The sequence below is a fragment of the Phaethon aethereus genome (genome assembly GCF_964289735.1).
Source record: "Phaethon aethereus genome assembly, contig: HAP1_SCAFFOLD_149, whole genome shotgun sequence".
In the NCBI taxonomy this organism is placed as follows: domain Eukaryota; kingdom Metazoa; phylum Chordata; class Aves; order Phaethontiformes; family Phaethontidae; genus Phaethon; species Phaethon aethereus.
This window is the reverse complement of record NW_028114053.1, coordinates 76,560-137,507: the sequence shown is the minus strand read 5'-3', so window position 1 is coordinate 137,507 and position 60,948 is coordinate 76,560. Positions and strand designations below refer to the sequence as shown.

The 60,948-nt window shown below is 47.8% G+C and overlaps 2 protein-coding genes across 2 annotated transcripts; both read left to right on the top strand.

The window, feature by feature from the left end:
* Positions 1-12,154: 12,154 nt before the first annotated feature.
* Positions 12,155-33,712, top strand: LOC309416323 (serine/threonine-protein kinase PAK 3-like; the record flags this gene model as incomplete). Its single annotated transcript, XM_082015887.1, has 12 exons — positions 12,155-12,239; positions 16,952-16,989; positions 19,688-19,819; positions 20,123-20,279; positions 21,928-21,991; positions 24,435-24,483; positions 25,802-25,914; positions 26,670-26,787; positions 27,634-27,733; positions 28,174-28,370; positions 31,496-31,633; positions 32,815-33,712. 12 exons carry the CDS (start codon positions 12,155-12,157, stop codon positions 32,905-32,907), a joined length of 1,284 nt encoding a protein of 427 aa, XP_081872013.1. The 3' UTR covers positions 32,908-33,712.
* A 1,520-nt stretch (positions 33,713-35,232) lies between these two features.
* Positions 35,233-54,698, top strand: LOC309416322 (E3 ubiquitin-protein ligase RBBP6-like; the record flags this gene model as incomplete). The annotated part of the gene is given in 18 exon segments (XM_082015886.1): positions 35,233-35,743; positions 37,717-37,816; positions 38,566-38,604; positions 38,961-38,997; positions 43,394-43,438; positions 44,682-44,770; positions 44,896-44,992; positions 45,827-45,966; positions 46,884-47,056; positions 47,807-47,910; positions 48,358-48,701; positions 49,798-49,894; positions 49,975-50,053; positions 50,147-50,204; positions 51,391-51,672; positions 52,041-52,139; positions 53,363-54,509; positions 54,513-54,698. Coding segments are annotated over 18 exon segments (3,282 nt in total). The 5' UTR covers positions 35,233-35,577.
* Positions 54,699-60,948: the final 6,250 nt, after the last annotated feature.

The window sequence follows — 60,948 nt, the reverse complement described above, 5'->3', positions numbered from 1 at the left end:
CGTGTCAGTAACTGTGGTCGGACTTACCCTTGGCCAATTTGCTCCAATTCAGTATATTTCTTCTTAGGATCTCCCATGCTCACAACGCTCCCTGAAAGAAACAAAATTAAAGATGCTCACTGCAAACTGGAGATACCAACTTCCAGCAGGTCAGAAATGCAGCTCCACTGTCCGGGCTTGTGAGTCGTTTGTAGCCACTTGGGCAACAACAACAACAACATCGTCATACAGGCAGCTCCACAGCACAGACAGCCTCCACAAAGACGGATTTTCTACAGTCCTTTGGAGAGTTACCTTGACAGCAAACTAAGAGCACGGAGAAACATTCACAGCAGACAGGTATCAGAAAAGAACAAGCACCAATGCAAGTGTTTGTTGTCGAGAAACACTAATGAGCGCTGGAACAACAGAGCCTTTATTTCCTTAGGAATAAATACTCTGTGTGATTCAACGGAAGGTTTAATACTACCAAAGATTACATGCACCTTGGGTTCTGGAATCAATTTTGATGACAGGTGCCATTTTCAGAACAGGAAAAATACTGCAGCATGTTTCCAGGAGGGGATCTTCTCAAGCTTTCAGCAGTTTGCCGGAAGAATGTCTTTATGTTTTTAAAGAACAGCTTCTCATGTTCATTCACCAGGAATGATGGGGTTTTAAGAACTATCACCATCATCCACTCATTACCAGGCTAAGTTCTGAAGACCCTGAAGACCTTGCTTATGCCACTCTAAGAACCACACTGCTTGTCTGCAACCTGACTGGGATTGACACGCACTTGTCCTGCACTCTCAACACTGCACGCATGTTGATCTCCACAGAATCACAGAATCACAGAATGGTAGGGGTTGGAAGGGACCTCTGAAGATCATCTGGTCCAACCCCCCTGCCAAGGCAGGATCACCGAGGGCAGCTTGCACAGGAACGCGTCCAGTGGGGTTTGGAAGGTCTCCAGAGAAGGAGCCTCCAACAACCTCTCTGGGCAGCCTGTTCCAGTGCTCCATCACCCTCACAGTAAAGAAGTTTTTCCTCATGCTGAGGTGGGACTCCTGTGCTGCAGTTTATGCCCATTGCCCCTCGTCCTGTCACTGGGCACTACTGAAAAGAGACTGGCTCCATCCTCCTGACAGCCACCCTGCAGATATTGATAGACATTGAAAAGGTCCCCTCTCAGTTTTCTCTTCTCCAGACTAAACGGCCCCAGGTCTCTCAGCCAAGATGTTGTCCTCATACAAGAGATGTTCCAGTCCCTTAATCATCCTCGTAGCCCTCCGTTGGACTCGCTCCAGGAGTTCCCTGTCTCTCTTGAACTGGGGAGCCCACAACTGGACGCAATAGTCCAGATGAGGCCTCACCAGCGCAGAGTAGACGGGGAGGATAACCTCTCTCGACCTGCTGGCCACACTCTTCTTAATGCACCCCAGGATACCATTGGCCCTCTTGGCCACCAGGGCACAGTGCTGTCCCATGGATAACTTACTGTCTACCAATGTTATGCTTATTCACAAATAAGCACAGCCGTGGTGGACAGCACAAACAGCATTATTCCTCAGGCTGCCACGTTACACAGGCAGCTGCACAAACGAGATGCTGATCATTCCAGCAGTAAGGCTCAGAAGCCAGGCCAGATGGGGTGCTGCCGCCTCCCGGCAGCTCTGCGCTGCAGCAGTGGGAAGGCAGGGCCAGCGCATATGGCACAGGGCATGGGACGGAAAGAAATACAGAATACGTACTCAGTTTCTCTTGGATCTCCTCATCTGTCAGCTCAGATTTTGTCTCCTGCCCGTGTGTGTTTCTGGACAAAGTGTTTGATTGTCCACGTTGCAGAGTAGTGGCCACTTTAGCTGGTGCCAGCGCAGCGGCAGGTTCAGTTACAGAGCATGAGTAGATCTGTCACAAGAAAAGGCGTTGTATCAGAAAGCTGGCTTGCAGAGATGCCCCTAAGATCATGTTGCAAATGCAAATGCTTAGGAAGGTGCCTCTTCTCTGCTACTAAGATAAATTCACGGACCCTATCAGAATCACAGGAAACTCATGACTAAATGGGAAAGTTCAAACCCCATTGTCGTGGAGTCAGTGGCCTGGGTGAAGCACTGTCATGGTAGGACTGCGGCCTGCAGAGTCTTCACCCGCAAGTGCTGTCTGACCAGAAACATGCAGCTCTGAATTACCCCAAATACAGCGCTATCCAACACCGGGACTTACTGGTTTTGTATGTTCAGGCCAGGGTGCGGGAACAGGGGGAGGTTCAATGCCTTCTTCCTCCTCCTCATCACCTTCATCCGCTTCTTCAGAAACAGGCAGAGCTGGTGGGGGTTCACATGCTGGTTTTGTGCCCTGTGGACAGACGGGAGCATGAGCGACAGTCACCACTTTGGCACTTGGGAGCTTTGACAAGTACACACCACTTGGGTCTGCTCACACATCTTCAGGAACCAATCTGGACATGCCTGTAGTCCTACAGGCCCCGGTGCTAAGTTACACGTGGCACAGCACAATTTAAAGGTTACAAATGACCCTGCTGTTTTGTTAAGTTGTCTTGGCGTTTTTCATTCTTGCTGAAAACAACTTATCCATGCCCGTGCTTAGTCAAAAAATGTCATGCCTGGATATATCGCTAGAGGTCACATCTAGTTGCTGGTTCATTGCTTTGGCATTGTATCTACAGACATGGTAACAATTAAGCTAACAGGTGCCTACTGGCTACGTTAATTAACGCACATCAAAGGGCAAAGCCCGCTGCGTAGTCTTGTTGGGAATTTGCCTTTGGAGAGATGGCTATTTGTTTCTTTACTGTTTTAGCCATGGGCTAATCATATTGCCTGTTTCCATGGTGCTCAACTTCCCTGTCTAAAAGCTCCTTTTTCAGCACCAACCTCCTCTTCACCTGCTCATAAGTTCACACAGGGATCTTTCTCCTGTTTGCCTGTGTCTCACCGCAGCAGGAGCCCAGAGGGAATGCCGCCCTCTCGGCAGCAAGGCGCGTCCTGCCGACCTGCCCGGGGCTGCCAGGCAGGCATCCCGACTGCTCACCCGGGCTCCCGTTACAGGCAGCGGAGAATAAAAGCCACCGCCAGGGTGTTGGCAACCGTCCGGCAGACTCCAGATGTGGGGCAGGCAAGGGAAGTCTGGCTGATCCGTTGGCGACGTGTAAACTGAAGCCTACAGTGCAGATCCTTGAAGTGCGGTGAGCTGAACCCCCCGCCAGTCCCACCTGCGACGCAGACGCAGGGGGTTCTATCACGTTCTCACAAATTTATGTGCCTTAAGTCACCTGTACTTGGACACACTGTCACAGAGATACACACGCACACAGACAGCGTCCTGTCTTTTCTGAGAGACTCAGCGCCATTGCCCAACGCGTAAAGAGAAACAGTGCAACAGGTACTGAACTGGCCAAAGGAGGGAGCGAGACGTCAGACATCCTGAACGTCAGATTAAGGGCCAAATCTCTCAAGCCAGGGGTGCCCTAATGGGAAGGGGAATGTTCCTTTGCCATGCGTTAGATCAGTGCATGGCTTTCCATGCATCGTTAGCACTTTGCTTACCTGGGGATAGAAGGTGATTAAGGGAAAAATAAAGCAGGGAATAATTGCCCTCCTGTCATGTCAAATGCCTAGAACTATGTTTCCCACTGGGCTCTACGCTTGGTCTGACAGTGCTAAATTGTGCAGCTAAAACATAAGCAATGTCATCTTATTTCAGGCCAGCCTCCCACTTAGGAGTCATCTTAACCCTACAGACAGGCAAGCTTCTCTCTGCAAAAGCAGATTTTCATCTGTTTAAAAGTGCTGAACTAGTAAGGTAGAATACAGCCCGTTGCAAAGACACTACGGCTGATTTTCCTTCAGCCTACAAGGGTGGCACTCTGTCACACTGGCACACTGTGTTCCTCACTGAGTATGGTCTAGAGCTCCTCGCTTTTCTACATGTACAGTTTGTGCAGAGGGACAGGGACCTCCAGGGGACAGTTTCTCCTGCAAGTAACCTGCAAGGGTGTGAACTGCTCCTGACAACCGCTCTCTCCACTGATGACAGAGAGCCTACACACTTTGGGCAAAGCTGCTCACTGTTACAGCAGTAGCGGTAAAAGACACAACGCTATCTCTTCTCTGCTACTAAGATAAATTCACGGACCCTATCAGAATCACAGGAAACTCATGACTAAATGGGAAAGTTCAAACCCCATTGTCAGGGTGTCAGTGGCCTGGGTGAAGCACTGTCATGGTAGGACTGCGGCCCGCAGAGTCTTCACCCGCAAGTGCTGTCTGACCAGAAACATGCAGCTCTGAATTACCCCAAATACAGCGCTATCCAACGCTGGGACTTACTGGTTTTGTATGTTCAGGCCAGGGTGCGGGAACAGGGGGAGGTTCAATGCCTTCTTCCTCCTCCTCATCACCTTCATCCGCTTCTTCAGAAACAGGCAGAGCTGGTGGGGGTTCACATGCTGGTTTTGTGCCCTGTGGACAGACGGGAGCATGAGCGACAGTCACCACTTTGGCACTTGGGAGCTTTGACAAGTACACACCACTTGGGTCTGCTCACACATCTTCAGGAACCAATCTGGACATGCCTGCAGTCCTACAGGCCCCGGTGCTAAGTTACACGTGGCACAGCACAATTTAAAGGTTACAAATGACCCTGCTGTTTTGTTAAGTTGTCTTGGCGTTTTTCATTCTTGCTGAAAACAACTTATCCATGCTCATGCTTAGTCAAAGTCCAATTTCACAAAATGTCATGCTTGGATATATCGCTAGAAGTCACATCTAGTTGCTGGTTCATTGCTTTGGCATTGTATCTACAGCCATGGTAACAGTTAATTAAGCTAACAGGTATCTACTTATTCGAATGTGGTTAAATACAAGGGTTTTAGAACCCTCCTATTTAACCCCAACCTTTGCTGCTGCTGCAAAAACACTACGGTTGACTTTCCTTCAGCCCACAAGGCTGGCACTCTGTCACAAAAGGCAAATCTCACAGCTTGCTCCACCGTTCTTAAATGCTGTGAAAGCTAAAGGTTACTTTCACACTCACCGAAGGATGGGTTTCTCGGTATCCACGGGCGATTTTACCTGCAATGCGCAAAGGAAAATTAACCAGATGCTGTTATAAAAATGCCTTTTGTGGGGAAACCCACAGAACAAGGAAATCCAAAGAGACGACATGTTTCTTTCACAACATCCCTCCAGGAGCAACAGCTATTTTACGTAGAGAAGAGGGTAACAGGACAATAGACAATTCTACACTTTCTTGTGTCTATTTTTTGCCCTGTTTTGCCAGTAACTAAAACAATTGGAAACTTATTCAAGAAAATGCAGATTGGTCTTTAACTGTCAATGCTTCTGTTCCCCCATTAAAGCTTGCCAAAATTCCACCTTAGCTGTGCCACTTCTATTCTGACAAACCACAGTCACAGCTGCTGACTTCAGGAGCGTACACAAAGTGTTTTGAATTTTGCATTTCACCACAAAACTAATTGCTTTTTTAGCAAACATTAAGTGTCAACTTAGACAGTCAAATCTCTTCATTATGCAAGTTAAAAAAAAAAAGATGCTTTCCCTCAAAAGAAGAGAAACGGTAATAAATTCTGGAGATTAACCTCACAGTTTCTAGGACTTCCGAGAAGCTCTCCCAGTCTGCATTTTAGCAGTTGTACTGGTTGAACCAGCAAACTGAGGAAATTGCAGACCCCACTGCCACACACTATCAGGCATGGGGAACTGAACCACTGCAGGTAAATCTGTCCAAATGCTGTCCACACCCGGTGGGATAGAGACACCCCCTTATTAGCTGCAGCTCTTGACAGAAGCTTTACCAAAGTCATGGTATCTTACTGGCATTTTTGTTTAAAAATCAACTCCGTTATTAAGGAACAGCCAAAGAACACATCGATACAGAAGCCAACTAGTAGTAAAAACCTCCACTTACTTGCTACATGTGTGGCCAGCCAGGGTCTGTCTGGCAAATACAATACAGAAAAAGCCAAAGAAAAGAAAACGCGAACTGCAGCACAGACTTGCTCTCTCAAGTGCAAGTGAATCGATTTCAGTCAAAGTTCAGGTCGACATTTAAACAGCAAAACATCTCAATACTTATGCTGACCCTTACACAGTTATTTATTTCATCTTCCTTTGATATGTAACTAAGCACATCCTCTGCTACCCACAGGCTTTCCTCCCAGCCTCCCAGCTCTCCTATGTACGAAACACAAGCTATAAATGCTACAAAACAACAAAAAACCCAAACCCACCTGCTTTGTGGACACCAAAACACCCATGACTTTCTCAAACTCTTCATTGCACCATCTGACGGGCAAGGGACAGGATCTCCTAAAGGCTCTTTTACGGGCGCTGCCCTGAAACCCCTCCACTGCTTCTCTCCTAGAGCACAAAGAGATGAGGAAGAATTTCTTTTTTAAGTCTATGGAGACAGTTTCTGAAAGTAGACCAGTAATTTTAAACGAGGATAAGCCCTTTGCCTTGCATCTGGCAACCAACAGGGATGTGGACCCAGCAGCACAGACCAGTGCCACGCACAAACCACCACCCGACGCACAGGGAAAGCACGACAAGTCAGATGTGGTACCCAGTAATGACAACCAATGGCTCTTCACATTGGTTCTCTGTATGATCAGGTTAGTTCTTAGTCAGACACAGAAACGAGAAGCGATTTCTTCTTCTTTTGCTGAAGTAGACTTTTAAGGAGATATTGACAAAGAGTGCAAAAACAACCCAAAAAAGTCAAAGTAGGTACTTTCATCCTCACTAGATGCATACCTGTCCTGGTTTCAGCCAGGATAGAGCTGGTTTTCTTCACAGATTTTAGCGTGAGGCTATGTTATGGATTTGGGATGAGAAAATGTTGATAACGTGCTGATGTTTTGAGTTGTTGCTAAGTAGTCAAGGACAGTCCAGCTTCTTGTGCTGGCCCCAGCAAGAAGGCTGGGGGTGCACGGGAAGCTGCGAGGGGACACAGTCAGCACAGCTAACCCAGGCTGGCCAAAGAGATATTCCCTACCATACAACATCATGCCCAGTACACAAATTGGAGTTAGCCAGGGGGGCAGAAATCGCTGCTCGGGGATGGGTTATGGATTGCCGGCTGCTGAGTAATTGCTGCATTGGGCATCACTTGTTCTTGTATGTTCCTTTGTCGGTATTATTATGGTTGTTATCATTGTTGTTTCCTTCTCTCTTGCTGTCCTATTAAACTGTTTTTAACTCAACCCACGAGTTTTTTCCCAATTCTCTCCCCCGTCGCACTGGGGGAGAGGGGAGTGAGCAGGCGGCTGCATGGCGCTTAGTTGCCAGCTGGGGCTAAACCACGACACGTTCAAACCGGTGTCTGAAAAGGAGAAGAAAGAGAAGGAGCCAAAATCAAAAACTGGCAAGACAAAGCGGGAAGCAGAAGTGGCTGTTCCTCCTCAGAAGGACCATATAAGAAAACCAGCTAAAGTTTCCCAAGAGAAGGTGGATACTGATCGTGAAAAATCTCCTCGAATGGAACCTCTTGTGAAACAAGTGAAGGAGGACATGCCAAAGACAGACAATGTTTAAACATCTTCCTCTCAAAAGGATGAGAAGACTCTTGGTACCCCACAGAAAATTCATCCAAAAGTGATAGAAGATCACCCAGAAACTAGACCAGCCGTGGAGGAAAAGGCAAAGAAAGACCATCCAAAAGAAATCAAGTCAGAGCAGCCCTCCAACAAAGAGGGACAGCGAAAAAAAACTACTGAAAAAAGCAAAACTTCTGATGCAAAACCTGAAAAAAAAGAAATAAAAGGTGATGAAAAGGTTGACAAAGAACGTGAAGCCACTTCCATGAAGGCCTCTAAAGCAGAAAGTGCTGAATCAAACACATCACGGAAGGGGAAGACCAAGCCTGATGGTGAAAAAGGAGCATGAACTCCAGCAAAGGATAAATCTGCTTTTCTTAAAAACCGGAAGCCTTAACAATCTTCAATAAGATTCAACTTAACTAAGAAACTGGCAAAAAGATGGTGAGTGGAGAAAATGTGCCACCCGCAAAAGAACCTCTTGAGAAACATGAGCCGAGCAGCAGCAACGTGAAACAAGAAAAAGCAAAGGGAAAAGTGAGAAGTAACAGGGGCTGATGGCTCTCATTCAACTCTCGTAGATTACACCTACGTACCTACGTACACATCTCGGGAACGGGACAGAGAGAGACAGGACAAAGAGAGGGGAAAGCAGGACAGCAAGAAGGAAAAAGGGACAGGGATCTGGGAAGAGAGGGAGAAAGCAGCAGCAGGGCAAGAGGAAGAGAGGCAGAAGGAGGGAGAGGGAGCAGGAGAGGGAAAGCAAAATAAGGGCTGGGGCCAGAATAGAGACTGCAAAGCAAGCCTGGGGAGGCAGCAAGATGGAGGGGGGCTGAAAAAGAACAGGGGCGGGGGCAGAGGCAGGACAGAAGGACATAGTGAGAAAAGTTGGGGCAGGGAGGAGGACAGAGCGCCAGACGAGAGAGACAACAGAAAGAAAGAGAAAACCAGGGACAGTGAGCAGCACAGCGGAATGGAGAAAGAGAGAGAGGTATTGGGAACCTTGCCGAGAGATGGAGGAGGGCGGGTGGAAGGCTCAGGAAGCAGCAGAGAGGGACAGAGAGAGAAGAGATGAGCAGGAAGAAGGACAGGGACGGTGGGACAGAGAATGGAAAAACACAGTGACTTTTAACAGGACAGAGCGAGAAAGAGAGAGAACGAAAGAGAAGCAGGAGACCAATGGTATCCTGGGCTGCATCCAAAGCAGCATGGCCAGCAGGTCGAGAGAGGGGATGCTGCCCCTCTACTATGCTCTGGTGAGACTCCACCTGGAGCACTGTGTCCAGCTCTGGAGCCATCCGCACAGGATAAGACATGGACCTGTTGGAATGGTCAGGAGGAGGGCCACCAAAATGATCCGAGGGATGGAACACTTCTCCCATGAGGACAGGCTGAGAGAGTTGGGGTTGTTCAGCCTGGAGAAGAGGAGGCTCCGAGAAGACCTTTTTGCAGCCTTCCAATAATTACAGGGGATCTATAAGAAAGATGGGGACAGACTTTTTAGCTGGCCCTGCTGTGACAGAACAAGGGCTCATGGTTTTAAACTATAAGAGGGTAGGTAAAGGCTAGATCTAAGGAAGAAATTTTTCACAATGAGGGTGGTGAAAGACAGGCACAGGTTGCCCAGAGAGGTGGTAGATGCCCCATCCCTGGGAACATTCCAGGCCAGGATGGACAGGGCTCTGAGCAATCTGCTCTAGTTCAGGATGTCCTTGCTCAGTGCAGGGGGGTTGGACTGGACAACCTTTAAAGATCCCTTCCAACCCAAATTAGTCTATGATTCAAAGAGATGGAGAAAGAAAAACCTATACTGGCCTGCAGACAGAGAGAGACAGAAAAAAAGAGTCACAGAGAACAGGAAAGAAGGGCAAGAGGGAAAGTAAAGGGAGAGGGAGATGAGAGAGAAAGAGAAAGACTTGGAGAAAAGAGAAAGGGGAGGTAGGGAGCAGAGCACAGTAATAGAGGAGGGAAACAGAACCAAAAAAAAAAATTACACAGAGGGAAAGGGGAGCGGGCAGGGAGGGACTGGGACACAGAAGAGGGGTGACATGACCCCATGGACCCAGCACTCACCGGAGTTCCTGCTCTCTGCACTGCCAGGCCAGTTAGAGAGTTCAGGCACTTCTGTCTCTGTCCGCCCTTTCCTCCCTTCCTCTGCTGTAGCTCCACTCACTTGACTGTCCTCCACCTAAGAGAACACATTGGTGCCTTACAGCTCCTTCAACATGAGGCTGCCTAGATGCACAACCACGCACCCACACGCACGCACGCACGCACCCACACCAACCCCCCCACCCCCCCCAACACACACTACGTGGCCGTACTGCATTTTTTCTTACTTATACAGACCCCGTGGTGCACGTTGGAGATCTGGTCTGCTGAGGACTACTGAGAGGGGCCCTTCCTCACCTGGAGAGGCCGGCTGTCTCTTGTCTGCAGCTGGAGGCAGCAGCTGCTGGGATCCCCTTCATTTCATTCTCCAGCTGCTTCACCTTCTGCTGAGCTCTTCAGCTTCAGCTTCAGCTTCAGCCACGGCAGCTCCTCTCCAGAGGCACTAAGTGTCCATCTGCCCCTCTGCGTCCACGTCGCCAGGAGAGCAAGGCCAGAGACAGCCCACGCAAACCCGAGCCAGATGCAGGCTGAGAGGCCCCGGCCCTCAGGGCAGCCTCGCTGCAGCTGGAGCAGAGAGACTGGGCCTCCAAGACAAGATGGCCGCCTGGCAGCCCCATGCCCAGGACTACAGCTCCCGGCATGCCTTGGGGAACGCCCTCCTGCTGCCTGAGCCTGCATCCCGCCCCCCAGCCAGGCCCCGCCCACCCACAGCCTCATGGCTGCCTGCCCGGGGCTGCATAGGCCCAGGCCCAGGCCCAGGCCCAGGCCCAGGCGGAGCAGGGAAGAGGAGGAGAGGGGCACAGAGCGGCAGAGAGGGGAGGGCCAGGGCGGTGGGGTGGCCAGAGAGGGACGGAAGGCAGATCAAGGGACGAGGAGAACAGGGGGAGCTGGGCAGGGAGTGGAGAGAGGAAAAACAGTGGTGAGGAGGAGGCGGCACAGGGATGGAGCTGGAAGGAGCTGGAGGGGAAGGGGACAGGGAGGTGCGGGAAGGAAATAGTGGTAAGCAGCAGGACAGAGGGCCAGCGAGAGAAGAAGAAGGGCAGGAAGGAGGACGGAGGGACGGACTGACACAGGCCGGGCGAGTCAGCGGGACAGGGGACAGAGAGAGAAAAGGCACAGGGAGAGCGGTGTGCGAGAGAAATGGGCCAGGGAGCAGGAGAGAGGGACAGCGGGGGAAGGGTGAGAGGGAAAAGGAAGGGGAGAAAGAAAAGGAGAGGCAGGGACAGAGAGCAGGACACAGAGCGAGGGAAGGAGGGGAAGAACACAGAGAGACTGAGAAACAGAGGGATGTAGATGAGGCCAGGGCGATGGAGAAAGACAGAACAGCGATGGCCTCCAGGCTTTGTCCTCATTTTAGGCCCACTGGTTAAAGACTCATCCATGGAGCGATGTCTCAGGACCACTTCATGGCCAGTGGCGCTGCTTTCTGGATCCCCTGGTGGCGAAGGGCAGAGGGCCAGGTTGTCAAGTCCCAGGGCCAGGTGCATATGTGGGATGTCAGGGTCACCCCTGCCTGGTTTTTCCCAGCGAAGCCCCAGCTGGTGCCGTCCCCATGCTGCAGCCCCGGGGCTAAGGCTCCAGGAGCCGGGCATTTCTGCGGGCACTGCACCGTGCCGGGCCATGCTGCCAGCTGCCCTGGGCTTCGCCCCGTTGCCTCCAGCTCTGCTTTCAGCCAGCACCGAGGGCACCGCAGATTGGCTTGCCCGCTCCCCACAGCCGTCCTGACCCACGTCTGCAGCTCGTATGTGGTGTCCACGTCACACGGCTGATTTGGGGGTGGCAGGTCTCTCTTGTGGCACCCTGGGAATGAGGGCAAAGCAAACCCATCCCTCCCTTTCGATCTTTGCCCACAGACTGAGCAAGTGGAGACATACCCTGTGCTGGAGAGTGCCCTGCAGGGAGGAGACAGCTGCTTGCAGAGCAGTGCTGAGACCCGCCTGACAGCAAAGGTGGGCACAGAGCGGCCCAGGTGAGCTGGTTGCCTTGGAGGCCATGAAAGCAGCCTTCCTCCACCCCTGGTTTTGGTGAGATACGGAGCAGCACAGAGATGTTTCTCTGGGATCCAGGAGGGCTTCCCAGTGCCCCTGTGAGGGATCCTGCTCCCGGAAGGCGACTCCCCATAGAGCAAAGGCCATATCCAGCCACCTGGCACTGGGTACGTCTGCCCTGAGGAGTGTCTCCAGGAGGATGGGGTCATCTGCCTGGTGGCTCTGACACAGCAAAGATGAGCTGAAGCCCCGTGACTGTGGCTGGCTGGTTCAATGTCTCTGAGTGCCTCAGCCTTTCTCCCTGTGAGTGTTTAACCTGGGCCCGTTATCAGGGTGTGACGGATGATGTGAAGATGGATGCTGGTGACATCCCTGTAGCTCTGGTCCTGCTCCCACTTCCAAGTTGTGATGTCTGAAATCCAGGGCCACCTGAAGGTCCTGGCAGAGATTTCCAGAGAGTTTGTGTTCATTTTGTTGACATCCTAGAGCTACAATGGGCGAGGATTATGGGAAGCTAGGGCTACAGTTTGCTAGGTTGATGGGGTGGCAGGGTTATGGCATGCCAGAGTTTCAGCGAGGTAGGATTAAAGCGTGTTCTTGCTATGGACAGAATCTGGGTTTGTTGCCCTGGGTTCCTGGGGTTAGTTTATTTCTACCTTGCGTTGTGTTCCTGTGTAGCCTTTTTTTGTGGAGAGTCCTTTTTCAGCTTGTCTTTTTAGTGGTTAGACAGGCACCTTTGGTTTGTGTACGATTTAAAAAGCTTATTGTAGCTCTTTGGATTTCTGTCATTAAAGGAAGTCTCTGGGCTTTCTGCCCAGGAGTGAGATGTCCAGAAAGGACTGTCCTTGTTCTGGGGAGGCAGGGTAAAAACGGTGTGGCTGTCACAGGCACGGCTGTCCTGGGCTGTGAGCTGTGCAAATGCTTGCAGGAAGCTCTGGGAACGCTTTTTACCTGTGCCAAAGTGTTCCTGCTGCTACCCCAAGAGTGACCCACCAGAACCCTGACATCTGGAGACAGTGGAAGGTAGAGCTGCCTCCAGTGTGACCAGGAGGCTGCCACGCTTTGGAGCAGACATGCTCTGGTGGGCTCAGAGCAGGTGCCTTTGCTGACTTTTAGACTTCATATGGTTCTCATGCTCATGGACAACCCCATCTCTGTTGATAGTCCTTCAAAAATTCAAAGGATGCCGTGAAGTACATGAACTCTGCCCCTCCACTCCGCTGTGGCAAGACCCCAGCTGGAGTACTGTGTCAGGACCCTGCACTTGGCCATGCTGAACCTTAGAGGTTCACACGAGCCCATTCCTCGAGCTTATCCAGGTCCCTCTGGACGGCATCCCATCCCTCAGGTGTGTCAACCGCACCACTCAGCACAGTCCACAGTCCATCAAATCTCTCTCTCTCCAATTTAGAGAGAAGGCTGTTGTGGGGGACTGTCTCAAAGGCCTTACAGAACTCTGGATAGACGACGTCGGTTGCTCTTCCTTTGCCCACTGATACGGTCACTGCATCACAGAAGGCCACTAGGTTGGTCAGGCAGGACTTGTCCTAGGTGAAGCCGTGCTGACTGTGTCGAATCGCCTCCCTGTCGGGAGGTAAGTTGACATCTCACTGCGAAAGAGGCAGTGTCAGGCCCCAAAATGAGTCAGACCCACGTTCAAAAATCAGGTGGTCAAGCAGCAGCCTTAAAAACTTCCACCTTGTGGAATACTCCTGAAATGAATTCTCTTTCTGCTTTTGTCCCCTAAATGGCATTGAAACTGTGACTTTTCTTCTCTTGCTTGTTTTTACAACTAAAGCAGACAGTAGATGGAGCAATCATGACCGTTTTTCCGGAGAAGCATTAGTGGCCAAAGGTCATGTTTACTTTTGTTTCTTTGCGTCCTTGCTCCTTCAGGCTGTTAAGATTGGGTTACAGGGTATACTTGTTTTGTTCGTTTTATGAGTTATTCTTGGATCCTTTGAGCAACAGGTTATGGACCCTGAGGATTTTTTGGTGGTGTTTTGTGATAGAGGGGAATTTTCAAGGATTTCTTGCATTAGCTGTAGAGAAGATGTGGTGGGCTGACCTTGGCTAGACGCCAGGTGCCCACCAAAGCTGCTCTGTCACTCCCCCTCCTCAGCTGGACAGGGGAGAGAAAATATAAGGACAAGCCTGTGGCTGGAGATAAGGACAGGGAGAGATCATTCAGCAATTACCATCACGGGCAAAACAGACTCAACTTGGGGAAATTTGTTTAAGTTCTTGCCAATCAAAATCAGAGTAGGATAATGGGAAATATGATGAAATCTTAAAACACCTTCCTGGCACCCCTCCCTTCGTCCTGGACGGATGGATAATTTAGGCTGCTTAAAGAATCACTGCCGAAGATATCAGAAAGCGAATGATTTTAATCTAGATTTGTAAAAAGCGCGAATTAACAGAAGTTGATGGCAAGGTCCACTCTATTCCATATTCAATGTGGAAAAGCTATGCAGAGAGAAGCCAGATTACAATTAAACTGGAATGATTTACTCGTCTAAAGAATCAAGTTAATGTGTATATTGAGGAGAGAAACTAGGGGAGACCCTCCTCTTGAGACACGAGGCTCAGAGTGGACCGAAATCCACCCCTAGTCCTGGACTTGGTCAACGGTTTATGACTAAGGTTAGGTAAGGAAAGTAAAGGAATGCCCTCCCGTTGAGTCACGAGGTTCAGGGTGGACCCCCATGCTTTCTAAAGTCCTTTTCAGAGGGGAGTCTAGGTGCGACTGAATCCACTCCTAGTCCCAGACTTGGTCAACGGTTTACATGACTAAAGGGATAGAGTATCAGGGATTCTGATGTAGCGATATAGTCCATGATTTTGTGCTTCCTGTAACTTAAAGATGGCAATTTATCCAATACAAAATAGCAGCAACCACATTCACTAACAATGCCGAGATAAGTCACAGTATCAAATCATATAAAACTTAGCAGCATAATCCACTGAAACTTACTACGAGAATTCTTTTTCAAAATATTTGTTCTGCAGTCTTTTTCTTTATTCTTTTCTAACAAGAGCTTCCATGAACTTGTGATACCTGTTTGGATAGGTACACAGTTCCACTAACAAGCTGAAAATAGCACCTACCAGACACCGACAACACGGTGTTTTCCCTGCTGCCCAGCCCAGCCCAGGATTACGGCACTGGTTGGTTTAGTACTGCAGGGTCCCATGGGGATCCCTGTCTGGGGGCTGGTTAAGCTCGGCAGTGTGAGCAGGAGGGTACGCTTTCTCATCTCACGTCCCTTCTTCCAGTCAGTTACGAGGGAGTCCCAGAGTCCTCTGGGCATATTCTTCTGGACTGAAGGGTTCTTTTGTAGTGGAGACCCACCATAGAGAAACAGAAGGAAAGCTTCCTCTTACGCTATAGGTTTGAGTGAGATGAAACTACAAAACGTTAACCAGGTCCTGAAAGCGTACGGCCCTTGGCTTGGAGTCCGGACAATCCAGTTCCTCTAACTCTTGCAGGCTGGCACAGCAGGGCAGGATCACGTCAGGCTACGTGAGACTGTGTCGGCATCCTCAGGCAGGCTCCAGCCTGGGCCCCAGCCACGGGGTGCCATCCTCCAGAAACAGGCTGCTCCAGCACGGGCCTGCCACGGGGTCACGGCCTCCTTCGGGCAGCCCCCTGCCCCGGCGGGGGGTCCTCCCCAGGCTGCAGGTGGAGATCTGCTCCAGCGTGGAGCTGCATGGCTGCAGGGGCACAGCCTGCCTCACCATGGTCTTCACCAGGGGCTGCAGGGGAACCTCTGCTGCAGCGCCTGGAGCACATCCTGCCCCTCCTTCTGCACTGACCTTGGTGTCTGCAGAGCTCTTTTCACATGTTCTCACTCCTCTCTCCGGCTGCAAATGCCACGTGCCGGTTTTGTCCCCGTCTGAAATACGTTATCCCAGAGGTGCTGCCCCCATCGCTGCCTGGCTTGGCCTTGGCCAGCGCCGGGTCCGTCTTGGAGCCGGCGGGCACGGGCTCTATGGGACACAGGGGAAGCTTCTCGCAGCTTCTCACAGAAGCCACCCCTGCAGCCCTGCTGCCACAACCTTGCCACGCAAACCCCATGCAGAGGACGAGGTTGCTGCGCATAAACTCGCAAACCAACCCAGAACGGCTGCCATTGTGATGTAACAGGAACGATGTCACAGAGGGCGAGAAGGCAGGCATAAGTGTCCCGAGCAATCTCCATAGCAGGCTGACTCCAGGAAGACCCTCGTGGTGTGGGCATTCCTGTCCAAGAGCCTGCAGATGTGATGGGGATGTCCTTTATCCTCCTGGATGCCTAGAGTCTGCAAAATTGTGGCGTATCGTTGCAAAAATGAGAGAGCAAGTCTGTGCTGCAGTTCGCGTTTTCTTTTCTTTGGCTTTTTCTGTATTGTATTTGCCAGACAGACCCTGGCTGGCCACACATGTAGCAAGTAAGTGGAGGTTTTTACTACTAGTTGGCTTCTGTATCGATGTGTTCTTTGGCTGTTCCTTAATAACGGAGTTGATTTTTAAACAAAAATGCCAGTAAGATACCATGACTTTGGTAAAGCTTCTGTCAACAGGTTCAGCTAATAAGGGGGTGTCTCTATCCCACCGGGTGTGGACAGCATTTGGACAGATTTACCTGCAGTGGTTCAGTTCCCCATGCCTGGTAGTGTGTGGCAGTAGGGTCTGCAATTTCCTCAGTTTGCTGGTTCAACCAGTACAACTGCTAAAATGCGGACTGGGAGAGCTTCTCGGAAGTCCTAGAAACTGTGAGGTTCATCTCCAGAATTTATTACCGTTTCTCTTCTTTTGAGGGAAAGCATCTTTTTTTTTTTAACTTGCATAATGAAGAGATTTGACTGTCTAAGTTGACACTTAATGTTTGCTAAAAAAGCAATTAGTTTTGTGGTGAAATGCAAAATTCAAAACACTTTGTGTACGCTCCTGAAGTCAGCAGCTGTGACTGTGGTTCGTCAGAATAGAACTGCCACAGCTAAGGTGGAATTTTGGCAAGCTTTAATGGGGGAACAGAAGCATTGACAGTTAAAGACCAATCTGCATTTTCTTGAATAAGTTTCCAATTGTTTTAGTTACTGGCAAAACAGGGCAAAAAATAGACACAAGAAAGTGTAGAATTGTCTATTGTCCTGTTACCCTCTTCTCTACGTAAAATAGCTGTTGCTCCTGGAGGGATGTTGTGAAAGAAACATGTCGTCTCTTTGGATTTCCTTGTTCTGTGGGTTTCCCCACAAAAGGCATTTTTATAACAGCATCTGGTTAATTTTCCTTTGCGCATTGCAGGTAAAATCGCCCGTGGATACAGAGAAACCCATCCTTCGGTGAGTGTGAAAGTAACCTTTAGCTTTCACAGCATTTAAGAACGGTGGAGCAAGCTGTGAGATTTGCCTTTTGTGACAGAGTGCCAGCCTTGTGGGCTGAAGGAAAGTCAACCGTAGTGTTTTTGCAGCAGCAGCAAAGGTTGGGGTTAAATAGGAGGGTTCTAAAACCCTTGTATTTAACCACATTCGAATAAGTAGATACCTGTTAGCTTAATTAACTGTTACCATGGCTGTAGATACAATGCCAAAGCAATGAACCAGCAACTAGATGTGACTTCTAGCGATATATCCAAGCATGACATTTTGTGAAATTGGACTTTGACTAAGCATGAGCATGGATAAGTTGTTTTCAGCAAGAATGAAAAACGCCAAGACAACTTAACAAAACAGCAGGGTCATTTGTAACCTTTAAATTGTGCTGTGCCACGTGTAACTTAGCACCGGGGCCTGTAGGACTGCAGGCATGTCCAGATTGGTTCCTGAAGATGTGTGAGCAGACCCAAGTGGTGTGTAATTGTCAAAGCTCCCAAGTGCCAAAGTGGTGACTGTCGCTCATGCTCCCGTCTGTCCACAGGGCACAAAACCAGCATGTGAACCCCCACCAGCTCTGCCTGTTTCTGAAGAAGCGGATGAAGGTGATGAGGAGGAGGAAGAAGGCATTGAACCTCCCCCTGTTCCCGCACCCTGGCCTGAACATACAAAACCAGTAAGTCCCAGCGTTGGATAGCGCTGTATTTGGGGTAATTCAGAGCTGCATGTTTCTGGTCAGACAGCACTTGCGGGTGAAGACTCTGCGGGCCGCAGTCCTACCATGACAGTGCTTCACCCAGGCCACTGACACCCTGACAATGGGGTTTGAACTTTCCCATTTAGTCATGAGTTTCCTGTGATTCTGATAGGGTCCGTGAATTTATCTTAGTAGCAGAGAAGAGATAGCGTTGTGTCTTTTACCGCTACTGCTGTAACAGTGAGCAGCTTTGCCCAAAGTGTGTAGGCTCTCTGTCATCAGTGGAGAGAGCGGTTGTCAGGAGCAGTTCACACCCTTGCAGGTTACTTGCAGGAGAAACTGTCCCCTGGAGGTCCCTGTCCCTCTGCACAAACTGTACATGTAGAAAAGCGAGGAGCTCTAGACCATACTCAGTGAGGAACACAGTGTGCCAGTGTGACAGAGTGCCACCCTTGTAGGCTGAAGGAAAATCAGCCGTAGTGTCTTTGCAACGGGCTGTATTCTACCTTACTAGTTCAGCACTTTTAAACAGATGAAAATCTGCTTTTGCAGAGAGAAGCTTGCCTGTCTGTAGGGTTAAGATGACTCCTAAGTGGGAGGCTGGCCTGAAATAAGATGACATTGCTTATGTTTTAGCTGCACAATTTAGCACTGTCAGACCAAGCGTAGAGCCCAGTGGGAAACAGTTCTAGGCATTTGACATGACAGGAGGGCAATTATTCCCTGCTTTATTTTTCCCTTAATCACCTTCTATCCCCAGGTAAGCAAAGTGCTAACGATGCATGGAAAGCCATGCACTGATCTAACGCATGGCAAAGGAACATTCCCCTTCCCATTAGGGCACCCCTGGCTTGAGAGATTTGGCCCTTAATCTGACGTTCAGGATGTCTGACGTCTCGCTCCCTCCTTTGGCCAGTTCAGTACCTGTTGCACTGTTTCTCTTTACATGTTGGGCAATGGCGCTGAGACTCTCAGAAAAGACAGGACGCTGTCTGTGTGCGTGTGTATCTCTGTGACAGTGTGTCCAAGTACAGGTGACTTAAGGCACATAAATTTGTGAGAACGTGATAGAACCCCCTGCGTCTGCATCGCAGGTGGGACTGGCGGGGGGTTCAGCTCACCGCACTTCAAGGATCTGCACTGTAGGCTTCAGTTTACACGTCGCCAACGGATCAGCCAGACTTCCCTTGCCTGCCCCACATCTGGAGTCTGCCGGACGGTTGCCAACACCCTGGCGGTGGCTTTTATTCTCCGCTGCCTGTAACGGGAGCCCGGGTGAGCAGTTGGGATGCCTGCCTGGCAGCCCCGGGCAGGTCGGCAGGACGCGCCTTGCTGCCGAGAGGGCGGCATTCCCTCTGGGCTCCTGCTGCGGTGAGACACAGGCAAACAGGAGAAAGATCCCTGTGTGAACTTATGAGCAGGTGAAGAGGAGGTTGGTGCTGAAAAAGGAGCTTTTAGACAGGGAAGTTGAGCACCATGGAAACAGGCAATATGATTAGCCCATGGCTAAAACAGTAAAGAAACAAATAGCCATCTCTCCAAAGGCAAATTCCCAACAAGACTACGCAGCGGGCTTTGCCCTTTGATGTGCGTTAATTAACGTAGCCAGTAGGCACCTGTTAGCTTAATTGTTACCATGTCTGTAGATACAATGCCAAAGCAATGAACCAGCAACTAGATGTGACTTCTAGCGATATATCCAGGCATGACATTTTTTGACTAAGCACGGGCATGGATAAGTTGTTTTCAGCAAGAATGAAAAACGCCAAGACAACTTAACAAAACAGCAGGGTCATTTGTAACCTTTAAATTGTGCTGTGCCACGTGTAACTTAGCACCGGGGCCTGTAGGACTGCAGGCATGTCCAGATTGGTTCCTGAAGATGTGTGAGCAGACCCAAGTGGTGTGTAATTGTCAAAGCTCCCAAGTGCCAAAGTGGTGACTGTCGCTCATGCTCCCGTCTGTCCACAGGGCACAAAACCAGCATGTGAACCCCCACCAGCTCTGCCTGTTTCTGAAGAAGCGGATGAAGGTGATGAGGAGGAGGAAGAAGGCATTGAACCTCCCCCTGTTCCCGCACCCTGGCCTGAACATACAAAACCAGTAAGTCCCAGCGTTGGATAGCGCTGTATTTGGGGTAATTCAGAGCTGCATGTTTCTGGTCAGACAGCACTTGCGGGTGAAGACTCTGCAGGCCGCAGTCCTACCATGACAGTGCTTCACCCAGGCCACTGACACCCTGACAGTGGGGTTTGAACTTTCCCATTTAGTCATGAGTTTCCTGTGATTCTGATAGGGTCCGTGAATTTATCTTAGTAGCAGAGAAGAGGCATCTTCCTAAGCATTTGCATTTGCAACATGATCTTAGGGGCATCTCTGCAAGCCAGCTTTCTTTTCTTGTGACAGATCTACTCATGCTCTGTAACTGAACCTGCCGCTGCGCTGGCACCAGCTAAAGTGGCCACTACTCTGCAACGTGGACAATCAAACACTTTGTCCAGAAACACACACGGGCAGGAGACAAAATCTGAGCTGACAGATGAGGAGATCCAAGAGAAACTGAGTACGTATTCTGTATTTCTTTCCGTCCCATGCCCTGTGCCATATGCGCCGGCCCTGCCTTCCCACTGCTGCAGCGCAGAGCTGCCGGGAGGCGGCAGCACCCCATCTGGCCTGGCTTCTGAGCCTTACTGCTGGAATGATCAGCATCTCGTTTGTGCAGCTGCCTGTGTAACGTGGCAGCCTGAGGAATAATGCTGTTTGTGCTGTCCACCACGGCTGTGCTTATTTGTGAATAAGCATAACATTGGTAGACAGTAAGTTATCCATGGGACAGCACTGTGCCCTGGTGGCCAAGAGGGCCAATGGTATCCTGGGGTGCATTAAGAAGAGTGTGGCCAGCAGGTCGAGAGAGGTTATCCTCCCCGTCTACTCTGCGCTGGTGAGGCCTCATCTGGACTATTGCGTCCAGTTGTGGGCTCCCCAGTTCAAGAGAGACAGGGAACTCCTGGAGCGAGTCCAACGGAGGGCTACGAGGATGATTAAGGGACTGGAACATCTCTTGTATGAGGACAACATCTTGGCTGAGAGACCTGGGGCCGTTTAGTCTGGAGAAGAGAAAACTGAGAGGGGACCTTTTCAATGTCTATCAATATCTGCAGGGTGGCTGTCAGGAGGATGGAGCCAGTCTCTTTTCAGTAGTGCCCAGTGACAGGACGAGGGGCAATGGGCATAAACTGCAGCACAGGAGTCCCACCTCAGCATGAGGAAAAACTTCTTTACTGTGAGGGTGATGGAGCACTGGAACAGGCTGCCCAGAGAGGTTGTTGGAGGCTCCTTCTCTGGAGACCTTCCAAACCCCACTGGACGCGTTCCTGTGCAAGCTGCCCTCGGTGATCCTGCCTTGGCAGGGGGGTTGGACCAGATGATCTTCAGAGGTCCCTTCCAACCCCTACCATTCTGTGATTCTGTGATTCTGTGGAGATCAACATGCGTGCAGTGTTGAGAGTGCAGGACAAGTGCGTGTCAATCCCAGTCAGGTTGCAGACAAGCAGTGTGGTTCTTAGAGTGGCATAAGCAAGGTCTTCAGGGTCTTCAGAACTTAGCCTGGTAATGAGTGGATGATGGTGATAGTTCTTAAAACCCCATCATTCCTGGTGAATGAACATGAGAAGCTGTTCTTTAAAAACATAAAGACATTCTTCCGGCAAACTGCTGAAAGCTTGAGAAGATCCCCTCCTGGAAACATGCTGCAGTATTTTTCCTGTTCTGAAAATGGCACCTGTCATCAAAATTGATTCCAGAACCCAAGGTGCATGTAATCTTTGGTAGTATTAAACCTTCCGTTGAATCACACAGAGTATTTATTCCTAAGGAAATAAAGGCTCTGTTGTTCCAGCGCTCGTTAGTGTTTCTCGACAACAAACACTTGCATTGGTGCTTGTTCTTTTCTGATACCTGTCTGCTGTGAATGTTTCTCCGTGCTCTTAGTTTGCTGTCAAGGTAACTCTCCAAAGGACTGTAGAAAATCCGTCTTTGTGGAGGCTGTCTGTGCTGTGGAGCTGCCTGTATGACGATGTTGTTGTTGTTGTTGTTGTTGCCCAAGTGGCTACAAACGACTCACAAGCCCGGACAGTGGAGCTGCATTTCTGACCTGCTGGAAGTTGGTATCTCCAGTTTGCAGTGAGCATCTTTAATTTTGTTTCTTTCAGGGAGCGTTGTGAGCATGGGAGATCCTAAGAAGAAATATACTGAATTGGAGCAAATTGGCCAAGGGTAAGTCCGACCACAGTTACTGACACGAGAAATGGGCCAGGTATTTTGCTGGTGTAATATCAAGCGTGAAGTCGGGCAAGCTCCAGACATGTTCACACAACCCTGGATTTAGATTCTCCTGTCTCTCAGTAGGGATCAAATTTATAAGTGCGGTCAGAAGGCACGGCCAAAGACAACCTGATGGAGCCAATGTCTTGTCTGCAGCAAGGAGCAGGACCGGGAAGGTCTACTGTCCCTCAAGTGTGTGGCTCCTATTTGCTTATGTTCTTAGGGGGAGAAGGGGGAATAGTTTTTTGTATGTCGCAAAATAATCTGGCCACGCTAAAGAATGGCGAAAAAAGAGCAACTTAGCACCTGCTAGTTGTCAGATAGATAACAGTTCTCAATACCATTTCTTTCGAATATTTTGCTCTAAAAAGATATTCAGTGATCTGGATTATAACCACATAGTTTAGCAACAGAACGCAGAGATTAAATAATAAGCTCTCTTTTCTAGCAGACGCAGAAAAGAACAAAAATTCAGTAATAAACAGAGAGTTGAAGCACAAAGTACTTGAGGAGAACATGCATCATCTGCCTGATGGCAGACCACTTGTGGATCCTGCAGGTTTTAGGAGTTTACAGAAAAAAAACCCATCAGGCTATTTCCCTTTGAAGCCCAACCGTGCTTACTGTAACTAGGATTGATATGAAATGGTTCCGATGTGAGGAGGCAAGAAGAAATGACATCAAAATTAGGTATCTGACTTGCGTTTTAAATACAGACAGACTCCCTGCTCGGTCAAAGTTTCCGTGGCTGTGTCGTAGTTCTGGGAGGGCCAGCGCCATTGTGTAGCACCAGGATCACGCTGCTGTCAGTGTCTGACAGAAGCTGTTCACTGACATCGGGAGATGTTTTCCTGCCTGTTAAGGCAGGTGACCTCAGTGTTTGTAAAGAAACTGTGACTGCTTGTGAGGTTTGAAGTCAGGGTAGCACGTTGCTGACCTAGAAGTGATAGATGCTGCAGAAAGCCAGACGCACTCACGCTCTTTCTCTGGCAGGCTTTATCGTAGACACTTCTTGTTTGGTGGGGCACTTGTGGGAAGGTGTTTCTGCTCCATTCGTTGTAGAAAAACCCTTTCTGGGATTGCCGCTTGCGTTGTACCCGAAGGTTTGGTTCTCATTGTCATTTGTAAAATGTCAGTAGACACTTAGAGCTGTGCCAGGCTCTCAAAAGATATGTGTCGACTGAAGAAGTGAGAGCCAGAAGAAACATGCGTGTGACGCACGTGTGACCGTGAAAGTATGACCATCGCCCTCACAGTCTTTTGTTTTGCCCATCCTAGGAGTGAGCTTGTACAAAGGTGCCTCAGCAGCTGGTGGGAAGAGAAGTGGCTAATATCTGGCCTGAAAGGGTCTCTGAACTGATTTCCTCCAGCTTTTAGTGCAGCCTGAAGATGGCACGCCCTTCTTACAGAGCAGTGAGCGTGCTGCCGTCACCAGCTCGTGACTGTCATGCTGCAGGTCAATTTGTAGTGATGGGGAAAGATCCTCCAGAAAAAAATCGTCCCTGGTGCCTGTTGGATAGCAGTGCTTCAGACATATTTCAGCCTGCAGGTACACAAACAAGCCAGGGGATCAGGTGAAAAGGAGCAAACTGATTTTGGCATTGTCAGTCAGTGGGACACTTGCTGGATGGGTGTTCCCACTTCTCAGAATTCCCTCCCTGGCTCTCCCTTGCCTCACTGCCCATGCAGACGTCAGCTTTGACACGATGGCAGTGTAAACCTGTGCTTAGCTCAGAAGGACAGAAGGAACACTAATGGGGTTTACAAGCCTGCAGTTACTTTAAACCCAAAGGGGTTTCCTCTGACCGTGGCCTTTCAGGCCCTTCACATCATTACAGGGGAAGAACCTCTTTTAACGAGAGGCAGATGGCAAACAAAACGCCATACTGCCTAGTCCGCAAATGAGAGCACCATTTCTTTCTGGTGGCTCTACAACACAACCTGTGTCTGCCACAGGAGGAAAATACAGATACCATGAAGAGTCCTTCACGTGTCCGGTGCACCTAACAGAAGCAGCTGCTGACGGCTCTTGACACCTAAAGAAGCTGTCTAAGGATCCCCTGTTTGGAGCACAACATGCCTTAACCTGCTCTAGCTGTGACCTTGTAGGATGGCTGGAGAATAGTTTCCTTGCTTTGCTATGCTGGAGAAAGCTGTGTGTGGATCCTTTCCTCATGTTGGACATCCCTTGTTCTTCACGTTGGGCATAAGTTTTCTCTTGGATACCCTGCGTGGCAGAGGGCTGGTGGGCTGCTGCGCTGTGCGCGGCTGCCTGAAGGAGTGGGTGAACAAAGGTGTTTTTTAAACCCTACAGGCAGCAGAGATCTCCTGTCTGGGCTTGCTTTCACTCCTAGGGACTAAAGTGCTCCTTTCTTTGCTGCTGTTTTGTTTCTAGGGCGTCAGGAACTGTTTACATGGCGATGGACATCACCACAGGACAAGAGGTAAGTGTCTACAGTCCCAGCCGATTTTGCAGGTCTTTAGTGCTCTCCTCTCTGGTGCGAAGGGTGGATGGGGCTTTTGGGTGGCCAGTAGATCTTTACTGCCAAGGCGGTTCCTCTGAAGCACAGGCTAGTGTCAGCTGGCAAAATGCATCATCTGCTGTCTTCAGCCTTCAGAAATCCCAGCAAGCTTTTGGGACTGATAAAAACAGTATCATTTTTATTGCCAGCGTCAATGTATTGGTTTAGAAATCATTCTCTCGTCTGTCAGCGTAGAAGAAGTATATCAAGAGCAAAGATCTCTCCCAAACCAAACAGTCGTGTTTAAGTCTGGTGTCGGTGACAGCCCATTACAGCCCGTGAAGTGCTCGCAGGGAAGTGGGGGCCAGGAGGGTGAGAAACGAATCTTGAAGGAAAGCGGCGTTAGCTTTGACAGTCCCTGTAGTGGCCAATTTAAAGCGGCCTCTTCACATTCCTTTCCTTTTCCAAGGCAAGCGGTCTTGAATCTATACAAACCCTGCCTGAAAATGTGGCTAGAAACCCAGGAATGGGAGCGGAGGGGTGGTCTCTTTCGTGCCATGTTGAGAGCAGGACTAGACAGAGGCACTTTATAACTGCTCTTAGGTAGAGGTCTAGCCCTGCTTAGAACCCGGGGTGTATCCATCAAATGACATAGAATGGATTATTTTTTTGAAACCCTCAAAGTAATTGCCAATCTGAACTGTGTTCAGGAATGTGTATTTCGAGTTGCAAAATCAAGATTCAAGAAGCTAGGAAGTGCCAGGATTGTATTTTTTGTGTGTGTAACCTTAATGATTGTTTTGGTATGGCTTTTGAAATGTAATGTACGTCTGTGTTTTCTCTCTGTTATGCAGTCAAGTCAAGAGTAACAGCAGTTGCTGAAATAATGATGACAAATCGTGCAATTACTAAAGCATTACCAGCAGTTTTTGTGTATCTTGGCAGTAACAAAATCACTTCCTGCTTGCAAACTGTGCATCAACAATAATAGTGGTGGTAAACTAAGACCATCGGAGAAGAATGTCGGTCCAGAGAGTGTTGTTAGAGATGCATGCTTGATAGTTTAAAGAGCATTTGTACAGATTTTACAAGACAAAATGTATATGGCCGTGTGTCCTGTAACTAGCACCCAGGCTAGCAGAGAAATCGGGTGTTGTAATATAAGTTACTGAGCTCTTTGGTCTGATACCAAGACAGTTTGGCACAGCTCTGCTATGTCATTCCAAAAACACGCGCTCCATGTTCATTGGGACCTTGTGCAACAGACTACTCAAGTTAATGGCTTTCCCCGTTGTTTTAGGTGGCCATAAAGCAAATTAATCTCCAACAACAGCCCAAAAAGGAACTAATAGTTAACGAAATCCTCATCATGAGAGAAAACAAGAGCTCCAATATTGTGAACTATTTAGACAGGTGAGTAGTTCTGGTATGATCACGTGAATGTTCATTTACATGCTGCAAGCCAAACCTTTTTAAAAACCCCTTTGGTCGCTGGCAGAAAATTGACCTCTATTGTTTATCTACTCATAGCCAGTGTATGGGAGGAGACTGCATTTTGTCTGCATTAATCTTTTCTGGCATATATTGCTTAAGACTGTTTTCAGGGACCTGGCACAGCCATCTCAGCCTACCTCCATGTTGTTTTGTTGTTGGCTTGATTGGTTTTGTGGTTAAGTTGATCATCTTTTCTGTGTCTTATCATAAGTGCTGGTAAATCCTCCTCGAAATTACTTCCTTTGGGCTGTCCCTGCTCTTTTCCATTGCTGTGGATATCAGGAAGGTGAATTTCTTGTTTGCAGAAACACGTAATTTGCCACTTTTTAAATTGTTTTTCCTGTTCCTGGATGTATTTTCTGGTAGGTTTTCCAAACTGTTGACCAATTCCTGTCCTCACTGGTACACATCCTCCTGGTCCAAGATTTACCTTTGCCATTACTGAACTTCAATTTTTCACTTGCTTGCCAGCTCGGACCTCTAGCTGGTCACTTATGGGCCTTCCTCATTTAGACCGCACAGGTTCTAAGTCCTGTATAGCCTAGAGGGAATGTCTATTCATGTTGTCCTGTCCTCATGTAAGAATGACTTGCAAACAAAATCAGCTGTAGCCTTTTTCCTGAGGTAATTTAGCCGTGCACATGCATCTCAGTGCCATTGTTTTCTTCTTTCAGCTACCTCGTCGGTGACACACTGTGGGTGGTTATGGAATACTTAGCTGGAGGCTCTTTAAATGATGTTCTTGAGGAGACATGTATGGATGAAGGACAGATAGCAGCTGTCTGTAGGGAGGTAAGGGATCCCGCCTGTGCTTTTGATTGCTGGGACAGGATGGTACTTCTAAGCAGGTGGTAAGAAGATGAGAGGTTTCATGTTCAGAGCTTTGTTTCTGTGTTGCTTTTATGATACGGAGAAGAAAGAGCATCTTAAGTGAACTGCCTGCCAGTATCGCTGCACTTATTACACTCTGTTGTTTTACTCATAGAATTTTATTGTACTATTTCTTTTTTTGTTGTTTTTAGTTTTACTCTTCTCAACTTTGCCTCTCTAAACGTTTGCCTGGAGCATGCCTGTACTGCATTCCTTTCGTGTACAAGCAAACATGCTGGTGGCAGAATTTTAAAATACCAGCAAAGAAAAAGAGGGGCTCCTTCATCCCAGTCCTCGGCTTAAAAGAATAGCACTCCACCCAAAACGGTGGTTGCTCCTGAAAAATGCCTAACACGCTATTTGCAGATCTGCCGTCAAGCCTAACAGTAAAATCTTTCTCATGCGACCTCCGACTCAAAAGTGATCCATCTTATACCGAAGGAAGGGACTTTTTGGTTTTTGGCAAACCATATTTTGTCACCTGGGTGGAGATAGCACATTCCCTGCAGCAGCAGTCATTCCGTGCGTGCTTTCAGGGGACAGTCTGTGGCAAGAATTGACATTTCTGTTTCAAAAGCTACTACGCCTTTGTTTAGGAAGTTATTACTCTGTGTTGAAGCAGCAAGCTCTTCCTCTTGAGAGCACAATATTCTGCCATTACTCTCAATTCAACTAGAAATTAAATCCTTTAGAGCCATTTCTTTTCTTGTGTGATGAAATCTGGTCACTAAGTAAGTTTTACCCTCACGTTTCTTTTTTATCTATGAGTGCCTACAAGCTCTGGATTGCCTTCATTCCAACCAAGTGATCCACAGAGACATCAAAAGCGACAATATCCTCCTTGGAATGGATGGATCTGTCAAACTGAGTAGGTATCCTTGGTCAGGTGCAGCATTCCTAGGATGTGGTGTGGGGCTGCTTTTGACTGACTGCCTGTTACCCAAAAGCGATGCCTGTGGTAGTGCACTGGCAGAGCTCTGCTGTGAGCTAAGAGCACAGTGCCAACGTCCAGAGAGGTACAGAAAGGAAAAAGGTGTAAAGAGTGGTTTCGGTTTGTGTAGGTCCCTTCCAGAAGGGACAGTAATAAAGAATAATCTAAAGCTTCAAGTGAATAAAAGCCACTGCATGAAACTTGAGGGGTTTTTAAGTGGCCACTTCAGTATTTACTTGGCTCGAGCACTGAGTAAACAGAGCATGGCCGCTTTACCAGATAGATTCAACAACGCCTTCTGAGGCATCTGGAAGGGATTTCTTTTGCTCGGTTTCATAAATCAAGCTGCCTTTAACAGTACTTGTTTTTCTCCTCAGCTGATTTTGGCTTGTGTGCTCAGATCACCCCTGAGCAGAGTCAACGGAGCACGATGGTCGGGTCTCCTTACTGGATGGCACCAGAAGTGGTGTCGGGAAACACATACGGGCCCAAAGTGGACATCTGGTCGCTTGGGATCACGGCAATTGAAATGGCGCAAGGAGAACCTCCTTACGTTAATGCTCATCCTCTCAGGGTAAGGTGCGAATAAAACCAGAGACCACTGTCTTTCTAACCTGCCCCATGTTTTGTCTCCCATGAGACAAAATCCCAGTTACACCAGCTTGAACTAGTTCCACCAAGGGCTGCTTCTAAATATGTCGCTGGAGCATATCGGCATATATTGTAGCTGTCGTTACGTCAATAGGGGGACCTTAAAAGAGAAGTGACATGTAGACTGTTCAGAAATGTGTCATTTTTGCCCTCAACAACGCTTGAGATTTCTCATGCGCTTTTGGAACTCTCTTTGAGCTGTATCTCTGAATGACAAGAATTTTTCAGCAGCAAGATCCTCCAGTTGGGGAATTTTTATGACAAATATTTCAACTGTACATGCAGGAGAAGTCTTTCCAAACTCAGATCAGTGCCGATTGCTCACCTGCGCCTTTCAGGAAGTGTCACTGGTTCTAGTAATGCCATAATCACTTCTTAGCAAATGCATTTCTCCAAGTATGTTTTAGCACAGGTACCTGTAGTACACTAGTGTATTTTGATGTTTTGAAGTTTCCAGTTTTGTCCTAATTCCTTAAAATGAAATGACCAGTTCTTATACCAAAGGAGCGTGTCATAGTGGAGGAATGTCTGCCAAGATAACACCTCATGACTGAGAGCTGAAACAGAGCTCAATGCTGCACAGTTAATTCCTGACAGGATGCAGGAATTCAGGAGGAAATTAAGTTTGCTCTATGCGTATACATACGCAATTCTTATTAAGGCTAGAATTAAAATAGAGCCTGACCTTTAGCTTCTCTCATAGCAGTAAGGCTGTGCTCTCTCTGGTCTGTGGCACTCCGACTGCGTACTGCAGACTGAAAGAAGAAACAAGAGAATGGTCAGGAAATACCCCCGGCCAAGCAAAGAGAGGAGCCCATACTCCACCTGCTTCCCTGGGAGACCCTTGCAAAAAATGCATTTGCCTTGCATAAGGCAGCAAAAACCCGTGAAGAGCATTAGCGTGATTGGTCGGGATGCTGAAGGTTCCCTGCCTCCTTAACCTCAAATGCTGATTAGGGCTCCTCGAGAAGCCTCAGGTCAACTGTTTGTTAGAAAGATCACTGGATTTCTTCTCTCTGACCAAACTCAGCTCTTCCTGCCCTCACCCAGATTCTTTGAGATGCTCTTTTTCTCCATATATGCCTCATCTCCTGCTGGAGATACGATCAGCTTGGACACTTAGAGCTTCAAGGCATCTTCAGGTGTCTTAGTAAAACTGTGGTAGATGAAAATCAGGCACCTGAAGTTGCTTCCATCTGCATTGGCTTCCTGGGCTCTTTTTCAGCGGTTGTTACCCCTGAGCTAGGAACAGTGAACAGCCTGTGATGGACTGCCTGAAGTTCCCCAGTTATCAGCTAGTTTTATTAAGGTCAGTCAACCCCAACAGGGTTGATTTGGTTTTTATGAAGCATTGTTTTAATAATGGAAGGCACACAGGAGCTTCCGTTACTTAAACACCTAAATAAATTGTAAGGGCATGAAAGGCTCATTAGTCCTAGAGTTAGCAGCAGTCTTCATGTAGATGCAGTGTTGTTTTCCACGTGTAGAGCAGGCGCATCCCATGCTGCTCACGTTCTTTCCAGCTGATGCAGAACTCACGGGAATGAACAATTTTCGAGCCATGTGTGTCTTGGATGTGTCTGTGATGGTATTTGTTTCCTCTCACTGTGATTTCCTTCCATCCGACGCATGCCGAGGGCCTGGGGGACAAACACTGGTGTGATAAAAACCTTTGAAATTCAGGTTGGACCTCCTCCTAATTTCAATTAAAAAAAAAAAAAAACACAAAACCACAGAAACAAAACAAACCCTTAAGCATTTCTTTTTCATTTCTTAACCACAGCGCATCAATTTGTCTCAAAACTGTAGCATTTTTTTCAAATGCTGCACATCTTCTACAGTTTCAGGCTTCTTAATCACGTATCTGGGTGGCCTGGATACCTTTAGGATCTTGCTTTCACAGACTGCAGCTGTAATGGTCTGCTGAAGCCTTTCTTGTTTCTTGGCACGTGAAACAAATTAATGAGCTTATTGCCCCTTTGCAGCTACTGCAAACGCTCTTTTGCTTTGTACCGTACTTGCTTTTCTTTGCCAGCTGCATATCATAGGAGACCAAAAGATATGTGATAAGAAGGTACTTCAGCTTCCCGTAGACCTTTTCGTGTTCTGGTAGAAATATTGAAAAGGGGACGTACCGAGCTGAAGATGACTCTTCTTTGGGATTCATGTTCTGAGAAGAAACAAGTAACTAAAAGAGCTTCATTTGTCCTGGCACTCCTGTTTCACACTCGGGTGAATGTGGCTGCAGTAAAATCCCCAAAGCTGCCATTGGTGCTGTAGTCCTTTCCCGCAGGAGAAGTATCATCCCTCGGGTAGCGCAATTGAAGCGTAGTGAGGACAGGCACTCCAGCTCACCACTGTGTCCGGTGGCTGAGGTCAGCTGCAGATGGACAGGAGCAGACTGATTTTGTGACATTTATGTTGTGGGAAAAGTAAAGAAGCTTCCTTTTATTGTTTTTACTCTAGGATCGTTTCTTTGCCTTTGTAGGCTTGGAAATTGTCCTCTATTTAAGAGGACAATAGCAAAGTCAATGTGGTCTCGGTCTAGTTAAGTGCCAGTAGAACAGAGGTGTTCTAATGGCAGACGTTTTAATGGAAGACCCCACGGCATATTTCTGTCATTATCGCTGTGTATTTTAGACGTATTCTGCAAGATTATGTTTGAATAGTTCAAAAGGTTGCCGAGATGCATTTTCTGTAGTAATCCTCTGAAATAATAGCGTTAGGCCAAATTCACTCTTTAAAAGAGGCTGTAAACTGTCACTGTCACAAGCCTGTCACTACTTGGAGAAGCAAAATGTGCTTTTGCTGATGTAGTTCATACTAACCAGGTCAGTCCGTGAAATCAGCTGTCAAGGCAAGATCATTTTGATATTGGAAGAGCTGTGGCTGCCTCAAGGTTTTTTATGTAGCTATAGAAAAATCCTGTCTGACCCCCTGCCAGGGATGAAACTGCCACTGGAGACTGAACCTTAAAAAATGGGGTCTACCTGAGCAGTTATGGATATGAAGGAAACAGGTGGAGTCTCATGTTCCCTTTTTCTCTAGGCGCTGCATCTGATAGCTACAAACGGGACACCAGAGCTGCAGAACCCTGAGCGATTGTCCGCGGTGTTTCGCGACTTTCTGAGCTGCTGCCTGGAGGTGGATGTGGACAGGCGAGGGTCTGCCAAGGAACTTCTGCAGGTAAAAGGGGACACGGCTGCAAGCGGAACAGCTGTTCTATGGAATGGTTTTCTCACCAGCTAAACTCAAAGGCATGAGACGGAACCCCCTCATATTAGTCTCCAGTCTTGGTGCTTTTCCAAAGGAAAAGAAGTGGAATCATAGAACGGTTTGGGTTGGAAGGGATCTTTAAAGGTCCTCTAGTCCAACCCCCGTACAGTGATCAGGGACATCTTCGACTAGAGCAGGTTGCTCAGAGCCCCGTCCAACCTGGCCTGGAATGTTCCCAGGGATGGGGCATCTACCACCTCTCCGGGCAACCTGTGCCAGTGTTTCACCACCTCATTGCAAAAAAATTCTTCCTTAGATCCAGCCTGAATCTACCATCTTGTCGTTTAAAACCATGACCCCTTGTCCTGTTGCAAGAGACCCTGCTAAAAAACCTGTCCCCATCTTTCTTTAGAAGCCCCCTTTAAGTACTGGAAGGCTGCAGAAAGGTCTCTCCAGAGCCTCCTCTTCTCCAGGCTGAACAACCCCAACTCTCTCAGCCTGTCCTCCTAGGAGAGGTGTTCTGTCCCTGTCATCATTTTTGCGGCCCTGTGTTGAATTTTGGTAGTATATTCAGCTCTACATAGTGGCAAATGGGATGGTAGCCACTGCTCTCGCTGCAAGCCAGAGCTGAGTCCGTCAGCGCTCTGTCACTGGTGTCCCTGCTCTTGTCTTGGTGCTGAAAACCTGTACCTCCGTGGCCTTCAGAAGAACACATGGGCCTAAATACTCCTGGCATAAACATTTCCTAGAGGTATTGGAGTTCCCTAAGGAACGGCTTATGCCTCTGCTCTTTTCTGACAACTCAGATAGCCCATGTCTCAACTCAGATAGCCCATGTCTTTAGAAAACAGGAACCTAAGTAAGTAACTTGCGTTTCCTGAAAGGAACAAGGCCCTGGGAGAGCAAACAGCATTCCCAGAGTGCTGGCAGGGCAGAAATGCCAGCACGCTGAAGACAACTTGATAAAGGGATTAATGGGATTTTGGGCCCTGTTTGCCTGTGATAGCAAGGTACTGGACATGAAGACGCAGGTGCAGATGGTCCCCTCAGTCCTGTTTCAGCGTATTCCCCATAACCAGAGAAATGCTGCTTGAGGCTGTGAGTACCTGAGTTTGGAAAGTAATGGTTCATTCTTTTTTTCCTTTGCACAGCATCCATTCCTAAAATTAGCCAAGCCTCTCTCCAGCCTGACGCCGCTGATCACGGAAGCAAAGGAAGCGAATAAGAACGGCAGCAGCCACTAGTGCTTCAAGCCGGCTTTCTCCCATGCCAGCTCAGAGCAGGACTGAGAATAAAACTCTATAGAACCTCAACGCTTGTGCTGTGGGACAGGTGGATGGATAAAGAAGCCAATGGTCACAGTCATGGTGGTAGGAGGGAGAACAACCCAGCCCCTCAAGGAGTAAAATATGACCGTTTCTCTTCTTCCTGCCTTCTGGCTCCTGAATTTATTTTGAAGATGAAACATGGCTTAAGACAGAGAGGTAACGACCACAAATGCTTGCCTGCCTCAGCCATTTCCAAGGGAAAGCAAATTCAGTTGGAAGGTCCCCTTCCTTCTCACCCTGTGAATAAGCTGTACACTCACTTTGAAATTGTGACAGTCAAAACAGCAAGTGAAGCAACAGCCACCCAATGTTAAAAAAAAAAAAAAAAAAAGGAAAAAACCCCCCTGTAAAACAGCTTAGCGCTGTAGTCTTCATGTCTAGGCCCGGTCCTGCAAAGGGCTAAGTAGCCTTTAAGGTATGAACCACCGTCCTGTTTTGGCAGTAGGAAGGCAGGATGCTTGGGTTGTTCTTGGATTAGGCCATTGGCTTGTTTGGCTTTGGCTTCTTGTTTAGTTCCAGTCTTTGTGTTGCCACTGTCATTCATACCTCAACTGATCTACTGTCGCTCGCTCTGTCCGTCCCAGTGTCCTCGGCTGAGGCAACGGACGGATGCAATGCTGATGGACGGCAGCAGTGAGCACAGCTGTGGGAGGTGCGCCCAGGGAGAGGAACTCTTCCACGTAGTGACCGAGCTGCGGGAGGAGGTGACTAGGTTGAGGCTATCAGGGAGAGCGAGCAAGCGAGAGACTCCTGGAAGCGCACCTGCCTTCCCTGGGACAGGCCCACCAGGCAGACGGGACGCATCATATGGGGGATTCCCTATCCTCTGCCCAGCTGGCTGAACACAGTGACTCCAGTATGCCCTCCGGAAGTCCAAAGGGGCAGTTCTGCTGTGGTTTCTAACACATCAATAACCCTTGCGTCTTTGCTGTCACACAGCTCTCCATGCTCCCTACCTCCACTGAGCTGGCAGACTGCAGCACCTCGCTAGCACCATCCCTCAAACATCGGCGTGCCGCCCCCAGGCTCATCTCTAGCGAGCCGGGTTTTATCCCCTTCCCCCTTCGAATCTAGTTTAAGGCTCTTTCATGGAGCCCTGCTAAGTCCTGTGCAAAGACCCTTTTCCCCCTTTGAGACACGTGTACCCCACCTGTCACCAGCAGGCCTGGTGTCGTGTGGACCAGCTCATGATCAAAAACCTCCCAATTCTGCCGGTGTCACTGGGCTCAAGCTGCTGGCTCTTCCTGTTCCTTCCCTCAGCATTCCTGCAACTGGAAGGACCGAGGAGAACCTACTTGTGCTCCTGATCCCTTAGCCAGTCGTGCCAAGGCCCTGAAGTCTCTCTTGATTGCCCTTGGACTTCTTCCTGCAACTTTGTCACTACCTACATGAAAAATCAATAATGGAGAATAATCTGAGGCCGTACCAGGGTAGGAAGCTTATTCTTCACAGCTTTAACTGGGGCCCCAGGGAGGCAGCAGACTTCCCTAAGAAGTGGGTCCGGTCTGCATATGGGGCCTTCTGTGCCCTTCAGAAGGCAGTCTCCTCTGACAATGACCTGTCGTCTTCTTTTTGTGGAAGCGGTACCAGTACAAGCAGATGGGTTTATGGCAATAACCATCAATGGCCATTGGCTCTTTGACCGAACTTCCTGTAAATGCAAGAAGAGACACTCGGACACCCTGAGATGTCCCCTCCCTTCGCTGGGCCTGGGCACGGGCAGCCAAGTTCCGCACAGCAAAGCCCACTGCATCTTCCCCAGGCTGTCTTGTCCTGGCCGGCTGCTGCCAGGAGGGGACAGCGGGTGGTGACAGCCTGGGGGTGACAGGAGGGACAGCAGGCGGTGACAGGCCTGGGGGGTGACAGGAGGGTCCCCACAGGCCTGGGGGGTGACAGGACACCAGGCAGTGGCAGGCCCAGGGGGGTGACAGGAGGGACACCACAGGCCTGGGGTGTGACAGGACACCAGGCAGTGGCAGGCCCAGGGGGGTGACAGGAGGGACACCACAAGCCTGGGGGGTGACAAGACACCGGGCAATGAGCAGCCAGGGGGATAACAGGAGGGACACCACAGGCCTGGGGTGTGACAGGACACCAGGCAGTGGCAGGCCCAGGGGGGTGACAGGAGGGACACCACAGGCCTGGGGTGTGACAGGACACCAGGCAGTGGCAGGCCCAGGGGGGTGACAGGAGGGACAGCACAGGCCTGGGGTGTGACAGGACACCAGGCAGTGGCAGGCCCAGGGGGGTGACAGGAGGGACACCACAGGCCAGGTGAGGCGCGGGGGGGTGCAGTGTTCCGTTGGGCACGCGCAGTGATGCGATCAGGGCAGCCCCTGCGGCTGGCGTCCGTTAAACCGCCAACGGAACGCTGAGGCAGAGGTGCCCGAGTGCCCACAGCGAGTGGTTGGGCCTGGGAGCGCTGCGTGAGAGAGGGAGCAGAGGCCGAGCCGGGGCCGCGGGGGCCTCTCCCCATCATCCGCCCGCCCGCCCGTCGCTGAGGGCCGCAGGCCGGACTTGTTGCGGGGGTGAGCTCAGCCCCCTCGGTCCGCTGTGGTAGACGCCGTTGTGGAGCAGGCCCCGACCATGTCGTGCGTCCACTACAAGTTCTCCTCCAAGCTGAGCTATGACACGGTCACCTTCACCGGCCTCCACATCTCCCTGTGCGACCTCAAGCGCCAAATCATGGGCCGGGAGAAGCTGAAGGCGGCCACCTGTGACCTGCAGATCACCAACGCCCAGACCAAAGAAGGTGCGTGGGGGCGGCGGGCGTGGGGGCTCGGGGACTGCCCGGCTGGCAGTGTCACAGACCACCCTGTGATGGCCATGGCCTGTGGGAGCCACGCTCTGCTCTTTGTGGCTCGTCCCCACGTAGCCTGAGTCAGCCTGAGGCCCATCTTGCCAGCCTGCGGGGGGACTGGGACGGCAAGCGGCGCGGGGGCTTACACGGGGTGGGAAGCGATAATGTGATTCGGCCACGCTCGGTAGCTGTGGCTTGTGTTGGGGGCCTCAGGGCTGTTCTTTTGTAGTTGCTGTTCTGACAACTACCTTCAGATCTGTGCTTTGGGCGCGGAGCAGGCATAGAAGAATGTGTGGTTGATGTGTGATGTACAGGGCTTAGAAATTTTTGCTTTCCTGGAATTCTGCTAAGTAAAATGATAAGGAAATATGGGAGGATATCTTATATTAATAACCTCTCCAGATGTCTTGGAAATCAGGTGAAGAAAGCTGAAAGGGATGGGAAGAGAACAGGTGGCTACTTTGAAGAAATAAATTGTCTTTGGTGACTTCGTTTTGTGATCACCTTGCTTTACTCCACTGCACTGGAAAACTGGCTTGGTGGCTGTTGCAGCAACTGCTCGCTAGCAACACTTTGGATCAAGAGTGTAGCTGTGAGTTACCATCTGTGCAGACCCTCTAATGGCCCCTCTGCCATGGATGTTCTCCGTATCTAAATGACACCTTGGAATTTCTTGTTAATATCGCTTCTTTTCTACACCAAAGACATTGTCGTTCAGGTGCTATCGAGCATCATTTCACCATATGTCTCTAAGCATTTTTTTTCCCTGGTACTACGTGTGAACCATATCAGGGCACTACTGAAGTTTTCCGGCAGAACATTTATGGTGACTATACGTAAGAAACGTTCTTAGAGAAGTCATAAATTCTTTTAAACCTAAAAAGTGGTGCTTGATTCTCAGAGATGATAATGGTTTCGTGGTACTTAGTATGATATTTCAGTTTGGTAAGCTGCTGTCTTGACAAGTTTGAATGTGATTACAGGCCTTGGGGTGTGACTTTTCAGAAATAGAAAGATTTGTTGCCAAGTCTCTGCTCGGGGATATTGCTGCCCAGGAGGAAAAGGTTCCTGCTGGGAGATGCCAGTTTTGTCCGAGAGCTGCTAGACTAAGCTGGCATCTGTTAAATTCAAATCAAGCAAACAAAAATTTCCAGGCCTTCAGGAATAGTGCTCCAGCTTTAATCCTTTCCTATTAAAAGAAGAAAAAGAAAGTTAACTTTTTAGTCTGCGTTGTTTGACTTCACCTTTATTAAGGTGCCATCAACCAAAATGAATTCAATTAATCGAGGCAAAGGAAATAGAAATGTATTAAAGCCACTGGTACCACATCCCTTAAGTCTGCAGTCTTAAGCTGCAAGCCATACGCAGAGGTGGCCGGCTGTCTTCTGTGTTCTGTCGGCCTTGAGCACCAGCAGCGTGGCCGAATCGCTTTTAGTGAGCAGCTATGAAAGCAACGGCGCAGAGGTTTCATGCTTTAGCTAAGGGCCTGTTTTGTTGCAGGGCAAGCTTGTCTGACTTCAGATCTGCTTTACACAGGTGAGACTTGGCTGTGCTTTGTTTTTCTCCAAAGATCTCTTGGTTTTGTAGCCTAACAGAAGCAAAAGCCACTTAAGCTAGATCAGGACAGAACCTCATGCGCTAGCAGACTCTCCTTTAGTGACCTTTGGGAGCATTTTGCTGTTGGCATTCACGTTCTCTCAAAAAAAACTGGAAAAGATTGTGCTGCTTGCGTTTGGTTCTCAAACCTGAAGATTTCTTGGAATGTACTGCTAGTGTGCTGAGACGATAAAAATGCACCGTTACATCTGAAATCTGGCTTTTCTATCTGCAAAGGGCTTCCCTCTCTGCCGCGCTGTGTAATTACATATTCATATACATTCTTATGAATTGACTAATGTTTTTTTCTGCATTTATGTTGTTTTCAGAATACACAGAGGCTAATGCCCTGATTCCTAAGAACTCATCAGTAATTGTGAGAAGAATCCCTGTCGGAGGAGTTAAAGCTACCAGCAAAACATACGTTCTGTAGGTATCCATAAAGCACTGTGTTCTGTGTTAGTGGTTTCCATGTGTTACCTTTTCTATTTGATGTTCGTTTCCAGAGGCACTCAGATTGTATCTTTCTGGTTAAAGCTGCTGTTAGTTTTTGTTGTAATGGGGTAGATTTTATTGTTCCTGTCCCAAAGTAAACTTATGCTTTTCGGCCTGCTGGGACATGGGGTTCAAACTCCAACAACGGTAACTGTTAAGAATGATTCTATTTGGTTTGATCTTGGGGTTGTTTTTTCTGAGCGCCAAGTTTTCGATGCTGTTTCCTCTACGTGGAGAGATTCCTTGTTACACGTGTATGCTTGTCTTGCTTTTAGAGTGAAGACAGGTACGCACTGGAGTGTAAACTTAGAATTTGTTCCCATCTCAGAAGAGTCTGATTCTCAGTGTTTCCGCGTCTATTTGGGGCAGGGGGGTGGCATATGGCAGGTATCCTTATGCCCCAAATCTGGTGTTTTTGCATACTAGCTAGAGGGGAAAGACCAAGGCTTGCCAGCTCTGCTGATGGGACACTTGGGATGATGCAGGAATTATTTGTTCACTACATCGATGGCTGCATGTCTCATTCATGATGATCTGCAGGCAGATACAGATCAATGAGTATGTGGAATCCCAGCAAGTTCCCAGATGTAATAAATATTTCCCCAAATACTGTAGCATTTTCAAGGTTATCTTAAAGCAAATTCTGGCAATTAAGTCCTTTTTTTTTTTTTATTTCCCCACAGGACTCCTAAATCGCAGAAAATCCTAGGCACTGCCTTCAGGTGACATTTCTACTACTATTTTTAGTCACCATGTTTAAGACACAAAACTGTAGTACAGATTTCATATTTTTGATACTTACGTAGCAGAGACAAAATATCTGAGGCACTTTGGTGTTCTATTTCTGTAAGTCTTAGAGTAATTTTCTGACAAAGTAGAAATGGGCTTCTGGGGGTTTTTTTAGTTGCACTGAAGGTACCAAGAGAGAACCGTTTATGTATATGAATACGTTTCCACATGCACTAGACTATCAGCACATCACGTTTTGATGTTCAAGTTCTGTAATCTGTCGTCACTGCTGTATGTTGGGCACAAGGGCTCTCTTTTAAGTTCTGATCACTTTTATTTCTTCTTCCAGATGTCAAACTGAGCCAGTGAGTGGAATATCAAGAGGCGTATGTAAAACACCATCTCACACTTTTTTCTACACACTGCACTTAATTCCAATCAATGTAGCCTTGTGTTAATTTCCCCAACATTAACCTAATATATTTTCCACTAAAACATAGATGCTGTATGTACAATGTATTTGATTCAGCATCATAGAAATTTTATTCTACGTTTCTAAAAAACTAAGCAGTGATTCGGATATCTTTCTTGATGATGTTTTACTAGTGTCAGCTTAACTGCTGCTTGTGGCATCATAGAATTCAATATCCTGGAAAAGGAACCAGATGAGAGCTACCCTTTTGACTTGTGGAAAAACCGCATGTCATCTTAGATCCCAGTAAATGCCGCAGTCCGTTGCTGACGTCGTCAGAATTTTGGGTTTTTTGACCACGGGGCGGTTTACACGGCACCAGGTCTCCTCGCAAATGATGGAGTGCAACTGACGCCGAGGGGAAAAAGGATTCTTGCTCATGAGCTGGCAGGCCTCATTGAGAGGGCTTTAAACTAGAATTGGAGGGGGGAGGGGCTAAAACCGGGCTCACTAGAGTTGAACCTGGGGGTAGGTTCAACGTGCCAGAGTTGAAATCTATAGCCCGGCTCAGGTGCATCTACACCAATGCACGCAGCATGGGCACCAAACAGGAGGAGCTGGAAGCCATTGTGCAGCGCGACAGCTATGACGTAGTTGCCATCACAGAAACATGGTGGGATGCTTCTCATGACTGGAGTGCTGCAATGGATGGCTATAAGCTCTTCCGAAGGGATAGAATGGGAAGGAGAGGCGGTGGGGTGGCTCTGTATGTTAGGGAGTGTTTTGATTGCATAGAAATCGAAGATTGTGAAGACCAAGTAGAGTGCTTGTGGGTAAAGATGAGGGGGAAGGCCAATGAGGCAGACATCCTGCTGGGAGTCTGTTACAGGCCACCCAACCAGGATGAAGAGACGGATGAGACATTCTATAAGCGACTGGCGGAGGTCTCGCATTCGCTGGCCCTTGTTCTTGTGGGGGACTTCAACCTACCGGACATCTGCTGGAAGTATAACACGGCAGAGAGGAAACAGTCTAGGAGGTTCCTGGAGTGTGTGGAGGATAACTTCCTGATGCAGCTGGTGAGTGAGCCCACCAGGGGAGGTGCCTTGCTGGACCTGCTGTTTACAAACAGAGAAGGACTGGTGAGAGATGTGGTGGTCGGAGGCCATCTTGGGCTTAGCGACCATGACATGATAGAATTCTCAGTTGTGAGTGAAGTAAGGAGACGACTCAGCAAAACTGCTAGCATGGACTTCCGGAGGGCAGACTTTGGCCTGTTCAGGTCACTGGTTGAGAGAGTCCCTTGGGAGACAGTCCTGAAGGACAAAGGGGTCCAGGAAGGCTGGACAGTCTTCAAGAAGGAAATCTTAAAGGCGCAGGAGCAGGCGGTCCCCATGTGCTGTAAGAAGAGCTGGCGGGGAAGGCGACCGGCCTGGCTGAACAGGGAGATTTTGCTGGGACTCAGGGAAAAGAGGAGAGTTTATCACCTCTGGAAGAAGGGGAAGGCAACTCATGAAGAGTACAAAGATCTCGTTAGGTCAAGCAGGGACAAAATTAGAAAGGCAAAAGCCCAGCTAGAGCTCAGTCTGGCCACAGTCGTAAAGGATAATAAAAAATGTTTTTACAAATACATTAACAACAAAAAGAGAGGCAAGGAGAATCTCCATCCCCTACTGGATATGGCGGGGAACATTGTCTCCAAGGACGAGGACAAGGCTGAGGTACTTAATGCCTTCTTCGCCTCAGTCTTTAATAGCCACTCCAGGTATCCACAGGATATTCAGCCCCCTGAGCTGGAAGACGGGGATGGAGAGCACAATGTACTCCTCATAATCCAGGAGGAAGCAGTCAAGGACATGCTAAGCCACCTGGACACCCACAAGTCTATGGGGCCTGATGGGATCCACCCGAGAGTACTGAGAGAGCTGGCGGAGGAGCTTGCCAAGCCACTCTCCATCGTTTATCAGCAGTCCTGGTTAACAGGGGAGGTCCCAGAAGACTGGAGGCTTGCCAATGTGACGCCCGTCTACAAGAAAGGCCGGAAGGAGGATCCTGGGAACTACAGGCCTGTCAGCCTGACCTCTGTTCCAGGGAAGATTATGGAGCGGTTGGTTTTGAGAGTGCTCACAGGGCATCTGCAGAACAGCCAAAGGATCAGGCCCAGCCAGCATGGGTTCATGAAAGGCAGGTCCTGCTTGACCAACCTGATCTCCTTCTATGACCAGGTGACCCGCCTAGTGGATGAGGGAAAGGCTGTGGATGTTGTCTACCTGGACTTTAGTAAAGCCTTTGACAGCGTCTCCCACAGCATTCTCCTGGAGAAACTGGTGGCTCGAGGCTTAGACGGGTTTACTCTTCGCTGGGTGAGGAACTGGCTGGATGGCCGAGCCCAGAGAGTTGTGGTGAATGGCGTTAAATCCGGCTGGCGGCCGGTCACGAGTGGTGTTCCCCAGGGCTCGGTTCTGGGACCAGTCTTGTTCAATATCTTTATAGATGATCTGGATGAGGGAATTGAGTGCTCCCTCAGTAAGTTTGCAGATGACACCAAGCTGAGTGGGAGTGTTGATCTGCTGGAGGGTAGGAGGGCTCTGCAGAGGGACCTGGACAGGCTGGATCGATGGGCAGAGGCCAACTGTATGAGGTTTAATAAGGCCAAGTGCCGGGTCCTGCACTTTGGCCACAACAACCCCATGCAATGCTACAGGCTTGGGGAGGAGTGGCTGGAGAGCAGCCCGGCGGAAAGGGACCTGGGGGTGCTGGTTGACAGCCGGCTGAACATGAGCCGGCAGTGTGCCCAGGTGGCCAAGAAGGCCAACAGTGTCCTGGCCTGCATCAGGAATAGTGTGGCCAGCAGGAGCAGGGAAGTGATTGTGCCCCTGTACTCGGCACTGGTGAGGCCGCACCTTGAATACTGTGTTCAGTTTTGGGCCCCTCACTACAAGAAGGATGTTGAGGTGCTGGAGCGTGTCCAGAGAAGGGCAACGAAGCTGGTGAGGGGTCTGGAGCACATGTCTTATGAGGAGCGGCTGAGGGAACTGGGGTTGTTTAGTCTGGAGAAGAGGAGGCTGAGGGGAGACCTTATCGCTCTCTACAACTACCTGAAAGGGGGTTGTGGCGATGAGGGTGTTGGTCTCTTCTCCCAAGTAACTAGTGATAGGACAAGAGGAAATGGCCTCAAGTTGCGCCAGGGGAGGTTTAGATTGGATATTAGGAAATATTTCTTCACTGAGAGGGTGGTCAGGCATTGGAACAGGCTGCCCAGGGAGGTGGTGGAGTCGCCATCCCTGGAAGTGTTCAAAAAACGTGTGGATGTGGCACTTCAGGACATGGTTTAGGGGACATGGTGGTTTTGGATTAATGGTTGGACTTGATGATCTTAAAGGTCCTTTCCAACCTAGTGATTCTGTGATTCTGTGATTCTGTGACTGGTGGCCTGAGGACTTCATTCCTGCAAGCTGTTGCAGGAGGTAGCTGGGAGGGATGAGTGTGGTTGCAAAGGAGAAAAAAAAAAATCCCAGGATTGTGCTCTGAATCCATGTTTTCGTCATCATTAAGACTTGGTTTTGGTCTGCTGGCAAGGAGAAGAATATTAAATTCTCACACTTCCCAAACTAATTTGCGTAGTGTGGCCTGCGGTCTAATACACGACAAGAAATCCATTTTCTCAGTTTTTATAGGCTACTCTGTCATGGCAGACACCTTAATTTCAATAATTTGAGCAGCTTATTTTTTTTCTTGATAAAGTGGTGGGTTTCTTTTATGGCGGATGCTTTGGAGTGGTGTTTGCATTTGGGTTTTGTGGGGTGTGGTGAGCCTGGCATTTTTAAACTTATGGAGAGGAGAGGCAGAGTTCCTGTTTCAAAGCTGATGTGCCCATGCTTGATTTTGACAGGCAACTAGGCTGTGTTCATAAAGGCATAGCTGTGTGCATTTATAAATGATGAGACGCTAACTGATTGATTTACAAACTACACTGAAAATAAGTTTTCTGTAGTGATGCTTCCTTTTCCAAGAAACATAAATATTGTTTTAGAATCCCTTTTAGCGGACAGTTGACAGCTTCCTTACCCCTTGGACTTTTAAGCAGTTGTGAGCATTTGACAAGGCTCCCTCCCTGAGACATTCTGGAGCAATACGTAATCTCAAGCGGCTTTGGTTGTTTTAGTTTCTTCTCCTTAATCACATAGGCACTCCTAAGCTGTCGTGGGTTTGGACTTTGTTTTGAACACAGGCAAATGACACTAGGTTGGAAATGCCTCTTTCAGTGATGCTCAGAGGATATAGTGCAGAATTTCCGACTACCGTAGAGGTTGACTATTGCTAGGTTTTGATTGTAAAACTTAAAGATGTTTTTAATTTTTTGTGAACAGAGTGATGACTCTTCTGCACCTCTTTCTCTGGCCCAGCTGATTAAGGTATATATATTTTTTTTTCCTGTCAAATACATTAAAAAAAAAGTGTTTGCTTCAAATTTTTAAATTGAACACTGTGATCTATAGCAGGATAACTGTTGTAATGGGAAGAAAACTTTAATGTAGTTTTTAATAATTTATTTATTTTAACTTTAAAGCCTGTGTAGCTGTTGATAGTATCCTGTGAAGAGCAGTTCCCACTTTGGGAAGATCGAAGGGGAGCGCCTTATCAGCCTGCACATAGTGTTGCAGTATGACTCAGCTTCAAGACACAAAGCAGCAGCCCTGCAGAAGCTGTTGACTTGTTCACACATTTCGTTAGGTTTACACTGGAAACGAACACAATGTTCACAGAAGAATTGAATTGGCTCTTGGTTATGGACATCTTGGGGGGGGTTGCAACAGCCAAAGTAGAAGCGTTTCTGTCGCATGGGCAATGGCATGGCTATTTTTGAATTTCTAGTCATTATAGTTATAGATCCGTTCTTGGAATGCTGCACAATTTCATAAATTGCAGTATATCTAGAGTGGACAACACGGTCTAATTTGTTGGGGCACAGACAGTGTAGATTGTGAAAATGTTCCTAGTTACATCAGTTAATATGAAGAATTTAGCAGGGGGGAACGTGCAGTTTGGACTGCCTACAGCACGAGTGGTCCAATTTCTACTGAAAAGAGTCTTTTGTCTTGCTGAGGGGCTCTAAAAAGCTTGAATCTCTGTAATGCTTCTGTGTCTGAAGCTGAATTTCAGCAAGCAAAACCAACTTCCCTGACCTTTAAGTTGTGTATCCTTCTGATGCTGCAAATGTAAACAATGGTACTTGCCTTCATCTTTCTCAATTCAATGTACAGTGGCTGTCTTCTCCTTCAAATAGACTGGAGCTTAAAGATCCCTTTAATAATACCGGCAGGTCTAACTTTTTCTGTGCATAGCTTCAGTCCACTTGGAAGAAAACTGGAGTAGGTGCACAAGTCTTTATAAGGTCCAACCTGAGCCTAAGGTTTTGAGTGCCCAAGAATGCTCTTTTCAAGTAGGTTAACAGGCACATAAGCATCATTTCATGGTGTAAGGACTCCCCAGAACACTTTCAGCACAACTATTTTTTATATAAGCAGCTGTTTTCAGGCAACCTCAGCTAGTGTTGTGCTGCTCTGTACAGGCTTGGGTGAGTGGTGTTGTCTTTGGCTGTGTGCGCTTCAATGTTTTTCTAATGTGCCTCTCAAACGATTACTTGTTAAACAACAGACTGCCAATCTGACTGAAGCCAATGCTGCCGAAGAAGATAAAATAAAAGCCATGATGATCCAGTCTTGCCGTGAATATGATCCAGCCAAGTAAGTGTGGATAATGTCAAATCCGATCTTTGGCGACGATGGAAAAACTGTAAACTTGTTGGTTTTAACAAACATGGATTTAACACATGCATCCTTTTTCTTTTTTTTCCCCAAAACACCTTTAGTTACACGAAGAAAGCCTTGGGTCCACCTCTGACATCATATACTTGCTTTGGTTGTGGAAAACCTGGCCACTGTGTAAAGAACTGCCCAACAAAGGGGGTAAGATTGCGGGGGACTTCTGGTGTGACTTACTTTTAAATTGTTTTCCCTTGGCAGTTCCGTAACAAATACATGAATACTCATGTTAAGAATTGTTTCTTTTGGGGTGAAATTCAGAGGTCATGTGGCAATGTTGCAAAGCCCTTTACAATTCACGGGGAACCTGGAGTTATAAATGTAACATTTTCTTCCTTCTAGGCCATGGACATTACATATGTCCATAGATCTTTCTCCACACACTGCCATGCATATTTTATACATTTCAATTTTATTGGAAATTTTTCTGGTTTCAATGCTTTTTAATGACAGTTCACAGTTTTCAGTAGTTTGTAAAAACCCAAGATGTTTCTATCGACATCTGTTCAATGTTTGCGTGTTTTAGTTACACAAGCACCTGGCTGAGTAGCCATGCCATTTGACATCAGTTGCTGAATGTATATGCGTGAGATATGAATTCAACCTTCACTAGAGAAGGTGAATCTTAGTTTCTCAGTGTCGGATTCAGAGCACCAAGTTAAGCTCTCACTCTGAACTGCGCTTTGAAGGAGGAGCGGGGTTGTGTCTCTTCTCCAAGTGGATGGTGAGCCAAGGGATATTTCACCCTTAAGGAACCTGACGTTAAGCCAAAGGATGTTGACCGAGTTCAAAACACTGCTCAAGCCTTTGGGACACCTTGGCTACATTCCTTTAGGAAGAAAGGTATTTTAGTTGAGCAAGCCTTATGCTGGGTAAAAGCAGAGGATTAAAGGCTTTTGCTGCTGAAAATCATCATTGAAATGTCCTTTTAAGGGTGGGTCTTAAGATGAGAGATATCTGCACTTCTTTTCTTAACAGGACAGAATTTTTGAGTCTGTTCCCAGAATTAAAAGGAGCACAGGAATTCCGAGGAGTTTCCTGATGGAGGTGAAAGATCCCAGTATAAAGGGCGCTATGCTGACAAGCACTGGGAAATACGCCATACCAATTATTAGTGCGTAAGTATGGGATTAATGGGACTGAGCAGAAAGGGAACGAGAGAAACCATGCGTGTTTGTCCGAGTGGCAATGCAAGCAAGTTGGCCAGCGTCTGTAATTACGAGGGAGGAAGCACCGTCATTGTATCGTTGCCTTAAAATCTGTGATACTTTCTAATATGGAAATAGACTGGTCCTGCTGTTCACACCCCTGGAAGTTGGTTCAACTTGTGGTACACCTAGAATCTGTAGGTCTGCAGAAGATTTCACTAGTGCTTACCGTTGGAGTCATTCTCCTCGAAAGCTCGTTTTGCTTCTCTTTGACGTTTCAAAGGCTTCTTGCCCAATTTAACAAATAGCTGTGTGAGTGAGATTTCCTCCCCCTCTGGCTTTGATCAAATCTCATGTGTGAACCAGACGGATGTTTTCCTGTTTTGCTTTACCCTAAGAAAATCCTACTGTGTGGTGACAAGAGTGGCTGAGAAGAAATGCACTTGGTAGCACTTCTGTTTGTGGCTGTCATGGATCTCCTATTGTAGAAGCTGAGACATAGTTTTCTTTTATTCATAAAGTGTATTTAATCGGAGACTCACTTGATCCTGAGCCTGCAATTTACATTGACCCTCTGGCAGAGGAGAGGTGGGATTCATTTCAGCTGATTTCTGGATGTCGAAAAATGATTTTTCTAGTCTGAGCCAATCTCTTAGTTGATCCCATGAATGGGAGAGTTCTGCAGAAGGAAAATTGTTCCCCCTCCCTCTTCTGGTGTGGTGGCCAAAGAGAAGTAGTTGAAACTAAATGCCTACGCTTTAGAAGGCTAATGTGGACTGAGAAGAATGCCATCTATTTTACCTTCCTTGCAGGAAATCCAAAGCTTGGAAAAGTTCTCCTTTGCCCATCTTTCACTTCTTGTTTTTCCTTCCCCGCCCCGCCTCCAGGGAAGCGTATGCTAGAGGAAAGAAGGAAAAGCCTCCCTTTTCACCAGAGGAGCCGTCCTCCTCCTCCTCCTCAGATGCTCCTATTCCAGAGGAGTTGTTATGTCTCATTTGCAAAGAGGTCATGAGTGACGCAGCTGTTACTCCCTGCTGTGGAAACAGTTACTGTGACGAATGTAAGTCTTACTCCCACGGTTGTTAACTCAAAACATGGCATCTGACCTTCCGAAGGCAGAACTGGGAGAGAACGAAATTACTTGGTTACCTGTTCTATTTGATACCCGAGTATACCCAGAACGGGAGAGGACACTTCTTATGCAAAGGGCAGAAAAAAAAGGCAGAAAGCTTTTTTCCCTGGTTACGTGTCTAGTTAAACCCTCTGTACATGTGGAAGGATGACTCTGAGAAGAATGTGTAACCGTGCAGGTGATTACAGTATGAGATACTGAATGCATTTAGTTTGTCCCCAGCCCTTTCTCTCATGCAAAATTCTATAGCCTGCTCTGGTGACTTATTGTGGTCTGCAACAAACGGAGAGTTGAGCGTTTAATCCACGTTCTTCTCCACAGGAGAGTTGGTGAAATCCTTCAGAACTTGAACCTATGAACGTTTTTTTGAGATGTGTTTTATTCATCAACCTTGAGGTTGGTGACTTCTCACTGTCCTGCACAGTGGAAAGACCGGTCCAAACATCGAGACACAGCCTACTCTACAGCTTCCAAGTAACAACAGTGAAATATCAACTCTGCTTAGTTATTTGCTGCATGCTGGACATTTTTTACACTATTGGACATTTACCGCTTCAGGCTCTCAGTTCAAGACCGTATTCACCCATTAATCATATACATGTTTTTATAATTGATTAGAACCCCAACATTTTCCTTAGTTTTGCTGAAAACTCTTTTGACGATTCTCGTTATTCACAGGTATTAGAACAGCGTTACTGGAATCTGAGGAACATACATGCCCAACGTGTCATCAAACAGACGTTTCTCCCGATGCTTTAACTGCCAACAAGTTGTTACGCCAGGTGACATGCTGACATTTATGTAAACTGTTTGTTAGACAGGTCTATTTGCGAAAAGCTGAAAGGGAAGAAAATACTCGTTTACATCTCCTTAAGCAAGGCTAAATGGAATAAGGCTAAATTTACTTTTCAGAGACGTTATCTGGTGTTAGAGAAGCTTACAACTCTTTAGAGAGAATCTGGCAAATTCAGGTCACACTTTTGCTTAACGTGATTGCCTCACTTTCAAATTTGGTGTTAACACTGAGGTACTGTAAATAGAGATACTCTGCGTTACCCATCGTTAGGGTCAGTGTTTCACCTGATGTCTTCCTATACCTGTATGTTGATTGATTTTAGGATTGATAATGTTTACAGGAACACACAAGTAATTTTGCTCTGGGGAGGCTTTTGTTCGTACATCTACTGAAGTTTCATAGTGCCTTTCTGTACGTGTTTTTCTGCCTCTAGGCTGTGAACAACTTCAAAAATGGAACTGGCTACAGAGAGCAGATTCAGCAGCAACATGAGCAGCAGCCGCCACCTCCACCACCTCCACCACCACTAACGAGACAAACAAGAGCGCACAACATGCAGCCTCAGCTCCGGCCAGCAGTTTCCAGACAGCAGGACCCACTAATGACTCCATTAGCATCCCTGGCTCCTCATTCTGCTGCTGCTTTGTCATCGTTGGCCTCTGGTCAGTCCTCTGTGGCCGTTGGGCTGCCAGTAAATCCGTCTTCTGTCGTCACCTCTGGTCTCCCTCCAGCAGTGTCCCTGCCTCTCTGTGCTGAACAGCCGGACGGACCTCTTTGGTAAGTAAATCTGTAGATCAACAGGGATATAAAGGACACTAAAATGCTCAAGTTAGATTCTTCTTCTTGTTGAGCTTCTCCACTAGCTATTTATCTATCGGTAGTGACAGTTCCCGATACTAGTGGAAGTTCTGGTTTTTGTATTTACTTTGAGTGAGGACACTTTGATAACTCGGATCATGCAAGGATTTTCTCAGAAGTATTTCTTGCTTAGTTCCCTTATCAGTCATCGGCTACCAGTTTTACCCTGAAAGAGGCACATTTTGCCCTTTGGATTTATGTGGCTAGCAATTCCTAAAGGAGCCCTCTAGTTATGTCAAAGCTTCTTGAGTGCATTAATTTCTCTCTAGTACGGAGGAAGCAACAGTTTCATGAAACCTGCAAAAGCACAATTAGAGCTAAAACTGAGCAGGTGTTTTCCTATTACTTTTTTCTACGGTATTTCTACCATCAATCTTACGATAAGTCAGAGTCATCCTCAGTAACACAAAGGGCAGTCGGTGACGCGTGCTGACTTGGCTAATAAACACTGAAACGCCGTAACTTTGAAGTATTTACAAACATGAAAGTCTGAGTTTGCAGCCCGGTGAAGTCACATGAAAAGACGTGAAAGATCTGTACGATTGTTTAGGGCTTGTGGCCTTTCAGCTTTATGCCTGGGCTGCAAATAGCCTCTCTGTCCAGAAGACTGTCAGGCTCAGCTGTAGCGTTGAATGCAAAGAACCGCAATTCAGAAGAACCTCTAAGGCAGCCTCTGCACTCGCACCTAAACATTTCCTCATAGAATTTCAGTTCTCGTGTCTTCCAAAACGGAGATTCAGTGTGTGACTTGTATGTGCTCTAACCCTTTCACGTGCAGCTAGCTTAAGAAGATATTTTTCCAGTGAGCTTTCTCTTGGCATGCCAGTAGTCCAAATCGACTTCTTCCCAGTCTTCATTAAGAATGGGCCAACTTCACATCTGTAAATCTGATGAAGATTTTTTAAATTTTTTTTTCCTGTTTGCAGTAGTCAGCCTTTTCTCACCTTGGACTTGCTATTTCCAGTAGCACTTGAAAACGCTGTTTGAATAATAACTTTTTTTTTTTTTTTTGTAGTGATGCTGATACTGTGTTACCTCCTGCTGCTCTGGTGACTGCTACTGAACTTCTGAAATTTCCCTCTCTGTCAACCAGCAGCTTGTTGGAAGAGGAGGTCAGTTTTCTTTCAAATGATGCAGTGACTGTTGCCTTTTAGTGGAGCTTAATTTCTATCTGTTTGCATGTATTGACAAGGGCGATCATGTTCCTGCACTAAGGCAACCAGCGATCCCAAGTCTTCTGGGCCCCCAAGGGCAATCAGTACCCTCAACCGGTAAGTCACTATAACTTTAGAATTTCTTTTAAAAAGCTGTCTTGAGATAAACTAAATGGGATTTTTTTCTTTTTCCTCTCCCTACGCCAAAAGCTCATGCAATCACAGGCAGCACAGTTGGCTCAGCTGGTGGCAGACCAGGCTGGCAACGGTAAGTATTCTACAGAAATCCGGTATATTACGACCCGTAACCTGTTCAACGAGGCCGTAACACTTAACTTAGACTACAGCTGATTTATAATGGAGTAAGTATGCCCAGATAGTTGTGGAGAATACAAGTGGTGATTAATTTTTAAAGGGCTTAATTTGATTTGGCTTTGACAAAGGGGATCTGTGCTTGCAGTAGGAGTATTTAAAGTAAAACTCCAGTACGTGATTGAAAAGAGGACTCTGAAAAAGGAGCAGTTTTTGAGGGAACCAGCAGTACATCTAAAAATGAAATATAACTAAAGGATTGGGTGGAAAGCCACCCTTTTGATTACTGGCTGAACAGACCTGAAGACATTGATTCCCCAATACAAATCAGCCTCCAACATTCTTTATTTCACAACTTAGCGGATACTGGTGGAGCAAATTCTTGGAAAAGTCAAGGCTGTTATTTGATGACAATTTTGAATTTCTTCAATGTTCTCATCTCAACGAGCCAAGGTGCTTTCTCTCAGTGGGAGAGAGAGGCGTTTGTTTGATCTATTATTGCCGTGTCAAGTTAGTCCTTCCTTTTGGTACGCCTTTGTTAGAGATCGGTTGTAAGTGTGCATTGTGTGTATGATGTCTTAAAGATAAAGCACAACAAAAGCCAGGATGATTCCACAGATTTCCTAAAACTCTCAAATTCAGTAAGCAAGAAAATAACAATTCAGGGACAAGAACAGGCCAAAGACATCATCATGAGGCAAGACCACAGGAGATGCCTGTGGAAGAAGCTAAATGAAGTTTGAGAGAAGATTAGTTAATATTTGTGCAGTACTTTGAGGATCAGAAGTGTGATCTTCAGTAGTAAGTATAAGCAGTAAGTACATCAAGGAGTGGCAGAGGAGCGGTGGGCGCTTGGCACATGGGAGATGGGAGTGTCTTTTATGCACGGGCAGCTTCCATCCACGGTCACAAAGCGGAGTATAAGGGGAGAAGACTGCGGGAGCTGTTGTGGGCGAGGGTCTGGAAGGCAAGCATGAGGATCAAGAAGGGAGCGTAGTCTCAAGTGAAGGGAAAGCAGGGAGAAAAATGCTGAAGTTGAGGGTAGGAAGTGCTCGCCACCAGGCTGTCGCTTCATTGGCTTTCCTCTTTACAATCAGGGCAGAGTGTGACAAAGAGTGACACATGTTTTTGGGTTTCTTCAGAAGTTCAAATCGAGGACGCCTGCGCAGTGGACGTTCCCAAAGGACTCATGCCCCAACAGAAGCAGCATCAACATCCGTCGTCGTGCCTGTGCCTCCAGCTCCCTCATACCCTCCACCACCCCATGCACTTCCTTCAGGATATCCTCCAGCTCCTGCCAACATGTCATCAGCTTGGGTAGCAACAGCAGTGCCAAGGGCTCATGCAAATACCATCCTCATGACACAAGCACCTCCTTTATCCAGGGAGGAGTTTTACCGAGAACAGCAGAGACTGCAAGAGGAGTAAGTATTTGGCTCAATGAAGTTGCCTTGGTTTTCGTTGTTGTATTTCAATAGCATATCAGACTGCAGTTACACCACAGCGCACCTGACATCAACAAAATGCAAGAATTGTCACGGTGTCATAATGTCATGTACTTTTTCTTTGCAAAGGGTAAACATGCAAAACTGAGACAAGACAAATGTAGTTCTAAAATATTGGCTAAAAGTTGTAGGTATTCTAAACTGGTCTTCCTTCGATGTTAGCTGTTCACCTTTTGCATTTGCATGCAGTAGGCATTTTCTCCTAGTGGCCATGTTGTGTTTCTTGATGTCTTTTGGTAACGAAGGTCAAACTACAATGGTAGTAAAGGTCAAACTTGTTTTCACAGGGAAAAGAAAAAGTCCAAACCTGATGAGTTTACAAAGGATGAGTTTGCTAAGGAAGTGATGGAATATAACAAGGTTCGAAAGGAGCGTTCGATTTCCAGGTACGTGCTTTACATGTCCATTATGGAGAAGCAGATTGTCTGGAAGAATCAGGAGGCATTCCACTCCACCGCTCTGTTGCTAGACGGATGGGATGATCCCAGGGATTAGCAGCGACAGGAGTTTCATGTGTGCATTCCTAGCTTAAATAAGGCAGAGATTACAGTTGACTGGCAGTTATAATTTGGCAGCAGTTGTTAAGGAACAGGTTTCTCTTTTAGTAAAGCTTCTCTGTAATGGCATCCTTCACCGCCTGACAGCCTTGAGGAGGCCAGAAATTGAAGAGGTGCAGTTGCTGGATTTTCTGCATCTCCCTATTCTGCTTGTAACCATTTCCTCAAAGCACTTTGGAGGAGATCTGTGAGAGACGTTGTCTTCATCTCCTCTTCTGTTTACCACATGTGGGTACACAGAGAGATTTCAACCTGGACTGCAAACTGGTGGCTTATGCTAGTATGGTTTTGACCTTGTAAAATTTGTCTCATGAATCAGACTTGTTTGAAAGGAAATCTTGAATTGGTGAAGGACTTTTGGAGGAGGGAAAATGCTCATGAACGTCTGTGAAATGTTGTGAAAGTGTTCTTTAAAAAATAATAAAAGAACTCCTTGTGAAGAAAAACCTCAGGGTAGCTGATGTTTTCTATCCCCAAAAGTCACTTGGGCAGGAGTGCTGAAAAGCTCTCTCTTGCTCATGCTGCCAGTATCTGTCCTAGAGTAATGGCATTGAGTCATCCTAGTCGAGGCTGAGTTCAGAAGCTTTTCGAGATGATTTCTCTTGAAAGGCAGTCACTATCCCTGGTTAGAGCTAGAGGTATGTGTAAGATTTTGCTAGCACATCTGGCTAGAAGTGTTGATTAAAGACAACTGGACGTAAGAATTTTGCATCCCATACATATTGCCAAAGAAGTAGTGAAGTTAAATAGTCCAAGCAGCATTTTAACATTGATCTTTACTGTATTAATGCTACATCGTGTTCTCTCGATGTTTGATACTGCACGGTAGCCATGAAGACTTGCTCTTTTTGCATCTGACTGCAACAAAAGGGATTTGCACTGCGTGTAGTGGTTGAGGAGTGAAAAATGTGCACATTCATGTCCCAGTAGAGGCCAGTATACAGCACCTTAAATCGATCAATAGCCAAAGGAAATCTGGGAGGAAAAAAGATGGGGAGAGTAACTGTTTTGAATTAACTTGATCAATTTTTTTGTGTTGTGTTTTTTTTAAGGTCCAACTCTCCCTATAGTACTTCATCTTCCTCTACAAGTTCGCATACCTACTCCAAGTCAAGAACAGGTTCTTCCTACTCTTGCTCGTACTCTCGATCATTTAGTCGTTCCCATTCTCGCTCCTACTCACGATCACCACCATATCCAAGAAGAGGCAAAGGGAAGAGTCACAAGAACTATCATTCCTGGTCAAGGCCACATGGTTATCACCGGTCGAGGTCAAGGTCACCCCCACACAGAAGACACCATTCACGGTCAAGGTCTCCAGTAGTCCGAGGCCAATCTCCCAGGAAATGGACTATATCTCAAGGGGAAGGAGGAAGGGAGTATTTTAACCGATACAGACAAGTTCCACCGTATGATATGAAAGCTTCCGATGGCAGATCTATTGACTTTGGAGATCCATTTGGAGAGCAAGGATACGGAGAATGGGAAAGGAACTACAGAGAGTGGTGTGAAAAGTTTTACAAGGGCAATGGTGTTGGTGCTCAACTTCATCCTCCAGTAAAGAGAGGGAACTTTTCTCCAGACTGCTTTGGTCCACCTGGGACCAGACGAGAGTATTCACCATATGCTCGGGGACATAGGGAGGATTATCCTGTGGGGCATAGGCAGCGCAGCTGTAATAGAGCTGGAAATTACCCTGAACAACCTTCCGGAAGAGAGAGCCGTGGCAACAAAGAGAGGGAGATGCAATATCCACGTGGAGATGACAAAGGAAATAAATCTAAAAAACACCAGGAGGGAAGGAAAGAGGATGCGAATGAAGGCTTTCTCAATGCTGAGTTGCTAGAAGGTGCGAGAAAACCAAGAGAGCCAGTTACAGGAGAAGTCGTTCAAAGGGACTCATTGTTCATGCTCCCAAGCAGAGATGATGCCACCCCTGAGATGAGGGATGAGCATTTGGGAGCAGATTCTATGGCTTTCAAGCCAGGGTCTAAAAAGAAGAAAGAGAAGGATGAGCGAAAAGCAAAACCTGGCAAGACAAAGCGGGAAGTAGAAGTGGCTGTTCCTCCTCAGAAAGACAAGAGAAGAAAACCAGCTAAAGCTTCCCAAGTGAAGGTGGACAGCGAGCGTGAAAAATCTCCTCAAATGGAACCTCCTGTGAAACAAGTGAAGGAGGACATGCCAAAGACAGACAATGTTTAAACATCTTCCTCTCAAAAGGATGAGAAGACTCTTGGTACCCCACAGAAAATTCATCCAAAAGTGACAGAAGATCACCCAGAAACTAGACCAGTCGTGGAGGAACAGGCAAAGAAAGACCATCCAAAAGAAACCAACTCAGAGCAGAGGACAGGGAGAGGTCATTCAGCAATTACAATCACAGGCTAAACAGCCTCAACTTGGGAAAATTATTTTAAATTCTTGCCAACCAAAATCAGAGTAGGATAATGAGAAATAAGACGAAATCTTAAAACATATCCCCCCCATCCCTCCCTGCTTCCTGGGCTGTCACGAATGGATAATTTAGGCTGCTTGAAGAATCACCACCAAAGATACCAGAAAGCGCATGATTTTAATCTAGATTTGTAAAAAGGATGACTTAACAGAAGGCGATGGCAAGGTCCACTCTATTGCTTATTCAACGTGGAAAAGCTGTGCAGATAGAACAATTAAACTGGAATGATTTACTCGTCTATCAAATCGAGTTAATGTGTATATTTGAGGAGGGAAAGTAGGAGAGACCCTCCCATTGAGTCACGAGGTTCAGAGAGGACCCCCATGCTTTCTAAAGTCGTTTTCAGAGAGGAGTCTAGGTGCGACTGAATCCACTCCTATTCCCAGATTTGGTCAACAGTTTATGACTAAAGGGACAGGGTATCGGGGATTCTGGTGTAGTGATACAGACTATGATTTTGTGCTTTCTGTAACTTAAAGATGGCAATTTATCCAATACAAAATAGCAGCAATCACATTCACTAACAATGCCGAGATAAGTCACAGTATCAAATCATATAAAACTTAGCAGCATAATCCACTGAAACTTAGAAGTCCTTAATCACACACACACCTATAGGTGTAGAGACAGAGACCCATAAAGAGATCTAGAGAAAAGAGATAGAGATGTACCAAGGTACCTATTCAATATCCCCCTGGAATTCAGTCAAATACTCGCATCGAATGCTTTGCGTCGCTCAATGGCTGCACAGTCGAGCCTCTGAGCTGATCGTGAACTTGAGGGTTCACGGGCTCTGAGAGGCGTCCCACTAAGAGGGGCTAGTTGCAGCCCGGTGCGGTCCAGGAGAGCTCAAAGGGTATCACTTGGGACCACTCTTTATAGGACTGGGAGATGACTGACTTTAGGCATCAGTGAGTTTCCACAATGCAGGCAGGTGATTTCTCAAGGTTTTGACATTACCGCTGCCAAGGATTGTCTGGAGATAATTGATTAGTTCCGTTCATGTCCTGTACCTTGTTCAGGTGATTGCGTCCCTGAGACCCTCAGTGCCACTCTCCTCCTCGTCTACACAAGAGCGCCTGGTACGGCTGAGGGCCTCTCTCTGCCAAACCCTTTGTTCAGAGGCCAAGGCTGGTCAAGCAATTTAGAGTGGCCCAGGTACAAGGGAGGGATGTGCACCAGCACACGGGATCAGCGTTGCTGCGGATGTCTTTTCCGCAGGTCCTGCCAGGATCCTGCTGCAGCGCGGGTGTCCCACGGGGTTACGGCCTCCTTTGGGCATCCCCCTGCCCCGGCGGGGGGTCCTCCCCGGGCTGCAGTTGGAGATCGGCTCCAGCGTGGAGCTGCATGGCTGCAGGGGCACAGCCTGCCTCACCATGGTCTTCACCAGGGGCTGCAGGGGAACCTCTGCTGCGGTGCCTGGAGCACATCCTGCCCCTCCTTCCGCACTGACCTTGGCGTCTGCAGGGCTGTTTTCACATGTTCTCACTCCTCTCTCCGGCTGCAAATGCCACGTGCCGGTTTTGTCCCCTTCTGAAATATGTTATCCCAGAGGTGCTGCCCCCGTCGCTGCCTGGCTTGGCCTTGGCCAGCGGCGGGTCCGTCTTGGAGCCGGCGGGCGCGGGCTCTATGGGACACAGGGGAAGCTTCTAGCAGCTTCTCACAGAAGCCACCCCTGCAGCCCTGCTGCCACAACCTTGCCACGCAAACCCCATGCAGAGGACGAGGTTGCTGTGCATAAACTCACAAACCAACCCAGAACGGCTGCCATTGTGATGTAACAGGAACGGTGTCACAGAGGGCGAGAAGGCAGGCATAAGTGTCCCGAGCAATCTCCATAGCAGGCTCACTCCAGGAAGACCCTCGTGGTGTGGGCATTCCCATCCAAGAGCCTGCAGATGTGATGGGGATGTCCTTTATCCTCCTGGATGCCTAGAGTCTGCAAAATTGTGACCTATCGTTGCAAAAATGAGAGAGCAAGTCTGTGCTGCAGTTCGCGTTTTCTTTTCTTTGGCTTTTTCTGTATTGTATTTGCCAGACAGACCCTGGCTGGCCACACATGTAGCAAGTAAGTGGAGGTTTTTACTACTAGTTGGCTTCTGTATCGATGTGTTCTTTGGCTGTTCCTTAATAACGGAGTTGATTTTTAAACAAAAATGCCAGTAAGATACCATGACTTTGGTAAAGCTTCTCTCAACAGCTTCAGCTAATAACGGGGTGTCTCTATCCCACTGGGTGTGGACAGCTTTTGGGATTTAACCTGCAGTGGTTCAGTTCCCCACGCATGATCGCGTGTGGCAGTGGGGTCTGCAATTTTCTCAGTTTGCTGCTTTGACCAGTACAACTGCTAAAACACGGACTGGGAGAGCTTCTCGGAAGTCCTAGAAACTGTGAGGTTAATCTCCAGAATTTACTGACATTTCTCTTCTTTTGAGGGAAAGCATCTTTTTTTTTTTAACCTTCATAATGAAGACACATGACTGTCTAAGTTGACACTTAATGTGTGCTAAAAAAGCAATTAGTTTTGTGGTGAAATGCAAAATTCAAAACACTTTGTGTACGCTCCTGAACTCAGGAGCTGTGACTGTGGTTTGTCAGAATAGAACTGCCACAGCTAAGGTGGATTTTCAGCAAGCTTTAATGGGGGAACAGAAGCATTGACAGTTAAAGACCAATTGGCACTTTCCTGACCAAGTTTCCAATTCTTTTAGTTACTGGCAAAACAGGGCAAAAAATAGACACAAGAAACTGTAGAAAAAAGAGTAACCTAATCTATTGTCCTGTTACCCTCCTCTCTATGTAAAATAGCTGTTTCTACTGGAGGGATGTTGTGAAAGAACCATGCTGTCTCTCTGGATTTCCTTGTTCTGTGGGTTTCCCCACAACAGGCAGTTTTCTAACAGCATCTGGTTAATTTTCCTTCACACATTGCTGGTAAAGTCGCCCATGGATACGTAGAAGTCCATCTTTCGGTGAGTGTGAAAGTAACCTTTAGCTTTCCTAGCATTTAAGAATGGTGCAGCAAGCTGTGAGATTTGCCTTTTGTGACAGAGTGCCAGCCTTGCAGGCTGAAGGAAAGTCAACCATAGCGTCTTTGCAGCAGCAGCAAAGGGATCACGGGCTGTTTTCTAGCTTTCTGTTTAAAAACATCAAAACAGATGAAAGTCTGTTCTTGCAGGCAGAAGTTTGCCTTAAGATTACTGCTTAATGGGAGTCTGGCCTGAAATAAGATGACATTGTCCATGTTCTAGCTGCACAATTTAGCACTGTCAGACCAAGCGTGGAGCCCAGTGGGAAACATAGTTCTAGGCATTTGACATGACAGGAGGGCGATTATTCCCTGCTTTATTTTTCCCTTAATCATCTTCTATCCCCAGGTAAGCAAAGTGCTAGCGATGCATGGAAAGCCATGCACTGATCTAACGCATGGCAAAGGAACATTCCCCTTCCCATTAGGGCACCCCTGGCTTGAGAGAGTTGGCCCTTAATCCGACGTTCAGGATGTCTGTCGTCTCGCTCCCTCCTTTGGCCAGTTCAGTACCTGTTGCACTGTTTCTCTTCACACGTTGGGCAACGGCGCTGAGTCTCTCAGAAAATACAGGACGCTGTCTGTGTGCGTGTGTCTCTCTGTGACAGTGTGTCCAAGTACAGGTGACTTAAGGCACATAAATTTGTGAGAAGGTGATAGAACCCGCTGCGTCTGCGTCGCAGCTGGGACTGGTGGGGGGTTCAGCTCACCGCACTTCAAGGATCTGCACTGTAGGCTTCAGTTTACACGTAGCCAACGGATCAGCCAGACTTCCCTTGCCTGCCCCACATCTGGAGTCTGCCGGACGGTTGCCAACACCCCGGCGGTGGCTTTTATTCTCCGCTGCCTGTAACGGGAGCCCGGGTGAGCAGTCGGGATGCCTGCCTGGCAGCCCCGGGCAGGTCGGCAGGACGCGCCTTGCTGCCGAGAGGGCTGCATTCCCTCTGGGCTCCTGCTGCGGTGAGACACAGGCAAACAGGAAAAAGATCGCTGTGTGAACTTAGGAGCAGGTGAAGAGGAGGTTGGTGCTGAAAAAGGAGCTTTTAGACAGGGAGGTTGAGCACCGTGGAAACAGGCAATATGATTAGCCCATGGCTAAAACAGTAAAGAAACAAACAGCCATCTCTCCAAAGGCAAATTCCCAACAAGACTACGCAGCGGGCTTTGCCCTTTGATATGCGTTAATTAACGTAGCCAGTAGGCACCTGTTAGCTTAATTAACTGTTACCATGTCTGTAGATACAATGCCAAAGCAATGAACCAGCAACTAGATGTGACCTCTAGCGATATATCCAAGCATGACATTTTGTGAAATTGGACTTTGACAAAGCACGGGCATGGATAAGTTGTTTTCAGCAAGAATGAAAAACACCAAGACAACTTAACAAAACAGCAGGGTCATTTGTAACCTTTAAATTGTGCTGTGCCACGTGTAACTTAGCACCGGGGCTGTAGGACTACAGGCATGTCCAGATTGGTTCCTGAAGATGTCAGAAGGAAAGCGGCGTTAGCTTTGACAGTCCCTGTAGTGGCCGATTTAAAGTGGCCTCTTCACATTCCTTTCCTTTTCCAAGGCAAGCGGTCTTGAACCTATACAAACCCTGCCTGAAAATGTGGCTAGAAACCCAGGAATGGGAGCGGAGGGGTGGTCTCTTTTGTGCCACGTCGAGAGCAGGACTAGACAGAGGCACTTTGTAACTGCCCTTAGGTAGAGGTCTATATGGGGTCTAAAAGCCCTAAGCTCTGCTTAGAGCCCAGGATGTATCCATAAAATGCCATACAATGGATTAGTTTTTTCAAACCCACAAAGTAATTGCCCATCTAAACTGTGTTAGGGAATGTATTTTTCAAATTGCAAAATCAAAATTCAATAAGCTAGGAAGTGCTACGGTTGTATTTTTTTTTGTTTCTATAACCTTAATGATCTTTTCAGTACGGCGTTTTATACGTAATGTACGTCTGTGTTTTCTCTCTGTTATGCAGTCAAGTCCAGAATAACAGCAGTTGCTGAAATAATGGTCACAAATCATATAATTACTAAAGCATTACCAGCTGTTTTTATGTGTTTTCACAGTAACAAAATCACTTCCTGCTTGCAAAACGTGCATGAACAAGACTACTCAAGTTAATGGTTTTCCCTGTTGTTTTGGGTGACCATAAAGCAAATTAATCTCCTACAAGAGCCCAAATTGGAACGAATTGTTACCGAAATCCTCGTCATGAGGGAAAACACAAACTCCAATATTGTGTAATGAATTAAACCCAACTTGTGTAATGAATTAAGGAAGAAATGGGGTTCTGGGAGAGGTTGGGGGCTGGAATTAAGGAAGAGATGGGGTTCTGGGAGAGGGTGGGGGCTGGAGCAGGTGGGTGCAGGTCTCTGTCTCTGGTTCTTTTCTGCATTTGGGGGCTACGGGGGACCATGCTGGAGCGGTGGGTTAGGGGTAGCCGTACTCGTTGGCTGTCTCCATGTCAGCCTCCCTCTGCACAAAAAACTGCAGCTGGCCCAGTGGCATCTGCAGGGCCGCCCGCTCCCGCCCCTCCTGGGCCAGCCTGGTCATGCGCTCCCGCTCGAGCTGCTGCTCGGCTGTGATGGGCACCGAGTCCTCCTGCTCCTGCGGTGGGATGGGCGCAGTGGTGAGGCCCCGCCAGGGCCTGAGGGATAGCAGGGAGTCGGCGGGAGGCTGCGGCACGTGCGGCGGCATGTGCAGCTGCTCTGGCAGCCCCTGGCGTGGGGTTTGGCCCCCCGTGGGGGACAGGCGCAGCCAGCTGGGCTGCCTGGGTTTGGGACGTGCACCAGTGCGTGCCTTGCTGCTCAGTGCCACTGCCGGTGCCGACTCCTTCTTACCATGAGTTGGGGTCTTGGGGCTGCCGGCAGGGGACCAGGGTCCCTGGGGTCACGCTGGGGCTGGCTTGGGGCTCTGGATTGGGCGGTTGGTGCACCGGCCCCACGACCTTCACTCCTCACCCCCGTGGAGGGATGTCTTGATGGCGTTGAGAAATGTGCCCTCTGGTCAGTACAGGGCATCCTTGGCCCCGGGTTGAGGTGGCTCTTCCTGGGGACATCGGTAGCGCCTGCGGTGGCGATGCTGGTTGTAGGGCTGTCAGCAGCGGGACGGGGTAGACATGGTGGCTCCAGGGGTGTTGGTACCAGG